This window comes from Aquila chrysaetos, chromosome 9, assembly GCF_900496995.4.
Source record: "Aquila chrysaetos chrysaetos chromosome 9, bAquChr1.4, whole genome shotgun sequence".
In the NCBI taxonomy this organism is placed as follows: Eukaryota; Metazoa; Chordata; class Aves; order Accipitriformes; family Accipitridae; genus Aquila; species Aquila chrysaetos.
In genome coordinates, this window is record NC_044012.1 from 3607704 (window position 1) to 3679546 (window position 71843).

General features: G+C 42.2%; 1 protein-coding gene and 2 long non-coding RNA genes across 4 annotated transcripts; all 3 read right to left on the reverse strand.

The window, feature by feature from the left end:
• Window positions 1–9428: 9428 nt before the first annotated feature.
• On the reverse strand, window positions 9429–52355 carry LOC115346233. 2 transcript variants are annotated; one of them, XR_005933232.1, is made up of 6 exons: window positions 52243–52355; window positions 43044–43886; window positions 28758–28842; window positions 25692–25848; window positions 22105–22267; window positions 9429–9761 (listed from the first exon to the last, which is right to left on the reverse strand). It is a non-coding gene; the product is annotated as an uncharacterized LOC115346233 (long non-coding RNA). The 2 variants fall into 2 exon arrangements; XR_003925059.1 differs by lacking the exons at window positions 22105–22267; window positions 25692–25848; window positions 28758–28842 and having other exon boundaries at window positions 9431–9761; window positions 52243–52345.
• On the reverse strand, window positions 36606–38905 carry LOC115346235. Its single transcript, XR_003925064.1, has 2 exons — window positions 38760–38905; window positions 36606–37701 (listed from the first exon to the last, which is right to left on the reverse strand). It is a non-coding gene; the product is annotated as an uncharacterized LOC115346235 (long non-coding RNA).
• A 3114-nt stretch (window positions 52356–55469) lies between the features above and the next one.
• LOC115346004 lies at window positions 55470–59252 on the reverse strand. Its single transcript, XM_030025603.1, has 2 exons — window positions 59121–59252; window positions 55470–56893 (listed from the first exon to the last, which is right to left on the reverse strand). Exons 1-2 carry the CDS (start codon window positions 59229–59231, stop codon window positions 56006–56008), a joined length of 999 nt encoding a protein of 332 aa, XP_029881463.1. The 5' UTR covers window positions 59232–59252; the 3' UTR covers window positions 55470–56005.
• Between the last annotated feature and the right edge of the window lie 12591 nt (window positions 59253–71843).

Below are 71843 nucleotides of genomic sequence, written 5' to 3' on the forward strand. Positions count from 1 at the left end.
CAATAGATACTGGCTGTGGGTCAGGTGTGGATTCGCTACCGCATTCCTGTCTCATTTCCCAGTTTATACCGGATCAGTGCTTTGTGGGGTATGACTGTGGCTTTTTAGATCTGGTACAAAAAAAAAAAAAAAAGCTGTGTTTTGCTGTGCTGGTGAACCTACGCTGCCATTGCAGAGCCTGGAAAAAGATGTGGCATGTAACGGAGGCTGTCTAATAATGGTGGGACAGGGTTATTCCAGCACGTAGAGGGAGTCAGCCCTTCAGACAAAATTTATTGTTGAGACAATCTTTCTGAAAATACCACTGTTAACAACAGAAGTGACCAATTCCCAACGTTAGATTTTTCCTGGGTTTACTGCACAGTTAGCCAAAGTCATGGCCCAGACTAAATAAATACCCAAGCCAGGATACTGGTGAAGCTTTTCATCACCCTCTTTTACTGGTGCTGGTCACCTCCCTCTGGCTCACCATGGCCTTGCACTGCGGTGGCATCGCTGAATCTCTGCTCCCAACTCACCTTCAGTTTGACATTTATTTATGCTTCACATTTGAAAAATAAAAAATAAAAAAACAGCATTGTGGAAGCTCCAACCATTTCCTCACTTGTCCACTCCAAATAGACCCCAATGTCTCCTTGCTGGTCTCTGCCTCTCCCAGATTTCTCTTCCACTTCTCAACACATGCAAAGCCACCTTTGTCATCTTCTCCACCGTACCTCATATCAGCCATGCCAGGATTACGGGCTGTTTAATTGCCTTGTGACAATTCACTGGGGTGGTCAATCTGTAGAACCCCTATAGAAGGCGTCAGCCCGGTACTTAAAGAATCTGTCTGCAGCTGGGGAGGAATTTTGTGCAAAACATGGCAGTTTGACCGAGTCTCTTGGCCGTCTCCAGCATGCTGCTGTTTCCTTACGCATAATCATTGTTATTAGCGCTGAAATAGCACTTCCTAAAGCGCTTCTGTCATCTGAAGGCTTTGACCTAGTTGAAAAGTTTATTGTGAATATTATTTTCAGACCATCAACAAAGGAGTCATCGTCCGTTTGGGGAAAGCATGATGCAATCAAACAAGAAACTTAGCCAGGGCCACTGAGATACTCGTTGTCAACACTGAGATTAAACTTCCAAAATCGAAGACCACCTCTTTTTCCATGAGGCCATGTAAAAAGATAGAAATAGACTTTAGTTGGAAGTGGGTTTGTAAGCAGAAGCCGTACCTTTTCTTAGACAAGTTGTGTGTCCTTGGATCATCACAACTACAGCAAAAGATCTCTGGAGAGCTAGACTTTGACAGCAGTAGTAGAAGGTTTGAGTGGTCTGTGAGTAATCAACCTCAACTCCAAAAATAATACAGTTTACAGGATTAGTCCCTAATTGCTTTACCCTCAGACAAAAGCCAAAAGAATGCTGCTGTCTCTGTCAAAGTCTCAGGCTAATTGATTAACATTATTAAGTTAAACTTGAAATGATTATTTTTGCCCAGAAATTAGCTTGAGATTTCTTGCTTAATACCCAGAGAGCTGGCCTGTCTGGTGCATGTCTTCTCCAGCTACATCAGCCTGATTAGTAAGAATATATTGCCTATTACTAAAACCTTGCCTTGCTTTTGTCTTTCTCCCATCGCGGCGACAACAAAATGCCAAAATTTGGTGCATCAGAAAATAAGCTCATAATCCAGCTCCTCTGACACACTCTGCTTGAGGAGGTGTTTGAGCAGGTACAAGAAAGGTCTGCTGAGCTGCAGGTGTAACCGATACACCCAGGAGGTGTGCGGCTACCTGCGGAAAGCAGCAGGAATTGCCATTTTACATGAAACTTCACAAGTAGAGAGGTTTTGCCGGTTCATTTTTTCACTTCCCTGCCCTGTAACTCATCCACAGCGAGGCTAGACATGGATCTCTGCCTGCAGCTGTCCTTGGGAGCATGGCATGCAGCTCTGCCGTTGCGTTACCTTCGGACACATTTAATTCCTTTGGAGGAGAGCAGGGAAAGCCTTTCCCCGGAGAGGTCCAAAGGACTCATTTGGGCTTTCTCAGCACCAAAGACTTCGCTGAACTCCCACAGAGTTGAGCACACCGTAATGAAGGAATTTTTAGCAACGTTACATATAAAATTGGAGCAGGTGCTCTCAATAAAGAAAATTCTTAACCCTGCTCATATTTATTTCAGTTCCTCTCTGTCTGGGCATAAAGCCACCATTTCAGTTTCAAGCTTTCCTGGCTTGCTGGAAAGGGTGAAGGATAACCTTTTTTTTTTTTTCCCCCCACAAGAAAATGTGGAAACAGATTTTAACATCAGCCCTGGAAGAAGGTTAGGTGGTTTGCCAGCAATACTTCTGAAATGAACTGCTAGGCCACCTAATTAAACAAACTCTTCCAACATTTTTTAAGCTTTCTCTCCCAGAGCGCACAGAAGATCGATTTTGTCCCTTCTGAGGGTGGCATGAAGAAGGGAACTCAAACAGCCTGATCCCGGTTGTCTCCCAGATATGGATTTATTTCAGAGATGAATACCACCTGCAGAAATTATGCCTGGATCCAGACTCCAACTGCAGGATCCAGACACTGCATGTTTGAGCATACCCCTAACTGGAGCTGGAGCCGCTGGTGATGGAGAGAGCTTTCGTATTTGGGTTATATTGGGAAATGCCTATTTAAATTTGACCAATTATTTTTCCTGTTTAAGCATGTGAGGTGCCCAGAGTCACGTGTCTAGGAATAAAAGCAGTTCCTTGTCCTCTACCTTTTCACAAAGAAGAAATTTGGCAGCGAAAAAAAAAAAAACCCGACAAAGTGCCAGCATGCAGGGTACCAGTCAGTGGAGCCATATTCACATTTTCATAATTCATGTGAGCTGCCATATCTGCTAAACTGCTTTGGGCCACTGGACAAGTGTGGGGTGAAAAAGGAAGGGGAAGAAAAAAAAAAAAAGAAAAAAAAAATGGGCTGCCAGGGGAGAGTGAGACAAACAGGCCATTCATAAAGGCATCACTGCAGCGCTTTATGGCATTTCACGCTCGCAGAGAGGAATCACTGGGAACACTGGAAGGAGGCTCCGTGTTAACCACTGCACGGGTCTTGAACTCTCCTGCTGTTTAAAAATAAATGTCTGCCCCCACCCCACGGCCGGTCTCTTAAGGTGGACCCTGGCGAGAGATGCGCTGGGTGGGTATCGAAGAGAAAGTTTTGCTTTTCCCACTTGGCTGAAGTGCCCAGGGCATGTTTGGAGTTAAAGCATGCTGCTATTTTTATTATTTCTAACTCGTTAGAGAGGAAAAAAAAAAAGATGGGGCAAAAATAAAAGAACTTCTATTGATTTGAGGCACTGTGTATGAACACTGAACTTTCCTAGTGTAGCTTTTCTTACAGTTTCCACAGTCACCAGATTGGGTGACTGGAAGGAAAATATTTCTTGCTTGAAATTATTATTTGAAAGATTTCACAGGAATCTTTCTTTTCTCCCCCGGAATGGATGGGCAAGTTACCAAAGCAATACTATCAGCTGGGAAAGAGATGAATATCATTTTATTCAAATCATTTAGTAAAAGACATATTGTAAAATCTGCCAAAAGCATTGTCCTATGAATTTATTCAACAGACTCCAATCACCGGTGGATCTGATGGCAATCAAAATACTGCAATGCTTTTTTTCTGCCAAGGAAGCAGATTTTTTAAACAATTGGTTATACGCTACTGAAAAATCAGAAATTGCTTATCTGCATACATGAAACCTACCACTTGTAGCAGAACTAGCTTACTGCTTAACACCCCCCACAAAACAGATAAATATTGCTTAAGAAATTTAATTGAAGAAAGAATTAAGTACTCTCTCCTGAAAAAAGATGATAACCTGACACAATTAGGTGCAAACTCAAAGCAGAATTAGGAGTACAGCCTGTGTCTCTGAATTCCATCTTATATTTATCTCATTGCATTATTCAGGCTTACAGATAAGTTTTTTTCAGTAGCAGTATGTGAATCAAATATAAAAAGTCCTCACATATTAGGAAAATAGAGGGAACATTAGGTAAAGATAAAGATGTTTGGATAAGAACTGACTAAGTCTAGAATTGTGAGGAAAACATTATTCAGAGGAGCAGAGAGAAATTCAAATATTCAGTGAATTTGGGAGATTTTAGTTACAAACCTTCCATTAACAGCACTGAAATACAACAGTGAACATAGATTTTTTTTTTTTACTTGCTTTCTTTGATCAGAGAATGATGAGCTACCAGCTAAAGAACCTATTTTATCTTTTCCTTTACATTTTTTTTCCCCAAATTCAGCCCCAGTAAGACTGCACTTTATTAAAGTGATATTTAACATTGTTACTTCATGCAAAAATTAGCTCGGAGGTCTACCCATAGTATCTGACGTAGGAACAGCATTCAAGGTATCAAATATTTCATCATTGCTTTCTCTAGAGAAAAAACATCAAACCCACTAAGTCCATAAACATATGACTACCCAAACTACACCAATTTAGGAAAAAAAAATTAGTTCCCTAAATATAACTACCAGTTTCTCAGTCTTTGACCACCTAGTTAAGCTTCTTCAGCTTCCTCATTAGCTAAAGTCAGTGAAATTCAGCCTCTTTTTGATAGCAGCCACAATTCTGTGCTTGAGGAAAATAACGCTTCAAATTATTACCCGTATTACTGAAAACTCAATATACCCTTTGAATGTCACAGCCTAGCTCTTAACAACAACTGAAACCCCATTCCTGCTAAGTGCTACAGAACTTGTCTAATTTCATGGTGGGGGCAGCCTGGTCATCTATTTATAGCATTGAGATGAACATTTGCTGACATACACATGGAAACAATTGGGAATGCAAAGTGGCTCATGCTGGGTCACAGACTGACACACATTTGTTAATCCCCAGTTTTGCCTTCACCTGAAATTGGAAAGAAATGGCGATCACACTTTAAGCTAAACATCTCCAGCTAGCGTTTCAATTAGAGCTGATAAGACACTTGGCGTGTTTCAGTTAAATAGTGAAGGCACTGTAAAAAAACCCAATTAAGTTTAATTGTTGTGCAATGGTTTAATCAATGTGGTTGGTAATTAAGTGCAAATTATGCACATAATATATTACAGATGTGGAGCCCTACTTTTGAAACATAGAGGCTATTATGGGATGTAGGAGAGGTTGTAGGGAGGGGAAGAAATTTGTTGTTAAAGTTGCAGTGGAGACTTTGGTTGCCCAAGAGTGAGGTTATATATCTCTATATGTCATAGTAGTTTTAACATTAGAGCTTATTCTATCAAGAACCTTCTTTGTTGTTGGGCTTTAAACCAGCAGAAAATGTAGAAAACTCAAGCCCTAAAATATGGGATGTTGGTGAGATTTGTGATGGTTATTAGTTTCCTCAGAACTTGAGTAATACCGTAAACACAATAAACTCGAGTTGAAAGAGTCATTCCATTCTAACCCACTGTTTTTATATCTTCCCACATAACTTTCTCAAAAAAATTTCCTCTCTGGCTACAGTTTCTCATGTTTAGTCTGAACTTAGAGGTGACTTTTGTTTCTTTCAAAGCTGAAATAAAATTAGGTTGACTACTATAAGGTTTAAGATATGAGGAAGAAGATCGTTGGAATGGACTACCTTGCTTTGTACATGCTGCTGGCATCATATAAGTAAATAAATAGCATTTTCAAAAAGGGTTTGTGTATTTTTCCTTTTGAATTCAGCCTGGAAAGAGTAAAAAACTTTTTGGCAATGGGGTGTGCTACAGTGAGAAAAAGGTTTTTAGAAGCTCTGAAGAAATTTGATTAAAATGAAATGATTTCAGAAATCTGTTTTTTTTACTCTGCCTCAAACATAACTCCAAAGAGAAGCATAGGACTGTGTGAACATGCTCACAGCTCACTTGCTTTGAATCAGTTACCTCTGCTTTATTTTCAGCATTTGTGAATGTAGCATCATCCATCACATTGCTAAGGGAAGGACTCTGAGTAGCAGTAGGGTAGTTGGATAAAAAGGTAAACCTTTCACCAGAAAGGACTGATTTTCAATTTGTTTGAAGAAAAATGGAGTTGTCTCTCTTACATCCCACCACCTGAAGTTTATGACTGACTGACTACAGGTTCACAACTCTCTGAGAAAGGGAAGTTCGATAAATCCCATTTTACAGGTGGGGAAACTGAGGCACAGAGGGAAAAAAATGGATCGACTACGGTTGCTCAGGAAGTGTATGATGGTATCAGCCTGACTCACCAAACTTCTGCCATCTGTTTCACCTCAACACTTTTTTTCTTCTTGTATTATTTTCTCCTCTTTTTTACCTGAGCTAAGTCAACCGAGCAGCATACATACATAGTACTAATTCCATCGCTGGGCAGACTCGTGATTTTAAGCCATCTGTCAAGCTCTATAAGATTTTTTAGCTAGAATATGAGGTGCGAATAAAAAGAACTGTTAAAACAATTGGGGTCAGAACCTGCCCACTGGATATGAGAACTCCTGTGGACTTTAATGGGATTATTTGCGTGAATAAAAAGAGCAGGGATACCCCATGGCTTCCTCATTTATTTCCAGCAAATGGAAACCTGGTGTTATATGACCAGAAGAAAATGAAAAAGAGGTGGTTGGAGTGTGGTAGTTCTCCAGTGATTTTTGTAAGCAACTGAAAACCCCTGAATTTCCACAGAAACGTTCCTGTTTACTGACAAAACCCCCAAACCTAACACTTTTCCAATTTTTAACAACTGTTCTTCAGTTACTTCTGGTTTCTGAAAATTAAAGCATCTTCAGATATATTCATATTTTTCTCTCTTCTGGTTTTCAACCACTCCTTCCTTACAGACTCCAGTAACTAAATCATCTTAGCAGAAATAGAAATTTTAGCCAAAAAATTCAGTCAGAAAAAAAAAAAAAAAGGTCCTTTTTTGTTCCAAAGAAACCCTGGAACTTGCGATAATAATTGTAATATCAGACAAAGGTTCAAGATGAAATGCTGCTGCAGCCCAGCCCAGGTAGAGCTGTGCAGATGCCATCAGTAATGCACCCCAGCCTGCGTAGGGAAAGGTCAACGGGAGAGGTATCCCCATGCCCTCCTCGCTCTATAGGACAATGAGGTCCATATGTTGCATGCGCTCCCGAGACCGTTGCAACTGGAAGAAGGTCAGCAACGTAGAATTATGGGGAGGAAAGTGAAAAAGCGAGAAGAGGTTTACAAAGGCCAAAAAAGCAAGGCTTTCATTTTATATTCAATTTATCTTTTTGCCTCTGAAAAGGGCACAGAGGTTGGAAATTATGATTGAGTTTTTTAATTTTATTAATGGCAGGCTTTGCGGTTGCTAGGGGAACTTGACCCAAGCAGGGAAAAAAAATGGCCCAATGCAGTATTATCAGGATTAATCTGCTGCCTTGAAATAGTTGGATCTCTCTCCATTGGCCTCATGAGTCCTTCCTGCTCTGCCTGTATCTCCACGACCACCTTGTTGACATGAGCCTACCGCTTAATCCTTGGAAGGAAACCTAACCCTTGGCCTCGGAGAGATGTCCCCGAGAGAGGGTAACCAGAGTGCAGCCGCACAGGAGGTGAACCCCACCGGAGCCAGCCTTCAAACCTCCAGGCGGTCGCTCCCGTCAGACAATAAAGCAGCGAGCGCAAGCGAGACGCTAATTTAACGGGAGGCTTGATTACACTGCGATAGGGCCCTGCTGGTTGTTTCCAACAGACCCCTTTATAGTATTAGTATTTATTACACCCCATATTATAAGGCATGGGGATTTGCTTCTGTAGGGCAGTTTGGCTGAGCAATGAAACATAATGTTTCTTTTATTGCTCAATAAACACTGTTCTCTCTTTCACTGCCACTCCAGCCCAGCTTTTTCAAGCCCGTTAAGCCTCTAACACAATAATCTTACAGGCCAGCAACGAGAGATGGTAGCTTCTAACTATTTTTGGTTACTTCTGAGGCCTCCTAGAGGCGAGATTTGTGGATAATTCGCTCTCTGGGACTTTTGCCATCCCTACCTTTTTTTTTTTTTTTTGGAAAGGCTTTGGTCTTCTGGATGGAGAGGTTCAATGGGTTCTCCTCATCCCCCAGAAAGAAAGAAGAAACCTAGTGTTGGTCTGAAGGACATGGCTGTAGAGCAATGGTATTTTGTTTTCCCGTCCATGTATATCCACGTGTGGGTTTGCATCCCATGATTTAACATGCCTGGTCTGGGCCAGGCGAAGTGCTGACAAGGAACCTACAGGCATCTTCCACACTTCTCTGCCAACAAACCTCAATCTTTTCCTGTGACATGCCCACCTCTGAGCTGTTCCCAACCTGGCCTTCTCCTCTGAGGAGACCAGTGTCTGTAGCACATTAATTGATAGTGTTATGAAGTGTTCGGCTGTCCTACCACGGTCAAGAACAAGATTTTCCAGTGTCGACTTCCCTTCTGCATTAGTTAATGTTTGGAAACTCGGTACATCAACACGCCGGACTCCTGCACCGGCCTCTCATCACCTTGTACGGCTCCTAATGTGCCAGACCGTTATCCCTCATGCTGTAACGGGATACAGCCATCACAAATACACCTCCTTGCAATAATATTGCGGACGGATAGCATTTACAGCAGTGAAATTAAGCCGGTTTAGACATTAGCTGTGTAGGGCAAATGATTAAGGACTAAAAAAAACCACTGTACAAGCTTTGAGGGCATTACCAAACATTGCAGACAAGGATGATAGTGATTACTAGAAACTTTTACAGGTTGTTTAGCTTAGAATTATGGTTTTTATTTCAATTTCACATTTTACACTCAAAGTAGAGTTCAGATTATTTTTTCTTTTTTTTTTTTTTTTTTAAGTTTTAAAGAATCACAGATCTTTGGGTTAGACTGTGCCAAAATCTTGCACGGGATTTGTGTTTAGGGTGATTTATCATGAATGGTAACAGCAGCGTGTGCCACTGGAAACCCTCTTGCAAGCAAGTGGCTCTTTCTCTGAAGTTCTCCTTGAAACATAACCTTTTTTTTTTCCTTCACACTGGACCATTCTAATTCTCTCCGTCTTTATTTTTGTCACCTTAAATGTTTACTCTTGGTCTCTCTTTTTCACAAATTTGTAGATCACTTTAATGTCCCCATAGGTCAATGCCAAGTATGACTGCAGTTAGCAGTTTTAATCTTTTCTCTTTTTCCAGTCCATGCAGCTATCCCAGCAGGAATCTTATCCATGTGATTATATTTTATGACACTGTCCACCTCTTCTGCTGAGTGATAACGTTTTTGTTTTAATTAAATACCAAAAGTATAATGATAGAATTATTGTACCGTCTTCAGTAAACGCTATGGCAATTTTCATACCTGCCATGATGCTGGCAGCTTGTTCTTTCCCAGAGATTATCAGGATACTGGATTTCTCTTTAAATGCACATACACACATATTTATATAAAACTCTACTGCCATGTTTAGCTGTTTAAAATTATTTCTATAGTTTTCTATATTTTAAAAAAGTTATATTGGGGGATAAGTATACAATCAACACTAGTATAATTCAGGAAGAAGAGAGAAGACTTAAGTTTCCAGTAACATGTTTTCTGGCAAATGTAACATTGTTTCAATTTTAAAAATTTTATTAATAAATGAAGAAATGTTAGTTACTGTAGCAGCAGCTTCTCTGCTAGCTTCTAAGATGATTTAGTTCTGCGTAGGAAATTCTGTTTTCAAACTGTGCAGGTGGCCTCGCTCCTTTGATTGCTAAATATTCCAATGCCTCTTTAGGGGATGTTTGTTCTCATTTATTCCTCTCTGTAATTACAAATAGTGGTTAGAATCTCTCTATGGATCTGATTCAAAACCCACAGAGGTCAGCTGGAAGATGTGCAGTGACTTCCCTGGGTTTGAGTGAGCCCAAATCACCCTCGAGTTCTTCTTTTAGTTTACAGGCAAGTGTAAACTCTTTAGTCCAAGCCCCCAACCACTTTTATATATAAATGCGACCTCCTGGACCCAAGAGCAGTAGCATCGCAAACACTCCTGCTCAGAGCTCTTCCCCCTTCAAAGACTCACACATCTCTATTAAATACTTTGTCCTGCCAGCAAAGGGTTAAAAAATACACATTTTGAAAATAATCCCTTTGAATCATGGCATGAGAGGGAGCTCAAATATTTTCTCAATGGAGAGTTAGTGGAATTTTCTATAGATCTGGGGTGAAAGAAAAGTCTTCAGAAAGTCTCAGAAGAAAGATCCTTTGAAATGGCCCGACTTCTGTTATGATAAGCAGTTCGATAAGCCCACCCATGGTAAAGTTATTAGGAATTCATATCATATGGATCCCATTAACCTAAACGTTTGCTTTTAAAGTAAACTTCTCGGTACATGACTACCACTAAGTCCAAGCACTTCAGGTTTGAGGATTGTGTTTTTACAAATGAATCTAGGGTTATCCAATCAATTAGCTGAATTCCCTGTGTAATTGTGCTTTAAATGAATCACCTGGTACTAATGAGACTGCTTACCCATTAAAAAAAAAGAAAAAAATATCACTGCCTTTAAGGGAAACACTTTAAAATCTGTGGAAAAAATATCATGCAGTATATAGTTAATCTTTGGCACTCACTGCCTTGGGATATAACCAAAGCAGGTAGATTTGAAAGATTAGGCAGAAAGATTTAGGTCATATGAAAGTCAAAATATCACTCAAGCTATTTTTAATTAATTATTACAAGACCATGTGAAATCATTACTGAGATCAAAACCACATTTTTTAGGTGATAATAAAAATATAGGCTAAGAATAAGGTTGTAGTTTATTCTTCACAGGCAGGAAGCAGAGCAGTGTCATCGAGATGACAGATAGAAGAGGAGGAAGGAACTGAGGCTCGCTGAGGCTGAATGACTAGTGCCGGTTACGCAGAAATTCAGCGTTAGAGCTTGGAAGAGAACCCAGTTATTTTAATCATCTTGCCTGCTACACTCTGTTGCACTTTGGAAGGGTTTAATACGTAAGCTTTTGCCGTGAAATAATTTATCTCTGTGCTATATTTTTGCGCAATTTAGACATATTATAGGCCTTATAGAAGCATAAAGGATTCCAGACTAAATGGGCTATTTGTCTGTCACAGTCAGGCAACACTTAGCTATCAGTGGTTTAGTGAAGGATTTTATCATTAACTTATATTGTGTTTCTAAATGAATTCAGTTGAGCAAAAAGAAAAAGAGAAAAAAAAGCAATTAAGGGCATGCTATAAACAGTGGAGTCCGCAGGCAGGAGGCTGCAGCGAATTATACGGAGCATACTTCTCCCAACCGCAACTTGATTGAAACAATTTACTGGATGTGTGCGTTGAACGACAGTGGATCCGAATGACCGATGGGGGAGCACCGTCAGCCCTCCTTCCTCCCACCCAGCAAACACTTGATTCTCCTGTTGGGAAAGGGTCAACACTTTGTCCCGCTCCGCTTTGTCCCGGTGCAAAGTGATGTAACGTATTGGATCCAAAGGGGCCTCCAAATCAGATATTAAGCATATTGTTGAAATTATTGCACGGGCTATTTTTGGTTCATTCAGAGGTCAGTGCCCTTCCACAAACAGGGAGTTATTAGATACTCCCCTGGACAAACAAAGAGATAATTACTCGGCAAAATAAAAGAAGGCGCTTAGAAGTTGGCAAACCAGAGAATATTTTTGTTCTAATTTAGAGAAAGTTCTGATACATGTAGCTGGGAGTTCTGGCATGTAAAAAGAGTCTGATTGAACGTCTACCCAACTGTTTTCAGTGAAGTGGAAAAAAATGAGAAACACGTGAGAAGTACCTACTTTTGATCACCAAGGTGTTTTGATCTCATAAATTATGTCTGAAATTAGGCATGGACTGGAAAATGTGAGTGTGTTTTCTCTCGGTCTGGGAGCTTCTTGTTTTGAGAGAAGGAGCACTGTTCCTCTACCTTCATCAAATACCTTTTTTTTTTTTTTTCCACCCCTGCTTTCTAACAAGTAGGTTTCTCTTACCATTTATCAGAGATGTCATGAGTATAGGATGGAGAAGCACTGCATACCTCCCTTTCTTTTTCCTCTGGGACTTCCTCAGTCTAAAACTCAAGCTTAGATCCAGAGAGACCTGAAAATGTTCCAGTCTAAGGAGCAGGTTGACCTGCAACCTAATCTCATCCCAACTGTCATAACACTATGTTAGCCATGCGCAGCTAATAAATCATAATAATGCTAACTTAATGGACCAGGCTTTGACAGTGCCAGGATTAGAAGGGCATACAATAAACAAAGAGTGTCTGAGTAGAGAGCTACAGTAGAGCAGTGAAAAATCACCAAACGATGCAACAAATCTTCTGCTGGTATTTCCATGGGCCTCCGCTATAGACAGTGCCGGGAGGAGCTCAGCTCCCCGCCCCATCCCTCTTGTCCTCCTCTTCTGCCAGACCCTAAGACAAGGCATGAGAAGAAGAGGATCGGTGTAGGAGCTCAGCCTGGTGCAATGTGCAGCTGAAGAAACAGGATGGGCTGTCTGGAAGGGTATGAGAGGAGGCTGGTGAATTTTCTTGCCTCAAGCAGAGATTTCCTCCTCTAGCAGTAGGTTTGCTCACTGGCAAGGCTGGGAGTTTGTGGCTTAGTCCGGCCGGCTGAGACAAAGCACTGCTCTGAGCATGCCACCAGGTTCAATTTAAATAGAGATAACGAATAAGGAGGGAAAATCATATCAGAAAAAGATGTCCATTTGTTAAAGATTTCAGGATGTCTTACTGAATAGACACGTGCCCAGAGAATTCTCCCTGTGACTTCTACAACTTCCGAAGAAAATGCATGCATAGATAGAAAACCTGCAGAGTAACTTACTATCTTTTCACTAGAATGCTTTTGGCACTGAATTGTGCATCTCTTGGATCCTGAAATAGATTTTAACATTGTTTTCTTAACCCTGTCATGGGAAAGAGGGTAGATTTTTCAACCTTTGTTAACGATGGACAAGTCTGAAGACTTTTGATAATTTACTTTACAATGGGTAAACAGCCAAAGAAACCTTATCTGAACTAGCCAGGATCATTTGGTCTGAATAAAGAAGCTTAAAGTCTCATGAGAACGGGACTTCTTACAAGATTTCCATTATTTCCTCTTTCCAGTAGGAAAAGTGACACAAAGAGGATATCCTATCTTTCTGTATTTCAGCACCTCTACTTCTCCTTGGAGCTGGAACCAAGAAGCTGCAAAGTCAGGTGAAACTAGAGATTGGGAATCATTTAACTGACCTTTTGGGAAAGATTAAATGTGTCTGTAGGTTTATCTGCATAACCACACAGTGACAGAGAAACAAGATTTCTTTGATGCATTTCTTCTGTTAAGTCTATTAATTTCAGTGGTGTTCTCTCTTCACTTACATACTTTGTTAAGAGAGGAATCAGATTCCTCTTTATCCCCTATTCTTTAGCAATATTTTTGCTGGTAGAACTGGGGCTTTCTTAGCAGAGGAGAAATCTTAATTCATCTTGGAGTCACCCAGAGAGGTGAAACAAGGATCTTAGGTTACAAGTCAAAAGAGTAAATTGTCAACTCAGAGGAACTAATCTTAAGCCCGAGTGAGCAAAGTGTGGTTTAGCTTTCAAACGTGAACTTTTAGAATTGCTAGAAACATCCCTTTGCTGCAAACCCTTGGATTGCCAAGACAAAAATTAAAACAGTACAAGAGTTAAGTTCTGCCTGACCTGACTACTAATACAGACAAACGCCATTTGTAAGAGGTCTGAGCTAAAAGAATAAGGAACCTGACATTGGTAAAAGTGTGCACCTCCAGACAATAATGGGACCTTATGCTTTAAATTACGTTTATTCAGAAAAAAAGAAGGAAAGGAAGAAAAAAACAAAGGAGAAGGAGGGCCATGATCCCTGCTGATGCCTGCATTTTTGTTATTAGTAGTGGCCCTGTCCCAGCCAGCAACGTATCACATGCAGAAATCAAAACTAACCATTGAGCAATACATTGGGGGGCTGGGGGTTGAAATCTCTGTGTTTGGGTTTGCTCCAAGATGAGCAGAATAGTGTGATCTGGATCCACCCATGCTTCAGTGGCTCCAACAAAATCTGTTCACTGGGCTTTTGCTTGTGGTACATGCCAATGTGATTCAAAGCTCTTTGAAATGAGCAACTTGCAGTGATTTCCTTGGTCTTTGGATCTTGTTCTTGAGAATATTTTTGACCTGTAATAAATGTGGGTTTCTCCCCCAGTTCATGCAAGGAGTCACCATCAATGCAATGGCTGCAAAGACTTACCAACTTCTCTGGTTCAGGCAAATTGGTAAATGTCTTTTATCAGCTGATTCTTCAATTATTTTTTGTGTGGGACTGCTGGAGGCTGATCCCTTGGATTGCCTCAGGTTGGATGCGCCCCTGTAACATCTACCTCTTCCGAGGTCAAAACAGACATACAAATCAACTCTTGAACATTTGTGGATGCTCTATTTTCTTGCACACTAACTTGAGCGTTAAAGGTTAGAAAAACCTGAGGTAGCTCCATGCAGATCCAGACGGACTCCAGCTGGGCTTATTAACCCAGTACAGCTCTACCTCCACCCAGAGACAATCAAGACTCAGGCTGAACCCCAGTTAATAAATCCCGAAGGCTTGAGCCCCTGCAGATGGGTATCTGCCCATCTCCTGGTGGTGCCTTCTCTCATCCATCCAATACTTGAGAACCTGGTGAGTTCATTGCCCATTTTATGAGCTATTGACTGGAGTGAACACGTGACTGAACTGTAATTGAGTTTTAACTGCTAGAAAAATATCTCATTTCTATTTGGGTACTGAGTTTATTGGTTTCTCAAATTTTTATCAGGTTTTTTTGGTGTGCATATACTATGTAGCTCTGATGACTAAGAAATAGGAGAGGACACTGTGAATTAGGGAGCTTAAAAAGGAGGAAACGTAAATTAGTGACATTCTCTCCTTCCATAAATAAATATTTATGATTCCACCAATAGGTTATCCTGCTTCAGCCTTGTACAAACACTGTCTCCAGCAGAGGTAATCTTGATTTTAAGCAATGTGCCCTCAGATGCAGAGTCCTGGTTCTCATTGCCTGGAATGGGAGTTAGTGCAACTCAGCTCCTCACAACTTTAAGACTCTTTGATGCTTGAAATCCATGTCCATGTGCTTCCCAGGCAACTGGGAAACTACTTTATGCAGATGCATTTCCACAGTATCTCCTGAACCTTTGCAGCATTAGTCTTTGCAATTGCTGTCACTGAAAATTTATCCAAGCTATTAAATGAATCGCTGCAATCTCGCTCAAATTCCTCGACTCCTGTTCCCTCAACACGCGTCTTTATTTAAGAGATCCTGTCCCTTCGGGCTGTCCCTCATCTCTACTTGCAATGTTTTGAACCGAAGTGAAACGTAGACTATTCTCCTGTTGACATTCTGATTTTGGTTGTGAAGAAGGATGTTTTTTCTGCGAGAGCTGGAGTTTCCGCAGGCAGCTAGCTGGGCTTGTTTACTCCCCGAGCATTTCAAAGGCTGCACTGTCCTGTGGCTCCACGTCATTAGGGCAGCTTTAGTGCCTGACAAAAGTGCGGAGGAAAACCCCCTTGAGCACTGGATGTTACAACCTTCTGCAGAGGAGTGGCCAACGACCTCAGCCTTCCAACGCTCGCCTGCCAGACCACGCAGCGCTAAGATGCTAAAATATGTTCTTTCCTGGCAGGGCTCGAGAACGGCCAATTTAGTGGGAGAAGGAAGTTGGCAGAGCTCTGGCCGTAGAAGACTTTGAAATATTATGATTTTTATCAGAAATGACAACAACAAAAAGAGCGTAAGCCAAATGTGCTCCAAAAGCTACGCTTGTCTGCTGCCTCCCTCTACTCTCACCAACGTCATGGAGAGAATTTCCTTAGGTTTTCTCCAGGAGACAAGCGAGACTCTGTATAGAGGAGTTTGACTCAGTTACTGCAAACGTCTTGGGTCCTTATGTTTCTAAGGGACAATGTGTGTTTTGAGTAAATTATTGACAAAGCAAAAAGTGTGACTCTTCTGAGGTCGTTTAAGTGCATGAGGCTACATTCTTTCTTGCAGAGCTGGTGAAAGTAAACAACATTATTATAGATTTTGGTCATGCCCTGGCATCAGTAAGTATAGTTTCTGTGTTTGCCATATGCTCGCATTGAACTGGAACAGCAGTGCGTACACAGGGAAATTGTTTAAAGAGCCAGTTCAACCTCAGTACTCGCTGTCAAAATTATGATGTACACGATTCATTCTGCTAACCACAAAAGAGTTTTTGTTTGTCAAGTGAAATAATGTGTAATTTGGTATATCATTTAGGAAAGCTTTTTTTTTTTCTTCTTTTTTTTCAATATCCCACCGCAGGCCTGGAGACTGCAGCATCAGATTAGTGGATAGCATCCTGCAGCTCCCTGGGACGACAGCGACTCAACGTGAGATAGGAGACAGAGGAGGCAGAAGCCAAGACTTTAAACTGTGATTGCAGAAGGCGGCTTGCTGAGCCAAATAAAGAGAAGAGGGAAAATTGACACCCCACAAGACATGGACAATTGTTGCCACCGGCTGGGAGGCCTTAAATTACAAACCCATTTTGTATATCCAAAAGCTTACACTTTCTATTTATATATCCCACTTCTTCTGTGCACCAAAAGTTGGATTTGGCAAATGCAGCTATTCCCTGCAGGCATATGGGTGAGGTTTTCTGCAGAGAAAATAAACTTGATTGTTGAAAACCTGTGTTTGCAATTACTCTGAGTTTCAATATTCTGAGGTCAAAATAGATCCTTTAAAAAATCATAACGCTTTGAAACAGATTCATTTTCTTTCTGAAATGGTTATTGGATTAAAATGAAATATTGAAACATTTTTCGTAAGCAAGGCATAGCAAAACCTTTCAATAGAAATTATGAAAATATGGAAAGAAAGAAAGACAGAAACTATACAAAGTCAAGAGCTGGGGACCAATTTTTGGAGGGTTAAAGAAGACCATTTCTGTTAAAAATCATTAGTTCTAAAAATGACAACCAGCTACATTAATCAGTTCAGCTACATTGAACAGGCCAAACCAGGTTTCCAATACATCTTTTGGGAGATTATTCAATGGTCTGAGAGATCTTTGCTTGGCAAAGGAGCAGGTATAAATAGTAAGAAACGTTTTCTTCTGGGACTTTGGTAGACTGGATGAGAATCTTAGTTCATAAATATTGTCACAGAAAACTGTGTGACTGTCTTTGGACAAAAAGCCAGATTTTGCAGGGTATTTAATGTGCATTAATTTCCTTAGGAGTGAGAAACACAGGCTGGCATTTAAAAATAAATGAAGGGTCCCAGACAGGACTGAGCCAAGGAGGTCTCAGAAGCTGGGAATAATCCTTAAATTCTAAAGCAATCATTCGAGGGGACGAACTATTTTTAATCGTCTATTTGCTATTTATATTTCAATGACATCTCCAGAGCGTGTCAACACAGCTTCCACCTTGGACAACCAGCTCGAGGTGACTTTTTGTCTTTCCAGCAATGGAGAAAGAGTAAGAAATCAGAACTTCAGTAGCAGGAATGAAAAAAAACCAAATCCAGAAAAAAAACCCATAAGTAATTATTTAGGTCCTTGAGGCATACCAGTGCAGTGCAAAAGAGCTTCAATACGACTGAGAGCCGGAGCCTTTCGCCTCCACCTCGGACTAGAGCTACATCTGGCATTTCACCCTTGTAAGAAAACAGTGAGGGGCTTGTTCCAAGGAAGGTGCAAGGAGGGTAGCAAGAGCCCGCTCTGCATGCTCTTTGCCTTGAAATATTCCTTCACTGCATGCCCACTTGAAGGCCCCTTTATGCTAAGGAAACTTAGTGTAAATAGGAATCAGGCTCAAAGAGCCTGGAAAGCCATAGCACGAGAGTTCAAACCTTTTCAGTTCAAACTCTTTCAGACCAGAGCAGCCCTAAACCTCCACCCAGATTTCACTCCACCATATAAAGTTGTCGTGTGCTCATTAGGTCTGGCTGATGAGCTCTGCTAATTACCTAATGCTTGGGGTTGCCATGTTATGGATAGCAAGAAAAACCAAGGGTATGTTTTTGGAGGGGAGGAGGGGGCGTCTCTTAGTTCTCTTCAATATCTTGAAAAGAAAAAGCTTTTTTTTTTTTTTTTTTTAACCTTAAAGTGTTACTTGTAAATGGAGGCCAGAATTTAATTTCAGATAGTGTTACTCCACCTTGTGCAAGTGATTTCTCTTGACACTGCACTGACTACCCGTGCACAAAAAGCCCTTTATGACTTACACGCCAAAGAGCCTGAAGTATTTTTTGCCTCTCCGAAAATGACATTTCATCTCCCCCCCCCCCCCCTTTTTTTTTTTTATCACCTGAACACTGGTCTTAAAACCACAGCACGCAAAGGCCCCATGTGAAGTAGGGAAAGGCATTCAGCATCTGCTTATATCCCCAAACTGAAGCACCAGTGTGCCTAAAAAAGCTTGTATTTAAAGGCATTGCAGCTGCATCAGCTCATATTTCATCCAGCCACCAATTTCCTTTTCCCCCTGACAAACAGGCCTCAGAAAGAACCCAGGCCAGAAATTCTCCACGTTAGCGAAACATTTCCTCTTTCCCGTTCTCCCTTCCATTAACATTATTACGCTGCTCCTGGGAAAAGATGACTTTTCCAATCCAGGCAGCATATTTCTCTCTTTTCTTTTCTTTCTGTCTGTTTTCTCCCTCTCCAGGCTAGTGGTAAGGAAAGAACTGGGGTGGAGATAACGGGGGAGAAAGAATATGGGGGTGAAAGGAAATATAGTGTTTCTTCAGGAAGGAGACCTTAAAATCCGCCTCCCTTTTTGCATGCAAATGCAGAGGAATAGCAACTCCCGGCTCTTCCCTCTGCTGAGGGTGGGAAACAAAGAGGGAGAAAACCACAATGTTGGTGATAGCGTCCATCGAGGGTCAGGTGCTCCCTCTGGGATCAAAAGCTGCTTAAATCCCAGTTGACTGAGCCAGGGGTTAAATTCATCCCAGACCTGACTGCAGCCAGATCTACCTAGAGCTAGTTAATAAGTCAATATTTGCAGCCCTCGGGATATTATGTCTTTTTCTAGACGTCCAGCAGCCTTCATGATTTGTGCAATACTGGTTGTGTATATCCCACCTTGACTGAAGGTCTCCATCCTCCCACTTTGCAGGACCAACCCAATGGCAGCTTTAACTCACGCGTCTTTACTGCCTGACATATATCACGACCATAGCAAATACGTTCAACCTACGCAAGACCAAAACCAGATCTGATACAAAAATGAGTGATTATACCGGGTATCAGGAGAGTTGCATTCATATCAAGTCTGATTTTACCATGTGCATGTTCACTTCAGCCTGCTTTTATTTTTCTTCTCCTTCAAGAACTGGAAGGCAAAGTCCCAGAGGAGAGAAAATATCTCACTGAAATTAGCGGCAAAGGACAGCCAGGTCATAATTCCTTGCCGCAGAGCAAGCGTGTCGTGACTGAACCATAAACTTTCTGTTACGCCTGTAAAAAGGGGGAACAACAGCATCTGCTCACTCAAAATACCCTCTGGCACTATTTTAAAGCCACTTTACCTTATTCTAAGGTACCTAACTCAGGAAATCCATTCTTGAGGCAGCTCTTATAAGTTCTAACAGGGAATTGTTTCTTCTTTATCATTTTGCCTAAGAGTCCTAAAATACTTTGGGTTGGTTATGTTTGGTTTTTCAAGAAGTCAACACAAACAGCAGGTAAGTTTTCTGAAAAAGTGGATTATAAAGAGAGCGATTTTCCAGTAAAGAATAAGCTTGACAGAAAATTTCCTGCAGGTACTGGTTGCTTAATCATGTACTAGTGGCTGAATTGGGTATTTTAGATCAATTAGATTTTACATAGTGTTTTAGCAATTCTTGGCAATAAGCATAAAACATGGCTGCAGAAATGGGCGAAAAATCAAAACTTAAAAAAGTCCAGGAATGGTTCCTTTCAAGAGATCAGACTGAGCAAATTTACTTTTTGTTGTTCTATTCCAATTTGACTTTGTAATTTTGTTCTAAAAAAATCTTCTGCATAAATTGCCATTTACAGCGAGAAAGGCAAGAATCACATTGAGCCAGACCCCTGAACTTTCTCCTCCAGGACTGTCGGAAAGGGGCAGTTTCTCTAATTGCTCTTTGTTCCTCCATTATTTTTTTTTTTTTTGTTATCTTACTTGCTTTTCTGTTTTTGCTTTTCACTTTGACTTGGGAGCTTTGTTCAGACAGACCTTCCCTTGTGAATGGTTTCAGTTTCAACAAATTGCCATTCTGTGACACCCCGCCAAATGAGTACCTTGGAAAATTCCCAACCACCCCTATTCTGTACGCTGGAGCACATTTCATTTCCAAATCCTCGGCTAGCTGTGGACCAAACCATCCGTGGGCGTAGCTCCCTTGACTCCAGGACATCCCCTCTGCAAGGGAGCTTGGCCCCACGTTACGGGGAGGCAATTTGTATCAGAGGAGTGCAATCATTTTGGAGGTGAGATACAGACTCAGTTTAAAGCTGGGGAGGGTGCTATTCAGCAGTGTTGACAAGAACAAAGTAATGATATTGTGTCTGGTTTTGATTTAGAGCTAGTTGCAATGCCACATTTAAAAAATTAAAATTATTCCTGTTTTGCAGGGCTTGAAAAGATGAATTTTCTACTTTTGAAGGTTAAAGGCAGGCAATCCTCTCAACTTTATGACTTTATCATTTTCAGATAGACAATCCTGTTATATTTAAGAGTGTTTACAGAAATATGAAGTCAATAATTTTAAAAAAGAAAAATAAAAGCATTGATGATGACAAAGTTTTGTAAAAAACGTCTTTTTCCATAAAGGAGTGTTTTTCACTGATAACATGCTTGTAGTGAAAAAGATAAGATGAACGTATATTTTTTTTTTTCACCAAGTGTGAAAAGAAATCTATAATTAAAGTGCAGAAGATACATAATGAGAAGCAAAAGCATTAGGCGCGGACGGACTCAGTTAGAGTCCAAATTAACACAGGTTAGATCTTTAGTTGCATATTATGCACCTCTTGATGACTGAGTCTACTCAGATCCCCTGAACGTGATCCTTGACTTAATTTTTTATCTTTACATTTACACTGGAACAGCTTACACAAAAATTTTGAACCATGTTTTGACTGATTTTTTTTTCGTCTTACCTCACGTGGTTTCTATGGCCTATAAGAACAATAAAAATAATAAAAACAATGTTAAAGCTATGCCTGGAGAAGCTTTATTTCAGCAGTCCACCAATGTCAAAATACCATTTTTAGCAGTCCTCGTTCCCTGTCACGTGGTTCAAGATTTTTGTTTCATGCCTTTCTGGTTAGAGATGTCTTGTTCGAGAATTTTATTTCATGCATGTCATAGAACAAGTATGGTTTTTATGACATTTATGAATGTGACCAGTCTGGGAACATGCTGTCTGTCTGGTCGGGTTTAAGCCAAAATTTAAGTCATTGTAGCTAGAATTTCCAATTTTGGTGATAGCTGATACATCAGCTGGGGTCAATAAATTGGCAAAGTCATCTTTTATAGTATGAAAAGGTAACTTGTCTTCTGCCTTATGAGAATTGTCAGGGTGAGGTTTCAATTATCTGAGATATTAATCAGAAAGACTCCTTCTACCTTGCCCTGCCTTTCCTTTTCGTTAAGCTAGTCCTATAAAATGTATATTAACTACTGTAGGATTAAAGCAAAAAAAAGCATCTAGATTCTGAATGCCTGTCACAGAAATCAGTTTTGTCCCAAAGTGCAAGAATCAAGCCTGTAGCATCAAAACATCAAAGAATTACAGTTTTATGTTGTATTAAGCCTCCCTGTCTTATTTCAGCTATTCTAACACTCTGAAATACATGATTGAGAGCTGTTAACTCCCAACGATACGCTCCTGGCAAGCAGACTTGAGGTTTTTTTAATATTTTATTTTAATTATTTTTAGTTTATAGCTCAGCAACTCAACTGACCCAGGGGAACACTTAAACTAAATTTGATAGATGTCAAGTTAGAAAAAATAAAGACAGCAGTGTTCTTTCTCCCTGCAATTACAAATGTTTGCTGGAGACTTTTCTGACAGTATTAAGCAGAGCAGAGACCTGGGGAGAGCAGAGAGGGACGTCGTACCCGTTTGCTGAGGTCAGCTTGGCTGATGTTCTCCAGAACCTGGAAGGGGAGGAGGACTAGGACATCTACCAGTAGCGGTTGCTCCTGACTCCAAATACAGTGGGTTTGTCTTTTTTTCCCCCTTTTGCCCGAGTCTTGATGTGTCTTGCATCAAGTGGAGGAGCTAAAAAGAGAGTGCTTGTTTTTTCAGCTGACATTTGGAGCTGTGGAAACCTGTGAGATGCCCCATAGATGGGCTGAAAAAACCCCAAGAAAAACAAAAAAATGGAGCTTAATGAGCTGCAAAGAAGCGAGGAAATGCTCCAGGAAACTATGCAAAAGCCTGCTTTTGACAGTCTACCTGAAAAACAAATATCAGAAACATCCAAAAAAAACCCCCAAACCATCTACTGTTTTCTAGTCCGTTTTTTTTCCCTTGCAAACCAAAATATATGAAGATACTGTAAAATACACTGATGCAATCAGTGAGAAAGAGAGAAAAACCAGTCTTCACAAAGTTCTATAGGAATTATTCAGAGGGGAAAAATGTTGCATATCTCCAGTATAATATGCTGGCTAGCTGCATCAGGGAAAAGGAATGGCCTTTCCAGTCTTTTATCATTAGATCACTGGCTCAAATCTCTCCTAGGGATTTCATCCAAAACCCAGTGAAATCAGTGGGAGTCTCATTACTCTGAATCAATACCCAGGTACACAACAAGAAAGGACTGACAGAAATTATTAGAAAAAAATTTGAATTTTCACGTTACTTTGAAAATGTTCAGAGCTTGCTTTCAACTGGAATAAGGGGAGAAATTTCATAATGGTCTGATCTTTCCCTATTTCGTTTCAATATTTGTTTTTGGGTGTTCCCTAATCCTGTAGATTTACTTCTTACATTTTATCACTGGAAAAGAAGGGGAGGCATGGGCTGGGAACAAATAACCCATGCACACCAATAATTAGATTTGGTTTGAAGGTTGGAAACCACCCCTTTTTGCTGCTTTTCTTTTTATAATGAAAAATCAGAATTATATCTATGGGAGTGGATCATTTTTCCCATTGAAAGAAAAAGCTGAATAAGAAATGCTGCCTGAATTGATATCATATGAAGCTGTTTCATGGTTCATGTGAATTCCTCTGATGCTGGCCTGATTTGGTGAATTTTCTGAGGGGTGCATACAACCTGAACTGCATTTTCCTGCTGGAGATGTCCTGTCCATAGTGGGAGCCAAGGCTGGGACTACACTTGCTCATGATTTAGAGTGTTTTCACTATCTATTTTCCCATCTTATTAAGTAAGGTAAGCCCTTTACTGAATGGACGGGTATTTTTATAACACATTGAAGAACATAAAGTGAAGTGCAAGCTGATTTACTTCTATAACCATAGAGGCCAAGAGTATTCCCTCCATATTTTTCTTCCCAGCTTTCAGACAAATAAATCAACACACATATATGTATTTACAATACTTGGTAACAAAAAAAAAAAAGTTGAGGTCATCTGAATTATTTCATAATCAGGCAGGTGAAGTGGCTTAGCAGATTATGAAACCACACCACTGCCAAATTGTTCCATGATGATAATTATTTGCTTCTGTTCTTTAATTCTGGGTGGGCAACACTGCTTTTCCTCTGTCCACTGGAAAAAAAAGCAGGATGGCTCTCCCTATGGTTTTTGGCTTAACTGCACACATCTGGGTTTCGTATCAAAAGAAATAAATATCAGACCTAATTAATCCTCTGAGGCTGCTGGGTACTGACTCCTGAGCAACACAGACTTTAATTACAGCTTCAACCGGGCATAGTGATGGAGTCAGTTGTAGAAGGCTGACTGTTGATTTAATGCAGTATATCATGTCTAAAAGTATCTGGAACAACACTGATTTACATCAGCTGAATATTTGGCTCATTTGAGACTCTCTTGGGAAGGAGAGGGGGGATACCTATATATATACATTCACCCTAATTTGTTCAGATGAGGTGTGTAGCAAACTGTATAGCAAAATGCTTATGAAATCCAGGGAACTTTTTAGAAATGCAATTTGCTGAGATTAAAATGTTGAAATTGCTTAATTGGGAAAAATTAATGTGATTATATATTCTTTCAAGAAATGCAAACTACTTGATTTACTAATCCTTTATAAATGGTTATTTATAACTGATAACATATGTAATGATTCTACCAGAAGATAAAGTTCCTATATTTCAGACAAAGGAGTATCTAGATGGCAGTATTCTGATTAGTTTTACATCTTTTCTAATTCAGCTAATTTAAAGATAGACTTGAGGGACTTAGTTGAACAGTAATAAAACTTGTCAGGAATGGGATCTGTTATAACTTTTACAATTCAAAAGCTGTCTCTCTGTCTCTCTTTTACTCCCCACCCACCCCTTTTTTTTTAAAGACTTAAAAACCATTTTGATTGCAAATATATGAGTGAATTCAGAGCAAATGAAAGTAAAGAGACTGTTAACACTGGCCTCGGTACAGCCAGGCTTTGTGCAAACTTCCCCTCCCTGCCAACGCACCTCAAGTCTAGCTTGCAGTAACCCTTGTTATTCTAGTCCCGGATTTATCTAACGAAGGGCTGCCAACGGTACCAAATCATGTGGTCGATTTTTGTAATGAGGAGTAATGAGACCACCATACTTATTTTCCCTCCCAACCAGAGCCCAAACTGGAACCGACATCCCCAGAGGTTCAAACCTGGTCTATTAATCCCCTGCGAAAGTCTTCCTGCCTCCCCGCTATGCCATCTGAAGTCATACCCACGAATCCAGGCTGGTTTTGTTGTGCTAGGCAGCGGTGTGTTTACATGACTATCCATCTATTACAGGATATTATTTTTCCAGTGGAGAATATTTCAAATATTTCCAATGAAGATTTTTTTTCCTGCTTTTTTATTGGTATTATTAAAAATAAAAAAGGAAAGAAATAAAACCATACCACAAGAATCTATGGTAAAGTAAGAAAAGCAGGGAAAATTGAGAATTTAAAGATGAAGCTGATGCTGATACTTGCTCCACTACATGATGGCCCTGGTTGATGCACAGATCCTAGCCAGAAATACATGCAACATTTTCTAAAGTTCCTTGCATGTGCCTTAAATTCACACTCTTATACATGCATATGTCATATGAAGACAAAGCAAGAGAATCTTCTAAATAAATAAATAATTAAAATCACTGTAATTAACGTCGGTGTACAGTCCTCCTTTGTGAAAGTATTTCATAAACACTAAGGGCCAGATTCATCGGTGTAACACCAGGAAATCAATGGCATAAAGAACGAATTCAGTTGTAGAAATCTTCTAGAGTCACTGCTTTCTTGTACCTGGTCTGTGCGTGTTCTTTATGGACAATCCAAGATCTGCCACTAGCTCTGATTTAAGTTTTTAAAAGCCTTCGATAAAAGGAAGAAGTAAAATCACAATTATCTAAATGATAGCCCCCGCCGTTTATGGGCTACCAAAGCCCTTGTGAAAGAAAAGCGATGGCTGCAGAAAGGTCATTACCAGGAAGCACACGAATGCCATCAATCCTCCTCTATCAGCCCTTCCCGGCTGATAAGACTCTCTTTAGACCCTTAAGTCAAGTTCCTCTTACCCTGATATCTTCAAGTGGTCACTGACATGCTTCTGTTCTTCACGTCTGTCTGTAAGGTTGCGTTTCTCCCCCGTTTTTTTTCTTTTACTTTAGTAGCTCTGGAGCCAGGAGAGCGTGGCCTCATCGGCTCTGCTCTTCTCCATTAGGAGTGAATCTTCTCCCAACAAAGACCAACGGCAACTTTTTAATATGAGTGTGCAACCCCTATATTTGTATTTAAATGTTCATTCTACATTTATCAATGTTTAAGCGTCTGGTTTTTGGCACATATAGGAATACAAAATTATCTCCTGACCACCTTTCTCCATGAATAGCACCATTAAGTGTGTTTTAACTCTATTCACACCTAAAACCTCACAGATACAAATGTGTGTTTGGGCACTAGGGCAAATGGTACCCAAGACTGCAACAGTTAATTTGAGATTTTTCCTCTTACTTATTTCTCCAGCTATTTATGGGATCAAGCAACTTGGGATAAAAATTTTAAAAATAGGGATCCTGCAGTAGTTCATTCCACCTACTCTTTATCATTCTGCTGAGCTATATGAAAAGCTGTTATACTAATGAATAACTGTATTTGGATTCTTTATAGCTCCCCATTACAGCAATATCTGAATACCTCATTGCTTCTACACATGTATTTGCCTAACGAGAGACATGCAATGACTCTATTTCACAGGTGGAGAACTGGGACACTAGAAGCTAGGAGAAAGGTAATTCAGCTCAAATATATACTTGTAACTGAATTACCAACATACAGCACAAATACTACTGCTTGTGAAACCACAACCCGAATACCTTGTTTGGTCGCTCCAAAAAACCCCCACCAAATAATTGCATAGTCAGAAAGCATGCTTCTCTCAGTACCATGTTTTAACTGCGGATTTCTCCTCCCTCTTATCCAATATGCCATTTTTAAGAGCTATTCCACATGGTTCAGACATTGGTACACAGGGAGGGACAAGTGGTATGAAAAAAGGCACAGAAAGTTGTTCAGGAAGTGACCTATCTTCAAAATTAATTTTGATTCTCTGTTTTCATTTTCTCTTTATATTTAAAAATAGCACTGAAAGGAGAAAGCAAAGTTCTGAGCACTTTCATGTAATAAAGGAACAATGCAGGTTTGGCTTACATGGGGAAAAGTTACATTTAGAGCAGTGAAATATTCATCAGAGACTGCATTTCTCGGAGCTGCTTAAATAGCTCAGAAAACCCATCTGATTAGGCACTTTGCAAATAAAAAAAAATCTCGTTTGTTAAAATAGTCTTTAAATGTCAAATTAAAGATTTATGACTCATAATTGAACACAAATAAATAGCTGGCTGCATACTTGGAACAAATTCTTCTTTATTGTGCAATTAATATTGCTGAGATTGCTATTTAAAATATGAATGAATTTGTCTTTCTGGTTTGCACATTACTGGTAGCGATGGTGAGGGCAGCACTGAAAACATTTGCTGGGATGTAATTTTAGCAGAGGGCAAAACCTGGGATGCGAGAGGCTGGTTGAATACCCTGCACCCCTGGAACCAGTCTTACAGCACTGAAAGCGCTCGATTCTGCCAGCAGACTTGACCATCGGTCCAATTTCATCCTGTTTATTCAGCTAGCAAATATGTAGTTAAGGTGGGACTGACTGTGATCTAATTCTTCTGAGAGAGACTTGCAAAATTATTGCCAAAAGAAGCAACGAGAGGCATTATTATCATTAAGAGCTGGTAAGTCCTTTGTTGGTCGTGCAAAGATCATCTTCTTGAGTGAACATACAAACCAGGGGGATGCTTCCCCCAATGTCCCATTTTAACAACACTCAGGCACATATCTGAACCTCAAAGACATGTTTAACCATTTGCTTGCAGTTGAACATGTGCTTAAGTGATTTTCTGCATGAAGATAACTTGCTGAATTGGAGGTCAAAAAAAAGTCAGACTGCACTTCCACTGTGTTTCTGGAGAAATGATGCAGGAAATTAATTGATAACTATTTTGTAAACTGCAGTCAAGGATTGCAGCTGATGTAAATCAGCATTGCTCCATTGGTTTTGAGGATGGAGAAGTTGGCTCAGTGTTTCAACTAGTTTATCCACCAGGGATAATTAAGAACAAAATGGCAAAACTGTAGGATCTCTCGTGTGTGAACACACAGTTGCTTTAGATTATGCCATGTTACCATAGGGACTTTTATGTTGTAACACACTGCATAATAAGGTTTAGAACAAATATAGTCTTTCACATTTTCATTGTATTATCCATATAGAAATTCATCTCAACCAGATGTAATTTAGAAAGCGGAGGAGAGTTTCATGGTTGTTGGTTACATCATCCAAATCCACTTGAGAAACAGTTTGTGAACGTCAGAGTTTGGCACAGATTTGGAAAATTTCATATCCCTTTGGTGGAGGAAGCTGACTAGAAATATTCAGAAATATATCAGATTTTCAAAGATGTTGAACCTCTACAGCTCTTCACATTTCCATAGCAGTGTTCCAGGGTTTGACACAGCTGAGAATCTGTTCGTTATCATCTATACGTTTCTTTTATGAGTCCCTTAGAAAAAATTAGTCTCTGCAAAATGCATCTTCCAGAGAAGAAAATACGGCCAGCTTTGCCTGTGCCCTTTAGGAGTACACACAACTTAAATCCGTGCTCGTGCCAGCCTATATGTACTGGCACCCCCAAACCACTGCCTGACTTCACAGCCCGTACCAGGCTGAAACTTGCAGGTCTTTCTACTTCTTGTTTATTTAGCTATGTTTTAAGCATGTCGTTTTATAAGAAAAATTAAGGATTTGTGCTGTGAGCTTAATTTCTTGCCCTGTGGATTTGCATATTATTTCTACAGCATGTACGTCCACTCCAGTTTTCCCTTTAAGGAGGACATTAATGCAAATTTCTGCCTCTAACTATTTTTATGAAACATGTAGGAAGTTAATATTTTGGGAGACTCTGGCTCATTGATCAAATTTGACAGATGGATACACAGATACAACACAGACACAAGGATTGCATAAGCCTTAAATCCCCGAGGAGACCAGCTAAAAAACACTTTGGGAGGAGCAGCCTCACTTATTTACACAACAAGCGGTTGCAGAATTGCAGGTGGGATTTCAGATGGACTGTGTAGCTTTGGCTTCAGCCAGGAGTGGATTGTCTGTACAAATGAAAAACAAAATAGACGTTAAAAATGTGTGAAATGGGAAAATCAGATCTTCCAGTAATTTACAATTAGGCCAGAAAAGATGATTGCACCCGTCTAACCTGCCTGCTCAGTATGCTACGTGCTCTAATTTGTCTGGGTCATATGTTTTGACAAAAACACCCAATCATATTTACCAATGTCCACTGATAACTTTGCCTTTTTCTGTTTCTTTTTTTTTTCTTTTTCATCATAAGCAATTCTTTCTTTTCTATTATGACTTGATTATAAATATGGCATTTTGGCGATAGGTGACAGAACCACTCTGGGCCAGATGTGCTGGCTGCCTATGAAGGGCTTGGCCATAGGATGTTAGTGGTTTAAAGTAACAGGAAACCTGAGGAATATCATAAATCAGGCTTTTCTGACTAGGTTTTTTGTACAGAGTATAACAAAATGTATTGAATAACTTAAGTATGTGTGAGCCTCCTGCCTACCAAATTACCGGGGTCTGCCAGTGGAAAACACACTAATTTGATGTTGGCCTCAAACAGAAAATTGTTAAACGAAAATTAGGTTTCAGCATTTTAACAAAAAATCAACTTGGAGTTCAGTGTTAACAGGAGCCTAAGGATTTAACTAACTGTAATGAAAATAAAGAGAGACAAAATTCTTGACTTTCTAAGCCCCAGTCCTGAGAAAAGTTTTCTACTTCTGGATCCCAACACAGCATGAGGGACAAAGCATGTACCAAAGGGTGGGTTTTCTTTCTTTTCTCTCTACTGCCATGGATTTCATAAGGTCATAGGTTGACATTTTGTACTTTTCCACACTTCTATTGACTTTTATTAACAATAAACAGAAAGTACTGGGCCAAAGTCATCGAATCCATGATAGAGTGTTTTAAAATATTAAGCCTCCTGCATGCAAGGACATCAGAAGGGGCTGAGCAAAGAGGTCCTCTCACCTGGTGTCCTGGCTCTGCCCCAGCCAGTGCAGGGCACTTAAGGAGGGGTATCAGAACCACATCTGAGCTATTCTCCATCGGGGAGCTGTTTCCAACCCTGACTGATGTAAGCAACTACATTTCAGTGAGATAAACCTGCCTACGGCAGTGCAGCTCCTGGCCTGACCAGCTAAAATAAGTTCTTGCAAATTGGTTCATCCAAGGCCTTAATTAAAAGATGATCTATTCTTACCATCCAATTAAAAGTGTTAAAAGGTTGCCTAATTCTCTCCCAGCTCTTCTCTACTCTAGTTAAATAATGGAAGTACAAGAAGCCAAATGCCTTTTTTTCATCTCATAACCATTCTTTTTTGGGGAAGAAGTAATTCTAAACCTCCTTCAGTCTCCTCCTTTTGACCATTTTGTGGAGACAGTCATGACATGCTGATGTATTCTTGTTCCCTGAAGTATGGGTCCCACATCAGTGCCTTAGCATCTACACCTTCTCAGATGCCCATGTTTTCCCTTTCAGAAACCACTGCAAAGTCACTTTTAAACTTATTAAGTTAATAGACTTACAGTGGATTGGCCCAAATTTTACCATTTCCTCCATACTGTAGATGGGTTTTGGTCAAGCTGAGGTGATCTCTTTCCTGCCCTTCCTCTCCCTTTCTCCATGGTATCGCTACATGATATACATAGACATGGACCTCCTCCTATACCGACTTCTTAGGGCTGTGAGAGCAGTTAATACATTAAATGTTAGAGAGAGCTCCGACTTGAAATGCATCTGCAAACCTTAGTCCCGGGCCATATTTCTTATACTTTTTTTTTAATATATATTTTGGTTTCTGGCAGAGATACAGGGAGCGAGTGTGGCGTGCAGTGTGCAGCGTTTCCCAGACTGTGTAGCTTGGCACCAGAAAATAATTTCTTCGGAGTTCAAAACCTGTCAGGATGCTCTCTCGAAACCGCTCCACTTTTAAGACGTGTAACACTAAAATGTCACTTTTGGAGCCCAAACCGGAGTGCCTTCAGCTTTCTGATTGGCAGAAAACTGACGGTTAAGCTCCAGGGAATTTCTACTACAGCTGTAAACTTTCAAAAATACTTTGCTGCTGCAAAAACTATAGAGTGTGGTTTAAATGAACAATATGCCCTCTTCATACCTCATCACCTGAAAGAACACGCTTTCAACTTCAGCATGAACAACCCATGGGTTTTTTTTTTTTGCCCACACGAAACAGGTTAAGCAGTTTTCAGCTCGGTTTCTACCTGTCACACAAAAAGGACTATATTCCAGACATCTCTGGGAGGAGGAAGAGATGATACAGATGCTTGTGCAGATGTTTGGATCCTGTTCTCTTAATGTGCTATGCAGGACAAATTTAACCTCCTTATATGCCTCGCAGAAGACTAGATCACGGCCCTATTCCATCCCTGGGATCTTGGAGAAAGCCAAGTCTCTAGCTAATATGTTTATGTGACATTCTGAGCTTGGCTCTCCTCCGCCCTTGTGGGCCAAATCCTAATATGACCCAGTGCTCTCTCACATCAACTGGAGTTTTGCCTGAATAAAGTATAAGTTAAAACTGAGGAATGCCTCCAGGTTTGAGGCCAGCGATTCCATTTCACAAAAACTCATTGTATTATAAAAAGATACATCGGCTTCAGCCCACTGCAGGGTTGTTGTTTTTTGGGGTTTTGGGGGCTTGGGTTTTTTTTTTTTTTTTGGTGATGATTTTTTAAAATCTGAAATAGGAGAAGGCAGGTCTTCTCCTCCCACTCCTGGGACTACACCCTTCCCTGAACAAACCTACGCTCAGCGGGACCTGAATCCCTCCCGAACCAGTTATGTCTCCAGGGGCCAGTTCTGGTTGGCACCCTGCCCTGTTGCAGTCAATAGAAAAATGTCTCCTGAGGTTGCCAGGGGCTGGGTCACGTCCTATTTACTTATAAACAAACCCCAGCTTTTATTCCAGTATTATCTTAATGTTTACTCCTATATTCTCTCCCTCCACTTCATTCAAACCCAAGAAATGACTAATGGTTTTATAGGAACAATCCTGACAAGCAACGTAGGAGGAGCTAAACAGCCTTGGAGAAGGAGATGACAGCTCTCCAGCTGAAGAAAGGCTACTGGAAAATACACAGGCTCGGGGAAAAGCCTCGAGCACTGATTCCCACTGAGGGTTGCAAGCCTTGGGTTTACCTGTTGCCTCCACGGTGTCCACACTTGTACAGCCAGTTCTGGCCATATATCTCATGGTTCCCAATGGTGAGGCTCTCTGGACAGCTGGGGCTGCTGTGGGACATCTGGGCTGTCCTTTGCAGGGAACTGTGAGGAAATTTGTGGGAGGACCCTCTGCCCCTTGCATGATACAGCAATCCCAGTCCAAATTAGTGGAGACCCCAAGCTTGAACCCACCGGCTGGATGAGCTGCTTTTGGTTGTAAGGGGTAAAAACTTGAGATGGCATCACCTCTTTGGATGGACCGTGGGTCTGTAGGCGAGGAAATGTTGTGTGCATGGAGATATCCCTGACACGTTGGGTATAGTCTGGCTATATGGCCTCGGTGTGGAAAGATGTGCCCCCTTGCATGGGGGTCAGCTTCCCCCGAGGCTGGATGGGGCACAGCTTTGTTGCTTTCTGAGCTCTCTCGCCAGCAATACTTGAAAAATTATGAGCCCGATGAAGACAAGGAACCAGCCAAATTAATCTTTGATATCAATCTCTCATACATATAATTTGGAGGTGCCGTTGAGTCTCTAATCACAGCGCTTCAGTGCTTTAATTGTGCCTTCTGCTTTTGAAACACATTACAGCCAAATGACTGAGTAATCATCACAATCCCATGAATGAGCCGGATAAGTAAGATTGTGCATGGAGAAACCGAGAGAGAAAGAGAGACCACACAGCAAGTAGTGTGAGCCATGGGATTAGAAATTGGGATTTCTTTTTCTCCATGCACAATCCACGAGGCCATGCTACCCTGTATGATCTCATGAAAGAAGTATATTTTCCATCTGCAAGGAACTCTTAACAGTATCAGCTAAGTGCAAATTAGCATGATCATTAGCCACTCTTTGAATGAGACGGCTGCCAGGAAGCCTGTGTGTATGTTTGAGGAAGAATTCCTAATGTCTGTGTGTCTGGAGGAGTATAAATTCTTCTATTCCCCTCCAGTAGCCTAATTAGATTTTACTCTGTTTATTAGGAGAGTTCAGTTGCTAGCTTAACATGAAATAAAATCTGCATGATTAAGAAGTCACAAGCAGTAAAGCTTACAGTATGTTGTTAGAAATTTTCCTTTCATATCAGCAACAGTGAAATCCTCCAGTGTTAAATAAAGGGAAAGCAGGAGTGTGTTTAGATCCAGCAGCCAGAATCAAAACAGTGTCAGGGATGGAGAGAGGGTGGGAAGGGGGGATCATGCCATTTAAATGGTACCTGAAATGAGAGAATTACTGGAAAAGTTGCATTTTTAACCACATAGAAGACTGGAAGAAACATCGTTCTTCATGGATCTTCACTGTAAAACAAGGATAAGAAAGATGCTCTTCCATTTTAAAAGATATTCTTCAGCTCTCCTCACCTCCTTCTGTAGACATAGCAGTATATTGATGCCTGATGGCTCAGGCTTCAATATCAAGAGCCAAGGGTCATAAGAAGATGGAGTAATATCTCAATCCAAGTCTATTTGAACATCTTCAATAGATGTCCAGATCTAAGCCCTTCAGTGGTTGGTGGCCCTAGTGATGTAAAATAACCTCCAGGAATAGCTATATCCATTAGACATTAATTTTTCTAAAGTGACGCCTGGTCTTGTCTTTGGAATAAAAATCCATTGGAGGCAATGAAATGTTTGGGGTTAGGATCAGATCCTTGCATGAAAAATGCAGAAGTCTATGATGAGCAGCTAACAACCACCGAGATTTCTGCAGTTCAGAGTTTGTCTCCCAGTTTCCAGATCTGTGGTGGCACTGAAATCCAGGCATGCATCCCTCAAAACCTCCATGTAACATTTTAGGTACAGAAGGCTGAGGAACCAGAAAAAAAGACAGATACTCTGTTTCCACTGACTTTGTTGGGAACAGCTGGCCGTGTGTCACACACAGAGTCATTAGCAACCTGCAATAAGGAATTTTCCAAACGGTCTTTGAGTTGATGACCCCAAAATCCAACTCAAAAAATGCCTTCACATTCACTTATCGGTGGAAAGAAAAATACAGAGCGTTTTTTCTTTCCCCTAATAATCTGAGAAAGGGGCCTTTAATTGCAAGGTAGGTTATTCTTCTAGAGGACCTCCATGACAAGAAGCAGCTGTGTCTAGCGCAGGTTTGCACCGATGCTGGGCTGCACCCACAAGCTCTGAGTCCAGGCTATGCCGCTGGTCGTCGTAACCTGACCTATAGCCACAGACATGATGGAGTCCTACTTCTCGTGGATCGTTTAGAAAGACACTAAGGCTTAGAGTCAGGGTGCAAATCTGAGGACAAGGTAGGGAGCCTGGTGTAGAAGGTAAGTTCTGGAGCCTGAGCAAGAAAAGAGCAAGCTCAGAGAAGGTTAGGAGTCAAGGGAAGGAGACTCGAAACCTAAAGCTTTCCCAAAAAAGCAAAGGGATTTGTGTAACCCAAGGGACTAAAAGTACATTTTGGCCCACGGTCTGGTTTTCCTCAGCACGTGCCCAGCCACAAGAGTCCATGTGGTTCTTCTGTTTTCCCAAGTCTTTTGAAATATAGATGCAAGAGTCTCGAATCCCCGCACTTCCCTGCATTCCTCAAGAAATTGGCCCACCAAGTAGTTGTAATTCAGGATACCACCATACACCCACGTGTAAGATTCCTTAACAACTATGCACATTTTTAGGCTCAAATATTTTAGAATTGTTTTCACTGTGCCTGAGCTGTAATTGGCTCAGCTTCCCAAGTGTTGGATCATCTAACTAGAGTGATTTTTGACTCAGAGCCCAGGCACCATATCAAAACATTTATCAATTAATCATAAAAAGTAACTAACATTGTTGTCCACCCAAGAAAAACTGTCACTTACAGACTCATGTATGTTATTCCTTATGAAAGAGCTGCTATATAGAAGTTGATTTCCTGCACAGACCAGGTGGAAAATCTGCTAAAGGCAGAGGTCAAATCTAGTTTAATTTTATACCCTTTGTTAAGAATGTTCTCTCTCTCTCTCAAAAAAAAACCCTAAGAAAAAAAAAAAAAACCACCCTTGTGTTCCTTTCCAAGTTTTCTAAAGTTAATTCATGTGGAAGAAAAAAAGATTAGGATAAAATTTCAAATATTAAATTCAAATGCAGGATTAATGAGTTTTATTTCAAAGCCCCAGAGGTTGTCTGGAATTTAGGACATTTTTTTAGTAGCAGACACGAGACATAGCCAGATGCAGTCGTGTTTTGGACCAGCTCAGCACAAATTTAGCACCTTGAAGAAGAAGTTTTATGTCTGTTTTGTAAAGCAAACATTTCAACTTTTCCAAAATCCGTTGTCCAGAAGATATTACTGTTGCACTGGATGAAAGAATGGATTTAAAATAATGCTGACTTGTTGCTCTAGCACATAGTAATTTCCACCCCCATCACCATCACTGTAGGTGATGTAGGTCCTCTGCCCCATGCAATACATGGAATTTTTTTTTTTTTTTTTTAATGGCACGAAGCAACCCAGGTAAAAAAAATGAGTTAAACCTTTCTCTGACGCCAAATTCAAGACAGTCCTTGCAACGCTTTGCAGGAAAGAGCTTTTTGCAACTTGGTTTCTTAAAGACCAGCAGGGAACAGCTTGGCAGAGGTACAAACACAATTCTTCTCACGCCCTTGCAGATAGCATGGCAAACCCATGGATGATGAGCAACTTCACTTCACACCCGGTCCCTGAGGCAAAGGAGTTGTAGGCCAAACCCGTCCCTTCATTAAAAGATTTTTTTATCATCACAAAAATTAACAGCATTCAACTTTCTTCCCAAACAGGATTGCTCCCAAGAAGCACCAAATAACAGTAGTGTTTCAGGTCAGTGTTTCATTGCTAGTTTGTTCAACTGAGACAGAAATTCTTGTTTTCAGTCAAGACTGCACTTTACTGATGACTCAGGAGAGGCCAGTAATACCTGCAAAGCATAGCCTGCAGATCCAGAGCAGGTTATCTGGACCACAATGTCTTTTGGACAGCCAAAAGTGTTTCGCATTGGCCTGACTGTGGTCTGCCTGAAATCAAAGACTAAAATCCCTGTTGAGTTCAATGGAAGAAGAAGGTGGCCAACATCGAGTTTAATGCTTTATACATCAGCACTGAAAACTTGATGGGAAAGGACCAAAACCTTGCAGTGAACACCTTCAAACATTGGAATCTTGTCTTGAAAGATTCCAATTATAGCAAGAAGAAAACACTGGCGTTTCAGTTTCAGATTCTGGCTTTTCTTCAAATTGACATACCACAGTCTGTAAATAGAACCAAAACTGAAAAATCATTCTGTTTAAATACCTTCATTGCCTTAGAAGTCCGCCTCACCTACGGAGAATCAATGTAATTAGCTGTAACACGAACAGGTAATTAGGACCTGGTGACAGGCAAGCTTCAGATGAACTATTCCATTTAGAAAAGCACTCACAAATGTTTTTTTCTGATTTCTTTTTGAGCTGGAAATCCTACAAGAACACGTTTTCTTTTCTCCCTGCCCCCTCCCCCTCCCCAGTACAGAACAAAAATAGTCCATGGAAATAGCCTTGTCTTACAGTATTTCTGTTTATGTTTCCCATCAAAATCAGTAAATGTCATGGCACACAAAAATATTATGCAAAGTAACAAAGGTACGTAAAAAAGTCTTTAAAAAGTTTTATTTGAGTTGCAACTAAATTTTCTGGTCAACCACAATTTTACCCCATCCAATTGCTCAGAATCACATCCCATCTCTAACCCTTTTTAACAGTGATGGAAGTTTGGATTTGAAGCTTCATTTTCAAATGGATTTCTTTCATCTATTTGATTCTGGACAGGATGGGAGAAGATGGGCATAATTGTCAGGCATCTTAGGTTATAACTGCCTTGAGCTATTCTGAATGCAATGCTGAACCATCACCAAGGGAAGGGAAAAGCTGTGCAAGGCAATGGCAGCTCCACTAAGAGCAAGCAGATTTCACTTACATGAGGCTAATGCCTCTTTTGGTCTTTCTCATCTCTGAACTCAACTCCTGACATTTTCTCAGCATTTTAAGCTGAAAAATATCTTAAAAGTCCAAAATTTCCCCCAAATTTGGTGAAGACCTGATGTCATGCCTAGTTTAACAAAGCCATGCTATGTGGTATCAGTGGCACAAGTCTATGTTTGACTTTGGATATACTAAGAAACGTTTTATTCCCAGACAGTGCTTTGCACATATACTATCAGTATCAATATCGTACAGTTTGACCCAAACCACTCGTGTCCAAAAGTCGCCCCCAAATCAGTTGCATCACTATGACTTATTGCCCGAGGACAGCTAAACTGGAGACTCAGCCAAGGGAAATGCTATCCAAAGGAAAACAGCAATAGCTGAAACGTATCCAGTGCACCAACAGGATGAGAACCTTACACAACATCTTCCTTTTTTGAGAACATATACTCTTAACACCATAAAAATATTGGGCTGTGCTCACACCTGGACTGTGTGAGTACCTCATAAGGCTGCTTAGCTGAACAGATTTGAAGATTTTTCCATTCTTGGCCTGGACTTCAGTGTGAAATATTCCCACAGTCAGATGCTCATTTACACAGCGAGCAAAGAGTGAAGCATCCCAGTGACCAGAAAATAGACACGAATGAGCCAAACCTAGGACTGGGTGGAAGCCTGCTCGGTGACCAGTTGCTCCACACCTGGCTCGGAGCTTGGGGATTTCGTACATGGTGTCGTGAGGTTTTATGGGCTCTCCATCTATCATTGCATTGAGGGAAAAAAAAAAGAAAAAAAACAGCAAAATAATAAAATGAAGATTTTTATGGGCCTAGGAGGAGCTAACCTGGAAATATCATTGGCACAAATAGAGCTGTTCAGCAGACAATAGCGCTCTGATATTGCCACAAGTTTGTTTACCCAAACGTGGCCATCCTTGTTGTGAATTCCGCACCCTCCTGGTCCCCAGCCTGGTGGGTGTCCTCACCGCCCTCTGGCTTGTGGAACACAAGCACCGCTGTGATTGCCATGCTGACAGCTTTATTGCCTCCCTGACCTTGCTATTTTTAAAGAAACAGGTTATCTCGGTGATGTAAACAGGTCTTTCTCATGCAGTTATGTTATCCCATTGCAGGGAGCTGGAGCCTTTGGTCCTCACTTGTACTGTCAAGTCAGCTGTTTCGGGTGCCCAGGAGGTTATGGCACTGGTTTTACAGAAAGCTGCCTAGACTGACAAAGTGATTTCATTTTCCCAAATCACTTGGGAAGTACAGCTTTAGATTTCTTCTTCAAACCTAGTTTACCCAAATTGCTAGAAAGAGTTAAAACTACCCAGATTCTGACAGCCAAAGCTTAAAAGAACAGCAGTGCATCCCAGCTGGGGGATGAGCAGAGGCGCTGATGTGAGATGCTGGATTGAGCAGGGATCAGTTAAATGTGTACTCTTGTTAGAAGTGCGAAAGTGCAAGTACGAGTTTTAGTGCATGAATGATTCTCCAGGTTAAGTGCAATAAGTAGGTAAATGACAAAAATGGCATTGTAAAAAATGGCATTGCCCTCCCGCTTCGAAGGTGCTCGTTGCAAAACAAGAGGAGACAGAATGGCTAGATGCTTAGCTAGGGAAAATAAAATATTTCAACTGGCTGAGTGATGCAGATTTACTAAAGACTTGATGTCTAGATTATCTTTTCTGGGGCAGAGATGGACACGGTTTCAGAAAATGTTAAAAGTTTGGGTAAATTAGAAAAGCACTTAATGATTTAGTAACTATTTGTCCAACATTCTATGTATGTATATAAACTATTTACTGAGAAGGATACAAATAAAATGGAAAATGTCACAGTGTCTCTCCAATGCTAAAATTCCTGCCTCCAGTCCTAACTCCGTAAGCAAAGAAGCGCCCATGGCAAAGGTTAGACCAGCTCCATCAGGAGGCCTTTCTTCGGCTCCCATGAAAACAGAACATCTGTTTCAGTCTAAGCTGGGATGAGGAAATTAAAGGGAAAAACCCCCAAATTCTCCTTGAACTAATGCAGTCTGAACATGGCCAAAGTTATCTAACTGCTCCAAATCATTTCACCCATCTCTATTCTTGTTGATCCCGGTGTCAAGAAGGTTGTGAGACCCTATCACAAAACTGCCTGGAAGATTTCCTTGGTGCCTCGAAGCCCGCAGGAAACCTTGAGGGACATGCATTAAAGGGAGCAGTGTCCTCTCCTACGCCACTACTACTGCTCACCCCTTGGGAATGGGAAGAGGGGCTTATGGATCACTAAGCACCTACGGTCCCTTTAGAGGTGATGGAGATAGACGCATCTGAGGCGTCTGGGGGTAGCCGGTGGGTGTAAGCTGCACAGTGACACCGTTCCCATAGCGTCAGAGCAAGAAGAGGTGGGTTAGAGTGAAAATGCAGTTCAGTTGCTCACCACTCACCCTTCTATTTTGAAGGAGTTCAGATAAGCAAACTGAAAATGATGTCATGGCTCCCAAAGGACACAGAAATACGTTGCCATTTGTCCAGCCAGAGTACAACTCTTATTAGCATGATATAACACAGTAGTTGGGAACTTAATAGAAAAAACAAAGCTGGAATTTAATAAAAAAAAAAAAACCTATAGCTTTTAACTCGTTGCCCTTAGCATGCGGAGCTACTGTAAGTGAGCGCCTTAACATGAAAACTCCGAAGACTAAAGAATTAAAGTAAATGCAATCAGCAGATTACTAAATACCAATGGGAAATTTAGAGCTATAGAGCAAAATCCCGGAGCATTAAAGGATTTACCGCTTGGCATTGATGAGAAGCAAATCTTTGGATTTCCATTTCTATCCTTAATTAGTAACTGAGGTTTATTTTAGTCTAAACTAAGTCACAAAAGATAACACACCCTAAAAGAAAATAGAAAGCAGTGCAATAAACTTCATAAAATGTCTTATTAAAAAATAATAAGAAAAAAGAATAGATTCAAATGGAAAATCAATTTCCAGCTCTTCCATTTCCTTTTGTTTTCTTGTCTTCCCACCCATACTCAGCTCTTTTCTCATAATGTTCATCTCTTTGCTAGAGAGGTTACTGAGGGTGGTAACAAAGATAGCATTTTAAACCCAAAAGGGAGGCTCCCTTTTAGAAGGGACATTTTAGGAGTGTTCTTGCTCCTTCACAGCTTGGTTTTTGAAAGTTTGCTGTCTCCCTGCCCAGTTCCCAGGGCCCCTCACTGGAAGTAGGACCTAAAATGGATGATCCGTGCTTCTCCGTGGCTTCAGCTCTGAAAAAAACAGCTGTGTCAAATGAAGCGGTTTTTTTATACGGGCACTTTGGGACAGGGGAAAGATAAGGTTCTTCTGGTTAATCGGGAGATCCCTAGCTTGGTTATCTGATGTCCCCATCCGCCGTTTGCACCACCAGTGATGGACTCCCAGGAGCTGGCTCGGCGGGGGCACCCCGGTTTGCTGGCAGGAGCCTGGCTGTGCTGGAGCGTGCCCAGCTCCTGAGATGCACCGAGGATTTGGTGTCTGATTTCCTGAACTGCGATACAAACTCCCACTGCAGCATTTCCAGCAGAGCTTTTGCCGTGGCTTCAAGTAAAGCTGTGAAATATAAGCAGCTTGCTTCAGAACAGGAAAAGAAAAAGAGCCCGTGAGTAAAATCTGAAAAAATACATAATAAAGAGCCCCGTCCCAAACAAACCATGTGCTTCAGCAAGAAAGAAGCTGAAGTTCTCCCTGCTGTTACTCACTCCCTGCTTTCCTGTCTTCCCCAGTGAACTCAGGAATACATTTGGTCCCCATAAAAATTTACTATGGAGTAGTCTGCGTGTGATTCCTGGGCTGAGGCTGAAAAGAAATGCCCAAGCATGATGGAGTAATGAAAGGGTGGCATGCTAGCGAGGCTAAGGCAGGGAAAGTAGGCCCATTTAAGGAGAAAGATTTTAGGAAGACGCCCTGTCTGTGTAGGTATGGGCTCAGTGTATCCCTAGGGTACCAAGACGGGCAGTAAGACACATCTGAACTCTTTGTTTCTTTGTCTTCTGTGGTCAGAGAAAAGCAGGACATAGGGCTGGAAGGGATCTCTTGAATCATCTGATATACCTCTTCTATGGCAGTACTAGGTCAAATAATTCCCATCATAAGCTCACCAAATTCTGTCCTGGTTTTGGCTGGGGTAGAGTTAATTTTCTTTCTAGTAGCTGGTATAGCGTTATGTTTTGGATTCAGTGTGAGAAGAATGTTGATAACACACTGATGTTTTCAGTTGTTGCTAAGTAGTGTTTATACCAAGTCAAGGATTTTTCAGCTTCTCATGCCCAGCCAGCAAGAAGGCTGGAGGGGCACAAGGAGTTGGGAGGGGACACAGCCAGGGCAGCTGACCCAAACTGGCCAAAGGGGTATTCCAGACCATGTGACATCATGCCCAGTATATAAACTGGAGGGAGTTGGCCTGGAGGGGATCGCTGCTCGGGAACTAACTGGGCATGGGTCAGCGAGTGGTGAGCAATTGCATTGTGCATCACTTGTTTTGTATACTCCAATTCTTTTATTATTATTATTATTGTCGTTTTATTATTGTTATTATTATCATTATTATTTTCTTCCTTTCTGTCCTATTAAACTGTTCTTATCTCAACCCATGAGTTTTACTTTTTTTTTTTCCAATTCTTTCCCCCATCCCACTGCGTGGGGGGGAAGTGAGTGAGCGGCTGCATGGTGCTTAGCTGCTCGCTGGGGTTAAACCACAACAACTCCCTTAAAAAAAGAGGTTCAATTATTTTCCCTGTTTTTACCTACTGCAGCCGCACCAGAGCCTCATTTCAACATCTTTGACTGCTTTCTACTCACCTGTGGAGACTATTAGGAAAGACGATAGAGACATAAGGGAATCTTAGATAAAAGGATTAAACACTTGCAGCACAAAAGCCAAGGTCAGCAAGCTTTGTCCAAGAGTTAAAATACTCATAACAGGCTCATATGTGCAACAACATAACCTCTTGATTTATCTGTTTAGCTTGGGATGTATCATGCCAAATGTCAGTGGGGTCACTTCTGTGCTAAGCCCAGTAGATAAAAGATTTTTTTTTGCATGAACCCAGCCTATTTAGCTCTGTTGCATTGCATTTGCTGACTTCTTACCTTGACCCTAAGTTGTCTGGAGCCCAAAATGGACCACAGCATAACTGCAGCTCTGGTTTTGAGTTCCTTTGTCTGCATGTGGAGGCTGAGGTGGGACTACATGCTCTCTCCTGCCCATGTCCTCCTTTCTGCCTCCTGTCTCCTCTGCAGTCACTATGATGTGAAAGAAAGAGCAACGCTGGCTCCACCTGAGAAGACATCTCTTTGGCCCGGGGTTGAGCCATAGTTCAAATATTTCCCTCTGCTCCCCTTCTTCTCCTACATTCCAGTGTGACTACAGTGAGCTTGCCCAAACCAAAAGTGTTGAGACCAGAGGCACGGATGAGGCTCTGCTAATCCCCAGTGCAAACTGGCTGGTGGGGAGAGCAAAACTGGGCTCACCTCACGCATTTGCCAGTTAGCAAGGAGTCAGCAGACATGTGCAGTGCCCCGTATGGTCCATGAGCTCTTGGGGTCTGGGGAATCCAAGGTGCAGATCTACAGATCTGTCCCTCCAGCAGCAGTTACACGTTGCTTCACAGTCAGGGCTTGGAGTCAAATCCAGCATCAAATAGGTCCTCTAAGCTTATGAATCATCTAATGAGCAAAAATGCATTAAGTACAGCCAACCCCAGAAGTTTCAAAGATGGTATTTAGGCCTCAGAAATTATTGCATGGCTTAAAAGTGATGAGTTTAAAAAAATCTACTTTGAATTAATTTTGTCTTGTAGTTTCCGGTCCCTTTGATTGAAAACTGGACACTCGATGCACATTGTCAAAGTTTTCATTATGAGCTAAAAGAATTAGAGATATGCATCTGAAAATGAACACTGAATATAGTCATATGATTGCAGGAGCTGAGCACTTAAGATAAATCATCAAACACCATGCAAAGTAAAATCACAAGTAAGTTCCCTTTCAACTAGTTCATTCATGAGAAAAAAGGAAAACCAAACCAAAACAAAACAAAACAAAACCCCACAACCTGTTTAATGACTTACTTAACAACTGGTGATATTTCAATTTATGGTCATTCATTGGATCCTTATTCTCAAGGTGAATCGTGGTGTACTCATTTTGAGGCAGTGATGGATATCTGCCCATCTGAGTTAGCAGTCCTCTTTATCTCGGTGCTTGAGCAGCTCACAGGCTTTAATGTATTTTGGTTTTGTGACACCTCTGCTATCGCCAGGAGGAAGGCTGCCACAGGGGAATGTGATGGACGAGCGTGGCAGAGACATGAACTGGGACTACATCTCCTGTCTTACGGGGTGCCCTGTGCTAGCTCAGAGAGAAGAGAGAAAGCAACTCCCTCACTTGTTTTTTTAATTTGTTAGAATAACAGCTCCATATTCCCAGGGGCAAATGTCAGGAATAATTGCACGCAAATTGCACCGGAGTCATGCTAACGCACCCATTGCCACCCAAGGGCTCCTGAAGGGTTAATATCGAGGGCTCACTGGAGTTCAGTTAATTTACAACTGGAGACCTTTATCATCTCACACTGACATTGAGGGCTCACATTTCGCACTTAATTACTTGTTCAGCAATCACGCCTGGAAGAGATAGATGTGTTTCTGTGTTTAGCCCATGCAGCTGTGAATTGTTTATTTACTTATCGTCAGGCTGGGAATGGCTGTAATTTAAAAGTTCAGATCTCTGCTACCCTGAGCGGTGCAGGTCTTCCTTTAAATACTTCCATATTGCCGCGGTGGAATTTCGCTGGAGATGCCCGTCTTCTCCTCCTGTTCCGGGTAATGGGCCGGCAGGTGTTACTGGTTATTGGCGACCGTGATTATTTACGCTAAACAATCGCTGCCAAGTTCACAATCATAACGAAGGATCTGCGGAGATAAATTTTGGAAGGTAAAAAAGCAGGCCAAGGAGATGAAGCAAGATGAATTCCAGTAATTCGGCTTCTGAGGAATGACTCGATCCCTATCTCGGCGCTGGAATAGCTGAATCACGGCAGCTTCAAACAGTGGCTCACAGCAATTCATAGGCCAAATGGTGTAATTACAATTTAAGCTGTCAAATGGTGACCAGATGGCTTTATCTTTCACACCAGAGGCCTAAGAAGTTGGTAGGTGTGACCTTTCCACATACCGATCCACCTGCGCGGTGCATGAGGTCTGCGAAAGCCCGCGTTCCTGGCGCGCCCAGCCGTGGGCGCTGACACCCGTCCTTGGCTTTGATAACTTTTGAGCAAAGCTGTGTAAAATCAACAGCGTCTTTTCACAGGGTTCCCAGGTCGCGTCACCCTTAAATGCCAAGACGGCAGCCACCAGCAATGTTGTTGGACCATTTCACCACGCGTGGACGCAGAGGGTTACCGGAGTACAAAGAAGGGGTGAAGCCCCCCGTTATTCCCTTGGGGCACAGACTTCCAAGAGGGAGTAGCCAAAATGGTCCGTCCGTCCAGGCATGGCCAACCCATGTGTAGGCAGAGCTGCAATGCAAGAATGCCACGCTGCAGCGGTCTTTGTGAAGTACGTGCGTGATGGAGGAGACGCTGTTGGTAAAAGCAGGCTGGACACATCACCTAAAAAAAGCCTGAGGTAGTTCCCGGAGAGTCGCCCTGGGCAAACCCCAGTCCAATTTCCCAGCAGATACCAGCTCTCAAGGTTAGGTGCTTGCTGGGGAGAATATCCTCATAACCTGTCCCATCGCCAGCGGCAGCTCGCTCCGGCCTCCAGGAAAACCCAGCCTGGTCCCGCACCGGCCAGACCCCGTGGGAAAGCACACAGTTTTGCAGCAGCTCTCAGATTAGAGCAGCCTTAAAAATAAGGACTTTGGGTTTGATATTAAGCCCGGTGAATTATGCCTGCGGGCAGGTGGAAGGGCTGACATATACCAACAGCAGCAGAGCTTCTGCCTCAAGACTCTTGCAGAAGCCAACTGCTTTTGGTTTAAAGAAAAGGTTTTCCTGGCCCGCGTTCTTGTGAGAAACACACATTTCTCCCAGTCCCAACGTTCTTTCTATCTCAAAGGTGAGGAGAAAGGGATGCAAGCTAACAGGGAGCATGGCAAGGAAGGCTGATGCAAAGAGGTGGTGCTTCCTAATATTTTTTTCTATTATCATCACCACTGTCACTGTAACAAATTACTTCTCTCTCAAGATGGAACATCTTTAAAATGGTTTGATAATAACATGTAACAAAAAAAGATCAGAACTTTTGGTTTTTGAAGAAGCGTAAGAGATATTGGGCGTACACAAGCCAACTAAAATGCATATAGTTCCAGGGTGATTTGAATTTTCTCAGAAACAGATATACAATCTTATATGTCACTTCAGTAAAGCCAAAGAAAGAAGAAAAAAACCTAGATAGGTATAATTGAATTACACAAAATCCTGGAATTTGATGAGAGATAAAGTTACCACTAATTGTCTTAAAAGAAAAAAAAAAAAAAAGAAAAGAAAAGAAAAGAAGATGAAATTAAAATGTCAAAAGAGCAGTGAGCTGCCTCATTGAACATTCAGTTTCTGGGTGCGTTCACGGTTGTGTTGGCAATGCATCCGTGTACACACTGAAGTAAAAGCACTGCAAAATGGAAAAAACCCCAAACCACAACTTTTACAAAGGACTGAAATGAACAGCTCAGAAACGCTGCAGGATTTACAAAAGACCATTGCAAGGCAGAAACAATCACAAGCAAAATCTGAGCCAGTAACAGTCCTGTACGTTCAAGCGTGCTGGGAAGAGCTCTGCGGGCCGCATCCATGCGGGTGGCACGAGCGAGTTGGACCCAGCCAGCTCCCAGGGTGGCCACCTCTGCAATGACCCACTGACACAGAAAATGGAGAGAAATATTTGTTTCTTTCAGTATTTTGCTGGTTTTCCTCCTTTTAAAATTGTTGCTTCTGCTGACTTTGGTTTGATGGTTAGCAGCAGCACGGGGTGTTCGGGGTCGCAGCATCAGCTTAGGTAAATGGGGATTTTTCTGTGAACTATGAAAACTTAACTCAGATGAATCTTGTCCCAATTTAACAGATACAAAATGACAGAAGGCAACTATTGGCTATAAATAAGCTTCCCAGGCTGTCAGAAGAATTATTGCCGAGCTGCAAATAACCTGTGAACGCAGAGATTAAAGGCAATGGGCGCAACGAGCTATTTCAAAGGCAAGCGCAGAAGGGAAGGGGAGAGCATCCCTTCTGCCCACTCCCTGGCACTGCCGCTTCAGTGGGGCTTTTCCCACGCTTCATGGGAAGCAAAAATGTTCACCGAGAGCCTGAGGGGATCCGAGGAGGCAAGGTGGGCTGGGAAGGATGTCCCGAGGTCCTGCTGGGTGCCATAGGATGCTGGTCCAGATGTAAAAAGTACAGTGGGAGAGGGAGGACCCCACATCGCTGTGACCCTGGTATTATTTTTGCCCCGTACACACACAGCACTGGCTATTGCAATAGACTGGCTCAGTAATAATATCATTCTGAAATGCATTTTTTGCCCTGGGCGTTTGTGGAGGAGCACTGGAGAAGATGCACTTCTGCAGGCGATGCCTCTTTGGCTCTGGGACCTGAGGGCAGAGGGGGGATCGCGTACCCTGACAGTTGCATATTCACCACCCCACATTTCAAAGAGATTTTTATCTGCCTGGCATGGAAGATTTCCCAAACTGTTTATATTAAGAGCAGCTTTTGATGCCAGCAATGAATATTACTATATTACTGAAAGGAATCAAAAGCTAAAGTGCCTGCGTGTACAGTTAATCTATCCAAACAGAAAATGTTTCTTAAAAAATTACGGCACTATTTTTATAACAAACCTCAGCCAAACTCAAAACTGAATAAATATAATATGTTCTTTTAAAACCAATTTATTTTTTTAATCATGGGCAAAAATACTTTCCTTGCTTTCATTCAGCAGCTAATACTTCACCCCCCCCATATTCGAGCCCGGAGATTTGCCTGTGACGGGATTTCTGCTTCGGAGGCGTTCGGATTGAAACACCTCCCGAGGCCGGTGGGAATGCAGATGTGAGCACGTTAAGTTAGCATCATGGCCAGGCTGTGGTTTCTCTCTCTTTTTAACAAAACCATGAATTAGGCAAGAAAGTGCCTCAAAGGGGCCAGTAGTGATGGGAAAGGCAGCCACCCTAACGCCCTCATCCACCAAGAGCCTAAATAAAGGCAGAGCCATATATATTTCTGTAGGATTATGCGAGGGCATCTATTCCTACTGACATGCTGTTAAGGCAAGAATACAGAGTTGCTGTCTTCACGTTATTAAAAACTAGCCTGTATAGTCATTACCACAACGTAATTTTCATTAGGGGTTGCTTATAGCAGAGTTTGGCCCTTCCATTTTTTTTAATGTTATTATTATTACTATTTTATTTTAACTAGAAGGACCGAGCAGAACTTTTCCTGGATTTTTTAAGCATTTATTTAGACTTGCATCATTGCCCAAGACCACAATTTGAATCTCTCAAGCCTCATCCCACGATCTTTTACTCCCCTAAACGCTGCGCCTATTTGATTCTCTCATGAAGAGGAGTCTAACCAAACAATCTGCAGCATGCAAGTACCCTAAAATGTAGTTAAAAATTACTAGAGGAGACGGCACTCGGTGATGAATAGGCAAGCGGGGTAACCTGACCCCTGAGAGCTTACACATCCCCTTTTTGTTTGTTTGTTTGTTCTGCTGAACTTTCCAGGAGTTTCAGCTGCAATCAAACCCAGGGCCCTAACGTGCTAGAAAGAAGCCATGAAAATGCTTTAAATACTGTCACCACGTTGACCATTTTTTGTATGTATTTTTTAAGAGGGGATGATTCAAGTTGCAAGCTGTCATAGAAAAATATATTGAAATTTCTTCCATCTGATTTTCTTGTATGAAAGAGAAACTGTGTCTGGGTGCCGTGCCGTTCCCCCAGCAGTTGTGCGCTGCTTATTCTGCTGCCCTGCTAAAGGTCAAAAGCAGGTAATGTATGTTGAAATTTCCACAGACCGGGGTAAGCTCTGAGGTTGTTGACTTTGATATCAGTTTTCTTCTACCCGGGGGGAAAAAAAAAATCACTCCAGCTCCTCATTGATTTTTCATGGAAATTCACCAATTTCTCCTAGTTTAAGATCTGGTCTCTGATTTCTCCCTGATTATCATATCCGTCTGCCCCCCAAATGAAGTCCTGCTTTGTTTCAGCTCAGGATGGTGATATCATTATTACTGCACTGAGCAGAGGGCAAAAATTCCAGTTTGCTAGAACACTGGTGCTGAATGACAGAGGTTACTTCAGAAAAAGAAAACAAACAACCCTCCCCCAGTAAACACACCTTAATAAAAAGGAAAAATAATGAAAGAAAAAGTTGCACGAAGCTTGAAATGGGAATGGAACGTGCCTGCGCCTTTGCGCAGAAGATGCTAATAAGCAGAGTCTTGCAGAATTAACCAGCGTTATGACTTTAAATGTTCCTTTTGGAAATCACACTTTGCTCTGGCTGTGTTTGTTTTGGTTTAGCTGACTGTCGCTCTCTTCCCTGGCTTCAGCCCTTCTGCGTTTAGCTGCAAACTGATACAAGGGGAAAAAACTGTCTTGCATTTCTACAATTTTAGATAATACAGCACAAATTGATGGAAGGAGCCACGCAACTTTACGGTCAACCCTCCCGACTCTGCAAGGGACAAAAATGAGCTTTAAACAAACAAAATTTTGGTCATCAACATGCTTAATTGGTGCAGAACTGGATTAGGATGTTCCCATGGGGCTCCTGAGAGTTAAAGCCACTTTTCTTCAGATATATCGATATACATGTTGGTATTAATTCACCCTCTTGGACTCTTGCAGATGTTACAGGGAAAGCATTTAAAACTTACATTTTAAAATGTATCTGGGACATGAACGCTCAATTTATTATTGCTGGAGTCTAGAAATCTAAGATAATAGAATTAATTTTTTTTATTAATTCTCATTGACTCACATATTCAAATAGAAGTGCCGTTTTGTGCCCCCTACATTTAAAAAAAAAAAAAAAAGCTTTTGAAAACTTCAATTGTCAAAATAGCCAGGATATTCCCTCCCATGAGAGCACAGGAAACCAGTATGGGTTATTAAAAGAAGTCCAACAAATCAGACTTTTAACATTTGCTCAGATAATTAATCCAGGGAAAGAAAGGTACAGTAAAGAAGACAAAAGTAGAAAAAAATTTGTACTGTGAGAAAATTTCGCAGCTTAAAATAAAAATTATTTTTTCTAGATAAAACAAGTGCTTTAAAATCTATTTAGCCATTAGTATGCATAGATATTTCATCTTATACGTATATAGCAAGCTACCATTTCCAATACAGCTTACCGGTCATAACTTTGACAAAATATACAATTCAGTCTTTGTGAATCAGGATGTTTTAAAGCCATTCAGGGAAATTCTTTTAAACACAGTGGCTTGAGATTAAAGTACAGATTTAGTTCTTTAGAACGTTTTTCCCAAATGAGTATAAATGTGAAGTCTGCCCTTTAAATTAAATGACAGCAAGAAGTCAGGGGAAAAAAACAAAACAAAACAAACAATAGCAAACAGTTTGAGATTGATTCTGCTCTTGCTAACCTCATTGTAAATAAGGGACTGGCTCTAATTTAGTTAATGAGATTTCACCAGTGTAAATTAAATTAGGCTAATTATTTTATGATTAAAATGATCTCTGTCTTTGCAAACAAAATAGATTTTTTTTAACAATTAAAGGATTTTTTAAAATTTTTAAAAAAAATGCTGGCATGAGATGTAAAAGCAGAGCTCCCATGGACAGAATGTTTCTGTGAGTAGAAAAAATATTTTTCTTAATTGATTTATATTTAATTCTTCTTTTTTAGCATTTTAATTATTTTTATTATTTAAAATTGCATCTATAATCTCTCAGATCAAACCCAATTTGTGCTATATACCTTCAGAAAGCGTTTTTTTCTGATTGTCATCGTGTCTTTGCGCAGCATACAACACACCCACAATTTGTAAGTGTGTAAAATCCATTTGCCAGTGCGCGCAGCTACCCTGCAAGATAAGGGCTGAACTACCTTTAGAAAACAGGAAAGGGTTGTGCATAATCTGTTATACATTATGTTTGATTGTTATGGTTTTTAAGTGTTATATAGCAACCAATTATTTTTATAACGCCTCTAATTGCATAAAAAGCAGATGCAATGTGCACAGTTTAGGGCAAGTGGGTATTGATTTTCATTCTTGATACAGAAACCTACCCGATAAAATTATTAAACTGTGTGTTGATAAAGCAAATTGTACTATAAGTATATAACAAGTGCTGAAAAGATAAATAGGCTTTCAATTGCAATGCAAATACATGCCCCGGCAGTAGAAGTTGACCAGTGCACGAAGCCACTTTCTCCCTCTTGCACTGCCAAAGTAGCAATGCCACCTAATGGAGAGCCCGCACCTCGCACAACCCGAGCAGTTTTCCCGATAGCAATCTTTGCTCAGCTTTAACAGCTTTAAAAAAGGCTTTACAAAGCGATAGTTTCAATGGAAGAATAACAAAATCCCGTAGCAAAGGCTGGACAAATATTTGGATTGCCTTGCTAGATGTCAACACTTGAAATGAGTAGCGTTGTCTCAACCCATCCCTGGCTCGCAGGCAGATGCACGTGGCCCCCGAAGTACGAGTTTTGGTTTGATATGGGGTGCGCGGCTGATGCGGTAACTTAGATTTATTATCTTCGTAGAAATCCCCCATTCCTGTTAGGCAGAAAACTTGGGAGACGTGACCCGGCTGCAAAGCGATGTGAAAATACACTCAGCCGCGCTAATCCCTGCTCTCTGACGCGCGGTCACGACATGCTTTCATCTTCGCCGTCGCTCACGTCCCCACGCTCCGGCTCACGCATCCACGTACGCACAGGCACACACGTACACGGCTCCTCGCACGTGGCCGTTCGCAGAGAGATGAACGTGGAGAAACCGAGACCGGGGCGCAAAGACAGAGAATAAATATGCCCTTGCCTTAAACTGCTCTTTGCGTGTCCTATCTGCTTTCTGCAGCGTTACAAACACCTCTGTGTGTGTGTGCGCACCTTCCCAGGAATGCTTTTACGTTCATATTCATAGGCAGGCATGCATCGCTGCTGACAGACCCGTGCACGGTTATCGATACGCACATATAGAAATATAGCAGCAAATTACACTGCATTTTCACCGGTGCAGCAAATCAAGTTTGACCAACTTTTAGGACTGACTCCCAAACCAGGCCCTAATTTGAAGATGATTTAAGATTTCCACCCTAGTTAAATACCCCTGGACATAAGAGTATCAGAAAGCAGTTTGGATTTTGCTCTCCCCTTTCCCCATTGCAGCTGAACAAAGCACCATTCTCTCTGACTCGTATATATTTTCCTTTACATCGTACCCAGGATTTTCCTCTAATTTATTTCTGTAGGGCCTGATCCAAAGCTCCCGCTGATTTCAGGAGGTTTGGGATAGGGCCCTGCGCTTCTTCCACTCCTGACCTGCTGCAGCCAGGTCTGAAGTCAGTGCTAATTTGAATGATAAACATCAGGCCACACAAAAATAGTTTAAAAGGGGGGCTGGGGGGAAAAAACAGTAATTTTCTACATAGTGTGCTACGCTTATGCCAAGGTTTGCACCCCCACCCCCACCGGTTTCAAGCATATTCTAGTATGGTAAGGTTAGGGATAAAAATCAACTATAAGAAAGATACTGTTTTAAAAGCAGCAGGGTTAAAGGCAGCAGTTAAAGCCAGTAGAGCTGAGAGAAACCGGTGCAAAGCATAGCTTTGCTGCTCTCAAAAAAAAAAAAAAAGAAAAAAATCGAAATAATAGTAAAATAAACTCAGAGAAGCCCAACAACAGAAAACCCGAAGCAAATAAAAGTGAGTGGAACAGATTTCCGTGTTTACTTTTCTTTCTGCAGTTGGATCCCTTGTTGTAGCCGCAAGAACTGCAAGGATAGGATGCGAAATGGGAAATAAAAGATGGGAAAAAGAAAAAGAAAAAAAAAACTTTTTAAAGCAATTTAGGGCAAAGGAAGCAAATCCAAAGGCTCCAGCCTGGACCAGCGGAGCGATCCCCCCCCCCCCTTGCCCAGGCTCTGTCCCAGGAGCCCGGCGGGTTTTTGCAAGGCAGAAGCTCGGAGCGGGGAAAGGGGATGGTGCAAAGCCCAGGCTCGGAGGGGAGGAAGAGGAAGAGGAGGAGGGTTTCGGGACGGGGAGAGGGAAGAGAAAACGTCTAGTACATACATCTCGATGAGTTCACCAGCCCCCAGCCTCCGCTTCTCTCTCTCTCTCCCTCTTAAGTCAAAAAGGAAATGCGGTTTTTTTTTTTTTTTTTTTTTTTTTTTTTTTTTTTCCAGAATCAGAAAATGAACCGTCAGGAAGTTGGCAAAATCTCTAACTAAACAATCAATCGAGGAAATGCAACAAATTCGCGCGGGCCCTGCGCTTTGGCAGGGAGGGGAGCGAGGGCCGGCGGGCGGCGCGCAGAACCGCGCAGACCCGCGCAGACCCGCGCAGCGCAGCGCAGGGTTTTCACTGCTGTATTTTCACCCTCCGCAAACTCATCCTCCGCGGCCAGGTACGCGAGTTAAAGGCAGCTCCCCGTACACCCGTGCGGGGGAATTGGTTTCCCTTCCCAGGGGCTGGGATAAGCGGGATGGAGAAATGAGCCAGTTCCGTGCTGGTATTTCTTCTAAAAGTGCATTTCGCACAAGAATGAGTGTAGCAAGGAGAGGGTTTTGTGGGTTTTTTGTTTTTTTTTTTGCTGTTGGTGGTTTTGGGTTTGGTGGGGTTTTTATTTATTTTAATTTTTTTTCTCTTTTCCTTTTTTTTCTTTTTTCTTTTTTTTTTTTGCACAGCTATCGCCTCTGCTTTTCCTAAGTTTCCCACAATTCACCCGTTCCTCCCTCTTTTCTTCCCGTTTCCAAAGGATGATCTCTGCCCGCTGATACAGACCGAAAGGTTTCCCCCCCCCCCCCCTTACATAAACCAAACAAATACAGGGATAAATAAAACCTGCTACGTGAGCGAAGCAGCCAGCCTGGCGCAACGCGTTGCTGTCCACTGCGGGAAGCGCGACAGCATCCCGGGGGGGGGGACACGGGACACACACGGGGGGGGGGGGACACACGCTCCGCGGGCAGCCGCAGCCGCGTATTGCCGGGGGGGGGGGGGAATATTCTTTAGGCTCCCGTCTGGGCAAAGGTAACCCACCAAATCCCCCGCAAGGGATTTTATCAGAGGGGGGGACTCCCCCAGATGCTGCTGAAGGCAGCTGGAGACCCCCCCACCTTCTCCTGGCCCCCCCAGCGGTGGGTGCGGGGCCGGCACTGAGGGACCCACCGGGTAAGGGGAGTTGCCCTCCCCCAAAAATGCGGGCCACGCTCCGGGGTCACTGCTAAAAGCAACACAACTCCGTATTTTTTAATAAAGAGCGTTCTCTTGCGAGCTGGCTGCCTTCCACCCACCCCACGGATGAGCTGGCTCTGTAAACACTGCAGAGAAGATTAACACTGCTGTTCTAACCTCAGAGAGAGATCTGTGCCTTAGGAAAGCTTTTACTGCTGCTCATCTATGGGCTCCATAATAGTCCTTTTGTTTTAAGGGTGACAACAGCCCCGGGTCCTGCCATCCTCAGCGCAGCCCCGCATAACGCGGCTCGGCTCTCTCCCGGTCCCTCTCCATCACCAGCCCTCCCCTGCCTGGGTGTCCCCCCGGCTCTGGGTGTCCCCCAGATTCTGCATATCCCCCAGGTTCTGGATATCCCCCAGGTTCTGGATATCCCCCAGGTTCTGGATATCCCCCAGGTTCTGGGTATCCCCCAGATTCTGGGTGTCCCCCCACAGCAGAAGGAGCGGCTGCAAAAATCCGACGGAGGATTTTTTTTTTTTTTTTTTTTTTTTTTGATGGGTGATGTCTTTAATTTGGCAGCCCAGAAGAGCTCGTAACAAATGACAGAGCGAGCTGCCAGCAAGGTTTTCTAGCAGATACCGGCCTGTTCCCAAGAGCTTCTTTACTGACCGCCTGTATCTCGGGAGGGGAAGAAAACAGCGTTATCTGCAAGCGGGAGTGAGGGTAATTTATTATCGAAGCTTAGTTCAAAGGTACTGCTCTGCAGCTAGGTTTAATTGAGCTCTGTATTTGTGAAAAGGCGGAGGAAAGCTGGCAATGGCAAATTCATTTGCGCAGGAATTACACAAACACACCGCAATCCCGGGGGAAGATGCGATCCGCACGGACGAGAGGCGGGATGGGGGGGGGGGGGGGGGGGGGGGGGGGGCGCTTGTTTTTTCGCTTTTGCCAAAATAGCACCAGGCTGGGGGAGCTGGGAAGGTGGGGAGGAATGAATTGCGAATCAGAGAAAAAATCCAGGAGGAAAAGCCGGGTGCCCCGGGCCGGGTGAGAGCTGAGCATCGCCGGGCAGCAGCGGCAGGAGCAGCCGGCGGACCCACCGCAGCCTCCCGCCTCCATCCCTCACTGACACCCGCCTGCGCACCGAGCTCAGCCCCCGGAAAAAGTATTTAGTTAGCAGAAAAGAAGTTGAAACAACAACCGGGGGGGGGGGGGGGGGGGGGGGGGAAGAAAAAGAAAGAAAAAGGAAAAAAAAGGAAGAAAAAGAAAAAAGAGAAAAAAGGGAAAAAGGAATAAAAAAGAAAAAAGATAAAAAAGAAAAAAGAAAAAAAGAAAAAGAGAAAAAAGCGGTTCTGCTTCCCCCCCCACGCCCTCACAAACAAGACCTTCACATAGTAAAATGTTTCCTTGGGTAAGGATTTTCCCCCATATCGTTTTACCCTCTCGATCACTTTTGGTAGGTCCCTCTAATGCACGATACTTTTGAGGTTTTTCCTCCCCCCGTTTGCCCTTTCCGAGTAATACTGACATGAGCTCGCTTGAGGATGATGGTTTGACTTGATTTGACCACAACTCGTATGACAGCGAGACTGGGGCATTTAAAACCGGTATGCAATCGGAATAAAACAGCAGATCGAAGTTGGAGTACCCGGAAAACCGTCAGACAAAACACACTGTAGCCAAAATGGGCTTTACCTTTATGAGACGCTACAAATTGCTGCTATGGACACTTTGGAGACCTTTGAAATCCCTTCATTAGCTATTTGATGCATTTGACATCCGAGCTCATTGTACCCCCGAGGCGTCCAAAACCTTGAAAACCAAGTTTTATTAACCTAATAAAATGCACGCACACAAAATTCGGGGGAAAATTCAAGAATCAAGAAAGGCAAAAAAACCCCTCTGACGAGTTCCTGGAGATTTTTCAAGGTTGGATTAAATGTGGAGGAGATGAACTATTTATTTGTCAGAATAGGATTTTTTTTTTTCACTTAGGCGATTAGTTTTATAGCGGAATTGCTTTATAAAAGAAATCGAGCATTCGTTTACATTTATAACTGACAAGCTGTCTTCGTTTCCATCTTTATGATATATTTTCCTTCTTCCTTGATTCCTGCATTATGCAATAACTCAGTCATTTTTATGAACAAAGGGGCAATATAATGAGAAACATTACAGCAGCAGTGCGTATTTTCTGCCCACTAGCAGAGCGGTTTGCCTGTAATATATTTTATTTCCAGCCAAAACTAACGATCTTAACGTCTTACATGATGGGAAAGGACGTATTTACAGTGTAGCCATTGTACGCCGGGATATTGGGACTTTTCTGTGCCATAAACATCACCTGGGCGGAGGTCCCGGCGCCGTTTCCCACCCCTTTGCGGGCAGCATCCCTCCTCCCGCAGCATCAGGGAGAAGGGGTCCAGATGTTTTCCCCTTGCTCTTCTTTTCCGCAAAGAGGACTGTTCACGGGGGGGGGGGGGGGGGAAGTAATGAATAAGAATAAGGAGAAAATAACATTGAAAAATCACCTTTGTGATCGCTTTGACCCAAGAAATCTAACCAAGCTGAAGCTCTCTCAAACGCAGCTAAAATTCAGCTGCAGTGGTCTCTCCCCTGCACAGAGCTTTTAATGCCCAGGGCACACGTTTCTCGCTTAAAACAGCGTCTGGCGTGAGAAAATCCCCCTTTTTTCTATCAGATCCCCTCTAAAGCTCTTGCTTCCACCAAAAAAATCCCTTTTGGGGCACGGCTGTGCTCTCGGGCACGACTTGCTCCCTGCCACAGGTAACCGGGGCTGTTCGCACCGTAATTGAGGCACAAGTGCCATAAACCCAGTAGCCATTAGCAATTGGTAAATAAGTGTGCGGACTGTAAAGCTAAGTGTTGTATCCTTTAGATAAGGGCTTATCTGTATAACCATTAAACCCACACTTGCCTCTTTAGCATGTAGAGAGGCTGGGGGGGGGGGGGGGTGGACTCCTATAGGAAAATATTTATCTAGTCCCTTTCGGACAGAAGGATTTAATCCAGTCTGATTTGATTTGCCAGGAGAAACCCCTTTCTTGTTTTTGTTTGGTGGGTTGTAATGCTGTGGATTAAAATCCTTAAAAACTTGCTGTTTGCCCACAAAACAAATAAAGGATAATCTGGGTGGAGTGACAGGAGTCTTAATATGCGGTGTCTTTTCTGTCATTCCTCCTTGGTAAAGTTCATCATTTGACCATATACACAGGCTGTTGATAAAAGCAAGCTTTATATATATTCCAGAAAAAGAAAAAAAAAAAAAAGGAAAATAGGACCCAATCCTGGCAGCTGTCACTGAGGCTGGAGCATGCAGGATCAGGTCCCTGTGGTCCAGCTGTGCTAAAAGTAAAGCCAGTAGCAAGTCTCCCTTGGATCGGAGTGTGACCCGGATCAGGCCTGAGAGATGGACACAGCAAGGAAGCAGCTGGGGAGAATCTCTCTGACCTGGCGCTGATGTACACCCCTTGGCTGATCCACGTTGGTAGGTCGGTTCAGAAAGTACTGCAGTGCGAGCTGCATGGATTGAGTAGAATGAACAAAATTTAGGTCCTGATCCTGTACCCTCAGTCTTTCTCCTTCGCAGAGTTTTATCTACTTAAGGATGCTCTCATGGAGCATGGACTGCAGGGTACTAGAGACCTCGAATACCAGACTTTTATTAATGTAGCGACAGCAGCAAAAACTAGTCCAGGAGGTAATCAGAAAGATGTTCTATTATTTTCCCCAGCTCTTTTGTAATTCCTGTAAATTTCAAAGTTTAATACAAAGATTAGTAGCATCTGTTTTCATTTTTATAGATGAGGAAACTGAGGCACTCGGAAAAAAAAGAGGATTATCCAAGGTGCAATTTCAGTGGTAAAGTGCAGGATTAAAACACAGGTTCTGGTGTGTTTATACCAAAGCCACATTGACTTTCAGCTAAGAGTCTTTGTCTGGTTCTTACTGAAGTCAATGGAAATTTTAGCACTGCTTTCAAAGAAAAGGCTGAGGAGACTGGTAAATGACCATTTGCTATCGATCCTTTCTGAACAGGGCTCTATTTTTTTTTAACATAAGCAAATCTCCCAGCCCCATCTGGGGCCCGGCATTCAGAGGGGAGGGGGCTGTAGAAAAATGGGAGCATTGGTATGCTCTGGTCCAGAAGGAAGTAAAATAATCAGTCTTCCAAGCAGCATTTTCAAACAGGGGACAGCTGCAATCTGAACCCTTTCTCTCAAGTGAAAGTGTACATTTTTAGAAGGGTACCCTTTTTGATCCATCTATAAAACTCTAAAATATGACAATTTTGCTGGCAGCAGAATGCATAAGAGCAGCAGACTGAATTATTCATGTGAAAGCCAAGTCATAACTTTCCGTGATAACAGCACACACAAAATTCAGGGCTTAGACATGAGTAGAAATCTTACATGCCTTAACTTAAGCCCAGTATAATGGAGCCAGATTACAAGAAAGAAGGTTTTTCTCAGTAGCTGTCAGCTTTGACAATAAGGCTGTGGATATCATCTCACTATCTTCCTATCCCCATGATGAAACTAAAATTCAGAGCCCCGGAAAGTGGGGGGAAATTTTGCCACTGACTTAAGTGAGAGGAGATGAGATGTCTTGATAAAATAAAAATATGCCATTACAGTTGGTTTTGGCCAATTACTGTCCTGTGTTTGCAATCTGCCCTGCTTCAGCAATGGTCATCTGGGTGCAGGAATCTCATTAGCTTCACCAGCAAAGCCACGTAAGCCGGAATTGCAGTCCCAGGACATCCTCCCGTCGCTCACGGCAGTGAGATTTGAGGGCACTGAGTTCTGTCCAAGTGAAGCTTTTTTAGGCCAAACCTTCAAAGGTGTCCTCTGAGAGCTCTGGGAAGATGGGTGCCCAAAGGAGGAGGACCCGGCCATGTGGGTCTGGTCCCCCTGTGCCTACATCTGCAGGTTGTCGATGTGCATTTAGCTGCGCCTTCCATGGGGTCCCATCTGCTCTCTCACCGTGTTTACCCAGCACTCTCATTGCAGTAAGCTGGATGACTGACTGCCAAGATTGAACAACAATAGGATTTTCTTGCCCAAAACATTATTCCCGAGGGCCCCTGACAGCTCCCTTCTGTGATCCCACCCCCTGTTCTGGTCCTTTCCTGCATTTGGTCCTGGAAAATGTGCTAAAAAAGAAACGAATGGGCCAGTAAGTAGTTTATTGCCATCGCTCATTTGAGATCCACAATGACTCTGAGTACCCCCTGCCTTGTAATCGCATTAGATTGTGTTAGCCCTCAACCTGCCACAGAAAAGTTGATTTTATATATTTCTGTGCTTTCAAAAAAAAAAAAAAAGTGCAGAGGTAAGACATCAATTTTCCTGCCACTCAATATTTCAGGCTATAATTGCTGACTTGTTGAGTGCAACACAAGCTAGCAGTAATTCCAAAGGCTCCAGATGATTTTATGCTTTTTTCTTTCTTTTTTTTTTTCCTGGTTTGTAAGAAAAATGCTCAAAACTGAAACAAAGCTAGGTCTTCATAGCTGAAGTTTTAAAGGACTAGAGAGCTTTCTAACCAGCCAAAGGAACGAGCAGGGAGAAGAAATGAGCACAGCCAGAGGGAGCAGACATTACGGTTCCCGTAAATGCCCTTCTTCCAGGAGTATCTAATCGATAGGAATCAAAGAGCAATTGACCCCGTTAGAATGATCCGGGTTCTATTAGGAGAAATTTCCCAACTGGTCTCTTCTTTTCCTCCAGCTGCGGGTGGTTTCTGCCCTGGAGATGGGGTTCCAGCGGCATCCAGCCAGGAGCGGCAAAGGCTTCGCTCCACCTGCCAAGCCGAGCGCATCCCGAGTGGATGCAGCCGCTGCACACTGGGCTGTACATCCCTGAGCTGTACCCTCTAGTGGACTCCGTGTGCATTTTCTTTTGGAAAAAAAAAAAAACGGGAGAAGAGTTTTATGTGCAACTTCCATCTTCAGCGAGCTCAGCGACACCTTCCTTGCTGTGTCGGAGGGATATCCTTATTGTTTCAATATCTTACCCACTGAATAGGCTCTAGCTTGAGATTTTTCAAAAGGGATGTGAGAAACACAGTGCAAAAAAGAAGCCCTCTGAAGCAAACACCTTTTTCTCTCGTGGGAAAAGAGCCAAACATCTATTTCATTTTCCAGGCATGAAAGGGAATTCCAGCCTAAAGCAAAGGACTAAAGAAGAGTTAATGTATTTTGATTATATTTTATAACGGTATGGATCTTATTAATAGTAATCTTCCTAAAATAATTCCCAGGCTGAGCACTCATTTTGTGGGGGAATATATAATGATAAAATAGTCTTGTGAACAGAACCAGTTCCATTATTCAGGGGTATGAAATCTAAACAATGAATGAAAAAAAGATGAAAAAACACTTCCAATTTGCTCTTTACTGTCATCACACTGACTTTTAAGCCAGTCACGGTTACAAAAAAAGTATATAAAGTTATGAAAATTCTGCCCAAATGTAGAACAATGACAGTGACAGAACTTGGTTATAAAAAGGAAATCCAGCATTGAAGGAAATGTTTATATTATGCGTTAAAATTTCAAACAACTGCTTTTTTATCCAGAATTGCCTTGGATTTTACTTTCCTTTAAATAGTGTAAATTACACATATGACAAATGTAGGGAAGACCAGTCCAGAGCTGAGCACTTCATAATGTACTGTGGGGAGAAGGAGAGAGCAAAAGAGTGATAACTTATATCCAGATTTAAAAAAAAAAACCCACAAACTAGTGTTATCACTTCTCCGCCAATCTCCAACCAGAGAAAAGCTGTAAATTCCTCGTCTCTGGGCTATATCCAGTTAGCTCAGCTCCACAGCCAGCCCAAAGTGGTGACAGCTCAAGAAAATGTCACTGTTGGATTGCTCTGGGTCAGAAAGACCAGATTCAGAGGCTGATATGATTTTCGCAGGACTTTGCAAGTACCGAGATCAGCTTGTGCTCACGTGTTGGGCTGGGATTTTTTTTTGTTGGTGGTGGTGGTTCACTTTTATTTGCCTTTTAATGTGAGATTTGCGCTCAGCAAACAAGACACCGTGTGTGCGCGGGCACAAGTGGTGGGTGGCATTTTGTCCATGGGAATGCCCGTGGGGTGTACTCTTCTTCTCACCGCCTCTTTGACCTGTTGAGCTAGGGAAGGAAGGAGGCAAAGCAGAGGAGTTTGTCCTCTTTCCCTGCTCCTCAGTGCTGCCTGGAAGGTAGAACTTGAGGGACGTTCTCAGAACAGTTAGATGCACCAAGCTTGGAAGTTGCAGGACAGTAGCAGCAGAAACAATCATGTTATAACCACATCACCTTGTGTTTGCAAAGGTCTCCAGTTCAAAGCAGCTCTCCTTCTGCAGGCTTTTTGCATTAAACATTCATATTCATTTTATGCTTTGTTTATTTAATTGTCAGAGGAGAAAACCAACACAATTCCCCATTATCAGAGAAGAAGAAACAGTGTCAGGAAATTAGGTCAGCGAAATTGTCCTGCTGTGTGGAGAAGGGGTTCTGTTCCTTAAGAAATTTCCACCGGAGAAAACAAGTATCTCATGCAGCAGAGCTGCCTCCTTTGTTTCATCTCAGGCCCCCTTCCCAGCTCTTTGCCATGGATCTGATTACCCTTCCCTGGGAACAAGATGTGGCTCTAAATTAAATCAAACCATTTATTTGTCTGGGGCAGCTTGGCTAAGATACATCATGTGGTTTTCAGAGAAGTTGCTGCCATCTGAAAGTATGTCTTTGCAGTTGTCACTCCTCATCAAGCAAAGGAGAGGCATGGGTGCCTCTGTCAGATTGGCATCCTTATTTGTGGGCCTTTTTTTTTCCCCTCAAGGAAAATGCTCCCACCCAGGATGGGTCTTCTTTTCTTTATTGGTGCTATTTTCCTCTCTCTGTTCATAGTCTTCTTTTTGAAAATACATTTTTCTATGCTGGAGACATGCAAATCTCCAGGTACTCCAAAACATCTTCTCACAGTTTGGTTTGTTCCAGGTCTCTCAAAACAGACTCTATGCACGTAAAGACCTAAGAAGTGTGATCTGGGGAAGAATCCTGTGAATTTACCTGCGTGTTTTCCAGGCTGAAAGGAAAGAGGGAGTTTTCTATCCACTTTGAGATTGAAATAAGCCCCTCAGTGCCTGTCCAGCCTTTCTCCTGCAAGGCCCCCTCACCAGGGAGATGCCCTAAAATCACATCAGAAGGCTGTTCTGGGACTTTAAAAATTCCACCTTTTTCTTTGTATGCTCCCTTTTTGATGGGAACTCATCCATAAGAGGCTTTGGGGGTCAAATGGTGGTGTTTTCTCTCTGTTTATAGTCTAGAATGGGTTTTAGTTTTTATACATATATATAAAAGCCACTTTAGGTAGCGGGCTGCTGGAAGAGCCATGGTAGCCTTTGGGCCTGGGGGCACAGAAAGGAGCTCATCAGACCCTCCTAAGAAGAATTCCTGGAGGAACGTGATGCAAGGAATTAATGCAGGTTTCTGGGGATGTGTTACTGGACATAAGGCACGGCTTATGTCACCAAACAAGCAGTCACACATCGAGACCTTCAAAAGAATTTCTATTTTTGAGCATTGCAGTGTTTCCCATGATCTGATGAAAAAAGCAAGTGCCTCCAGGACAGATGGAGAGAGAAGGTCCGGACAGCAACTTTCCAGTAAGCAAGAACCATCCTGAAGGCAAACAGCTATCTCTGAACAAGACAAAGACCTACAGCCGAAAAGGTTGGCACTTTAGGAGGCAGTTGCCCTCCTGGGCAATAGGGCAAACCTTGGCAGGACATAATATCCAGTTTTTCATTTACATCGGTGATTTTCCCCATCCCTAATCCAGACTTCTGCAGACTTGCAGAAGTGGTCCCCCAATGAGGACACCCCCCCCCCGCAGCGGGTCCTTGCCACAGCCCCTGCTTTACACACGATCCATTGTACTGCTGTAAACACTGAGTGATGGTGAATTAGAGACACATTTTGGAAACGGGCTCCTGCTTCTGTGTTAGGTTAATTAGTGGTTTGCTAGTATGTTAACTGCTCTGCACATTGACCTCAGGCTGGTTCGTCTCTAATGAACAAAAGCAGTTCTCCAGCAACAGGTAACCACTGATTTCTTAGGGACTATAACTTAACTAACAAGCATTGAGTTACTGAGTCTCCCATCTGGCCAAGAAGTGAGAAAATCCTTCTTAGGAAATTCACCCTCTCCATCCCCTAAGGAAAGAGGTTATTAGAATGATCTAGAATCTAATTTAAAACCCAAAGCCTGGGATAGTTTGAAACCTTCCTTGCTTCTTTTCAATAAACTCCCCGAAAGCTGATGTGACTTTTTGGACCATGGTCTGATGACTGCTAATTTTGTTTCTATGGTAAAGTTCATCAAGAAAGAATTCACCTTTCGTAGGAAATCCCATTTTGATCAGGAAATGTATTTTTGCCAATGTTAAGTCCAGCTAGACAGGCTCTTGTCAGGAAGTAGGATAGGGCCAGGCTGAAAATCCAAGACTTTTTCCCTTTCCTGTTAGGATGTCCTTGCATTGACAGGTTATAAAGCTGAAACATGCTCTGAAAAACCCCCCCCAAAACCAACAACAACGCACAGAGATGACTCTTGGGTGACCCAATGGCCTAGTGCCTATTTTTTTCCATGGGATTTGGGAAGAATTGCAAAGGCTGCAAGCCTTTGCGAAAGAAATCCTGCAAGTTGCAAGCAATGCTGACCGCATTGGCTGCCAGGAGTTTCGAGATGATCCCTGGAATCACATTTGGTTTTAATCAGGCCCCTGCACTGTGGAACATCCTGTTTGTCTACACTTATTATTACTGACAAATTATCCTCCTCCAAATCTCAGGGAGCATTCACTTTATCCTCACATTAAACCTGATTGGAAACAGTAGGTTTAATTGGACTCAGCATGAGGCCCAGTCATAAACTGCACCAGTTCCTTTTTTTATTGTGGCATTCACTAGATGTGTGAAAATACTATATTTCATATACAGACCCCAATTTGCTACTGCGAGGGCTGTTAAAGACAATGCACAGATGTCCTGTGCTACATGAGCAACCTCTGCCCACTCTTGGCATACCTACGGCTGGGAAAAGTTTGCCGATCTCGGCAGTCTGCGTATATAATATGTCGTTCCAGAGGAAAAGATCTGGCCCCAAAAACCAGAGAATTGTCTTCCATCACTAACTGAGCCCCGTGGTTTGCAGGACTGTAAGTTTGCTCTGCTTCAGCCGAGGTCTGGAGTTTAAGAGAGATGGAGGAGGCGGTGCAGGGTGTGGAGGATTGTCCTCTTGTTGGTCTTCCTGAGAAACATGAGCATCTTCTTCTTGCCCTCATCAGCTGGAGACTCTTTCCTAGGAAAAGCCTACTGCAGTAAGCAATCCTCCTCAGGTTAAAGGCGTATGGCTTTCGTTTAATATATTTGGAGCTTGTGCAGATGGTCGATTATATGGGAGGACAGCTGAAGCCCTTACGTCTGCCCCGAGCCCACTGTTGGTGGACTGGCGTGATGATTGAGGGTTACGTATTTGGCTAATGCTCTGAGATCTTGCCACCATCTCTGATTCTCCCTTGCCAGGGTTGACCCTCCAGCAGTTGCGCCTCACCCAGGTGTGCATTGCAGAGAGAATCGAGTGTTTCCAAATCGGTGAGAAAGTCCAGTGAGGTGTCATGTAGTGGCAATCTTGGGTGGAAGCCCAGAAATTGAGCTCGTGTCCCACGTTGTGAAGAGCTGCTGGCAGGAGCTGAGCTATTAAGTAACCTCTTTCCAATGTCCTGGGTGTGGAAAAGCATGAGACAGCACGATCTGTCTGGGTTTCAGAGGAAGAGGAAAAAACAAACCAGCAGAAGACAAACAGAACCCAACCTCTTTGCTATTCATGTTTACACAATTTGGGATTATTCATTAGGATCTGAAGGTGGAACGGAGTGTGATCTGCTGAAATGAAGTTTTTCATGGCAGTACGGTCTCTCCTAAGTGGGTAAAATAATACCATTCAAGGGATTATCTTGGGTTAGATATTATTTTAAACTGAATTTAAATAGCATTTACATCTGCCATGCCTGTATATACCTTGCTCTGGAAGCAAATCTAGAGTGCATTTGCTGTATCCCCAGTTTATAAGCTGTTTCTCCCTATGTTTTGCCAAAAAACCTCTTGGAAATGATAAAAACATCACATGGGTTGTTGATTAAGGCTCCTTACCAGGAAAACAAATAGAAAAGGAATTGCAAAGGTAATGAATACACATAAGATGGAGTCTTGTCCCAAACTGCGCCAGAGCACAACTCTTAAATCTTTCTCCAAAACGGTCTTTGACAAAATCCATACCTCATGTTGTCTGGCAGAGAGTGTCACTCTAATTCTCCTTCCAGTGACACAAAATCTTTACCCGCCAGTCTTGACAATTAGCTTTGCCCTTTAGATCGCTTGCTTGATCAGCTGCCGGTTGCTTTTTGGAGACTTTTACTGATTTTTTTTAGGGGAACTTTTAAAGAGGTCACGGCAGAAGGCTTTTTTCTAGGTGGCTGTGATCTTGGGCATGTTCAGCCCATCTCAAAATAATGCCTATATCTGCTCTGCTATTATGTAAAGGTGTAAGCAGGTGTGTCTTCCTAGAGTAATAAATCCTCCGTGCTTTTCTGGGAGCCTCATGGATGTAGCTCTGGAGCTTGTCCTTGCTGTCCCTTGGATCTTCCTTCGGTGCAGGCAGGAGATGTGCAACCAGGGTCGCTCCTCACACATCCCACCAAAGCAGCGTCAACCAACCACGCAGCCTTTTCCCGCCTCTGCTTCTCATAACCTGGATTATTAATTTCCACCATGTCATTTCTGGGTGCTCTCTTCTTTGTGCACCTTATTTTCTTTGGCTTAATTTCTGAGGTATGCACCCGGCATGTGTTACTTCGGGGTATTTTTTAAACAGACAAATCTACAAGCGAGTTACGGCTGAGATACCAACGTACGTCACAGAGTCAAGGCACCCGGCTTTCGCTGAAAATTGCTTATATCTTTCTCGATGCAATATGTTTCCTCTATGATATTTTGAAAGAAAACACACTGCAGCGGTTAGAAGAGATGTGGAGCTTCTTACCAGATGGAGGTGGCCTGACAGCTTGTAAAAAACCCTTTGCAAACAGTTAGCAGTAACGACAACTGACCTCAATTAACTGAAGCCTTTCATTTCTCCATCTGGGTAGCGCACTCACGATTGCGCGATGCTGGGGTGATAAACAGGCTGGAAGGCATACGGAAACAGTCTGTGTAAAACCATAGTGCTTTTGAAAACATATCCCACAAAACAAATCCTTTCTCATGCTGTATTTTTCCCCCAGTTCAGCTTTGGTACTGAACTTTCCATTTTCAACTGACCAACATAAATTAAAGCCAAACATTGGCATAGAGAGGAAAGATGGAGAAAGTTGACCATTTCCCTCAGGAGGTCAGCCACAAATTCCTGCTGTTGTCTGAGAAATGATGAGCTACTCTTTGGAGACATGACTTAGATCATTTAGTGTCACAGGGAAACTTTTCAGGCGTTTCAACAAGAGTTGAAATATGTCGTCTTTTTTTTCCCCCTTTTTTATAAATATAGTTTTAGACTATGTGTGGTTTTTTTTTTTCTTTTTCCCTTTTTCTTTTAATATAGTCTTCTATACAAAAAGTCAGTTGTGCATGGTGCTATTTCCTTTGGGCGATCTCACCAGAAATGTTCCCAGCTCGCTTCATGCCACTACAAATATCTCTTTACCTCGGCGAAAAGGGCACATCACTCACTTTGCAGGCCTAAACAAATCTGACTGCTTAGAGCTCTAACAGCTCTGGGTGACAAAGTACATCAAGGAAAATGTGTCTTTCCCCCTTCATCGTTATTCTCACTTTCGTTATTCATAAATATAGGATATAAATCCATTGCCTCTAAAAGGGCTATCTGTCATGGGAGACAAGCTAGCTGGCGATTGCCTCCCAGTGCACCCCGCTGAGTTTCGAGACAAATTTCCAATCAAATGGAAACTCAAAGTGCTAAGGATGGAGGATTTAGAAGATCTTGGAAGTGACGTTTCCAGACAGAAGGAAAACAAGCTTTCAATTTCACTTAAAATGATAAATAAGGAGAAACGGTTTCGAACCTTCAGCAGAGGCTTTTCTGGTTTTCACATTTACGACGGCTCCTTGCTGACTGACTTAACAGATGCAATCCGTATTTAGTACGGATGAGTAAAATGGTTCAAGACGCTGTAAATGTTCATCAAAAACTCACACGAAGCCTGAAATGAGCTTTCTGCTGAGGTTCTTGAAGCTGACTTTAATTCCTCTGCATCATGTAACGGCTCTGGCCCCACTTGCATCCCTGGACTTCATCCAGGGAAAAAAGTCAAAGAAATTTCTTCTGCTGAGATATTTATTGCATTTGCTGTTCTAGGAAGTATTTGTAACTTGTTCAAAGTTCAAAAAATCACCTCAAATCTTGCAGACTGACCTATGAACCCGTTGCAGATTCATTTCTGAGGGTGTAAAATACAGGTTTGAAGCTTTTACAGTTATTTGGGGGAGGTAAGAAAGGTATAAATAAGTGCTCTTACCACTAATTCTAATTTTTTATGAATGTCTAAAAACAAATAAATAACTCCCCCAGGACATGGATCTTATGCTGGTCTTTTGCTAAATGAAATGAAATCTTTCTTTTCACTGTCTCTTGTAATTACAACGGGCTTCCACTTGACGCAAGGGATCCCAATGCCAGTTGGGATCACCTTATTTATTATCTGCTGGTGAGTTGTGGTAAATCCCACTGGTAGGATACTGGTGGATTAGCCAATAACATCAGCATAGTTTTTATGCCCTTGACTTAAATAATAATTTCCAAAGCAGGTGCTGTAGACTTTTCCTTTTTGTATTTTTGCTGTTACAGATTTACACTTCACTCCTCAATTTTTTAAATGATCCACACCCAGAGTAATTTAATAGTATGTAAATCCACCAGCAGTTTTAGAGGCTGCAGATCATTTAATTAAAAGAAGCATCTGGGGACGAAGGGAAAAATCCCTCCGTGAACTCCCAGGCCTTGCTTCCCGCTGTATCACATCCGTTGAGACCCAAATGAGAGGCGCTGAAATAAGGAAGAAACTGTCAGGAGAAGGTCTCCGAGCACCGCGCCGGGCGGCAGACCACCCCGTGTGCATCCAGAGGTCAGTGATTCAGCCTAAAAACCGAAAGCAGACCTGAGCACATTTCCAAGCAATGAGCACCAGCGAGGACCGCGGTTTACCTGATTAAGAACATGTCTGTAACACGCTTTTTTCGGGAAAAAAAAAAAGGCCACTCAATTGTATTTAAACTATAGGCACAGTATTAACAATCGTAACTGCATCAGCAATGTTAATTATGGTCACAAATGACACAGTGGCTCGTGGCTGCCCCCAAACCCTGTTTGGAACAGGAGACTGACTTGTACCCACCTCTGATGGTAGGTTTGGAAATAAATATTGGCCGTCATCAGTGCAAGGAGATGATGGTCCTCCATCCTTAAACATGGGTATTTCTTGGAAAGATTTTTTTCCTGCTCATTAATATTTCCAATACATTTGCTTTAGTGATGAAAGCAGCATTTTCTGCAAGTAGTGTTTCTAGGAATAGTTTTTGATGGCTCATAGGTGAGCATTGCTGGATGGACAGAATAAGGGAGATGGATATTTTCTGTACCATTTGTGAAGAATTTATGCTTGCTGTGTCAGGAGGTACCCTAGCACCGGAGGTGTGAAATCTTAAACATAATAAAAAGGATTATCTTAATGGGCATATTAATGCATAGCAGAGAGTGAGCCTGTGGTGGTAAACAGCAAAATCATCAGAAATGGAGCCTACTTGTTTTTTCGTACAAGAACAGACACATACCCTTCTGCAAGAAACCTTCATTCCTTTTCAACATAACTCCTTAGCTGTGGAAATATGGGTTCAATTTGTTTTAAAGGTGCATTATGAAGCTGGAGTTTAAAATTAGGCATTTTCAGTTTCAAAGAAAAGACATCTTTGGGCGGGGAGGAACTTGTAATTTTGTCAAATTACACAGAAAATGAAATTGGAGGAGCAATAAAGTGCCTGAAATGAGGTAGTGAAAAGTTCCACAATGAAAAACCCCTTGTGCTGCACACGCAAAAAACACGTTTCCGTCGCCTTTACTTAATTCTGCACATTTCTCCACAAGCAATAATGACATAGTCTTGCTTTCACTCTTAAATACATGGCTCTTTGTTTAACTGTTCTTATGTTAAAGTGGGAGGATAACCATTCTCAGTTGCATTTTGCCTTTCCCTCATCCTTAACTGTTCAGATTCAAACAACCTAATTTGATTCAGACAGGTAAATAATCCTTATTCTTACAAAAAAAAAAATCAGCTGTCATGAATTAAAACCCATTTTTCCCTAACCCCAAATAAACATTAGTCAGCCTGCATTTGATTGTAATAACACACTTGTCATTTCAGATATAGCATGTTGGAGGGTTTTTTTCTAAAGGCTTTATTGGAATTCCTTGGACTAAATTTGCTGTGGGTTTATGATGGCTTCATTAAAAATGAGAAACCAAACGGATGTTAAGGACTCCGAAGAGTTTGTAGTACAAACATGAAATAGAAATTACTTGCAAGATTTTTCATTTTAAAGCTGCTCTTGTTTCAGGTGCCCTCGAAATTTGTCACCTAGTAGTAATTTGGGGCCAAATGTGAAGTACTAAAGCACTTACTAAATTTATTTTGAGTTGCCAGCTACAGTTGAGATTCATGTGCAATATTGCTTCTCCCTTACTTACAGTAAATCCAGAGCAAATCTGCTCAAATGCTTAAGTTTTCACTGATTTTACACTGATACAGTAGAGATCTCAGAGAAGATCAGAACGGAAATCCCACTCATTAAACAACAGTGCCATAACTCCAGAAAAGAGTTTTATTTCAAGTAATCACAGCTTGTATTTAAAACTGTCCTGATGCAAACAGTCACTTTTATAAAGTGTGACTTTTAGGTTCTTACTTATTTTAATCACAGAGCAGAGCAGAGCCCCGAGGGAGAAACATGGGCAACTGAATTTGAAATTACAGTTTCTGGTTGCCTTTTTCTGGTAACTGTGGAGTAAGAGCAAATTTCAGGCTTTGGCTTCATCCTTAATCTAGTTAGATCACTAGTAGTTGTCCGTTAATTAAAACGGGACTATAATCAGGCTGTTCTCCATACTAGCAGTAAAACTGCTGCAGAGAGAATGGAGTGGTATCTTCTCTTTATCCTTGGGTTGAAGGGAGAAGAAGAAATGGTATTGCATTACAGCAAAGAAGGCTCAAATTAAAACTTAAAAAAAGCTTCCAAATGGTGAGGGTGACAAAACGTAGCCCTGCGTGGCTCGGGGAGCCGGGGAGCCACGATGGCTGCAGAGCTTTGAGGAAATGCCGAATGTTGCTTCTGACCCAACGTTTTCATTTTGCCATTTCTGGGTCACAACTTTTGGCTCTGATCATTTTTAAGTCAGTTTTAGCGTGTCTTCCCATTTTGTGATGAAGTGGCAAACCAGTATCCAAATATATTCAATGACCGATGATTAATAACGTCAGTTGTAACTCATTGTAGGTATTTAGATGGCAAACGGTCGTGACATGAAGCTTTTAAGGCATAATCAGTAGAGGTGAAGGGGAGCAGAAAGTGAGCCGAAGTTAAACACGTAACCTTCTTCCTCAATTACCTCCCAAATCCATCTGTCCGGTATTCACTAGCCCTCATTTACACTAGAATAGACCCATTTTACTTTCCCTTTCATATTTTACCCTGCTGGAAAGTAGCCCGCTCTCTTATGTCAGACCTGACAGGATGTGAATTATCTCCATCCAGCCTTGACATAACTTTGTGCACAGTGATGTAATGCTCCAAAAAGTCTGGTTAAAAAAAAGAGACGGTACTTATTAACAGGAAAGGAAACAAGCCTCTGTTTGACAACCAGTGGCTGAATATCAAGGAGAGCTTTCTTCGGAAAAAAAAAAATCGTTTATGACCATATGAATTACTATTATTGATTCAGAGGGAAGAAATGGCTATTGAATTTTTAACTAGAATCAGCTGGCTAAGCAACCTACAAGGACCAGGTATTTGGGCATGACTTCCAGGTAGATTCAGACAGGAAAGGTTCAAGCCTGTTCCCTCTGGGATCAATAAAACTACCAGAACTTGAGCGTGAGCTGAGGAAAGCGTAGCCTGCAATGTTTCCCTGCACTCCTCTTCCCCTCCCTCTGGGGGAATTTACCAGAATAGCATTACCCCACTCCAGCAGTTCCCTTTTTCTCCTTTTTTTCTTCATCTCCTGTGGGTGCAAGGCGCTCGTGTGAAACCCCGGCTCTGTCATCCCTTCTGCTCTGAGCCCTTGCAGCCAGGGCTGCATTCCAGCGGCGCGATCTGAAACCGTATCCCTCTAAGTTCATGAAGTATTCGGCATGTGTGCGTGTGGACTTGTGAACTTTTACCTTTTACCTATCAGCAATGCAGCTCGCTTCACCCTTTCCTTCCCTTAAACTCGCTGGAAGTAAGTGGTGGAGACCCAATCTGCACTGTGTCATGGAAAGGTCTCCAGCAAAGCGTCATGGCAAAATAACTCCCTATCTACATGATTTCCTTGCTGTGTTGCTCACGCTGGGCTGACACTGGAAATATTGGAGAGTATGGCAGGGACTTCAGCTGGCTTTGCAGATTAAAGCACATTTTGCACGGTGTGGGTGAGCCGGGCAGCCCTGGCAGCTGACAGATGATGTAGCATCCCTGCAGGTGATGGTACCAGGCAGAAGAGGAGACAGGAGACTTTCTCCAAGAGTGGTTTGAAGTCTCTAGGATCAGTAGGGTTTGTGGCAGCCAGAGCTCAGGCTTGAGCCTACGAGCAAAATCCCTGGCGCTCTGCTCAGGGAATGTGTTCAGCCCGGGGAGACGGAGGGAATCGATCATTTTTTGCAGGATTTCCTTCGCTGGGATAAATTACACACCAGTTCTGAGTCTGACGCTTTGAGAAGCGGGAGCTGCAGGGTCCTGACTCACAGCCCTGCCTGCGAGACACAAGAGCTCGTGTTTAGGGACTGTAACCCAGGGCTGATGAAAACCCATTTTGTGCCGGTATTTTGTTTTGCCCGAAGCAGACTGTGGGGTAGTGACAGGAGCCTGAAGAAGCTTCTGGAGCTGCCCTGCACTTTTCCAAGCATGCTTTTATTTCCTTTCTGTTTAGTTTGCAGCACTGCAGCCTGCCGCTTAGTTAGCTGACGGCAGTGCGCTGGGCTGCCCCAATCCCAGCTGGGCGATCCCCACCATGTCCATGGTTCCCATGGGAGATCCCCACCAGAGCTTCTCGTGAAGGCATGGGTGGGATTGCAAACCTCGAAGGACTCCCAGCAAAGCACTCAGGAATAAATGGGCCATGGAGGTGGCGAACGACAAATGCATTTTGCAAACGA

Coding starts and splice junctions, on each gene's coding strand:
- LOC115346004 (XM_030025603.1), bottom strand. CDS start 59,231: ATGTACAGCCCAGTGTGCAGCGGCTGCATCCACTCGGGATGCGCTCGG. Junction 56,894..59,120: donor CGCTGGAACCCCATCTCCAG/GGCAGAAACCAC, acceptor TACTCAATCCAT/GCAGCTCGCACTGCAGTACT.